Source organism: Nicotiana tabacum, chromosome 20 (genome assembly GCF_000715075.1).
Source record: "Nicotiana tabacum cultivar K326 chromosome 20, ASM71507v2, whole genome shotgun sequence".
Classification (NCBI taxonomy): Eukaryota; Viridiplantae; Streptophyta; class Magnoliopsida; order Solanales; family Solanaceae; genus Nicotiana; species Nicotiana tabacum.
The window spans coordinates 154,267,636-154,339,382 of record NC_134099.1 but is presented as its reverse complement, the minus strand read 5'-3'; the positions used below and the strand labels follow the sequence as shown (position 1 = coordinate 154,339,382).

At 37.7% G+C, this 71,747-nt stretch overlaps 4 protein-coding genes across 10 annotated transcripts; 2 read left to right on the top strand and 2 right to left on the bottom strand.

Moving 5' to 3' along the window:
- Positions 1-12,512: 12,512 nt before the first annotated feature.
- On the bottom strand, positions 12,513-21,804 carry LOC107768515 (uncharacterized). The gene is made up of 5 exons (XM_075240436.1): positions 21,212-21,804; positions 20,227-20,738; positions 19,526-20,118; positions 18,372-18,764; positions 12,513-12,563 (listed from the first exon to the last, which is right to left on the bottom strand). The coding sequence occupies exons 1-5, from the start codon at positions 21,802-21,804 to the stop codon at positions 12,513-12,515; spliced, it is 2,142 nt and encodes a 713-aa protein (XP_075096537.1).
- A 1,387-nt stretch (positions 21,805-23,191) lies between these two features.
- LOC107768512 (uncharacterized) lies at positions 23,192-36,198 on the bottom strand. Of its 3 annotated transcripts, XM_075240728.1 has the most exons (11): positions 36,061-36,171; positions 30,686-30,730; positions 30,362-30,600; positions 27,777-30,271; positions 27,548-27,690; positions 26,765-27,348; positions 25,435-26,671; positions 25,233-25,281; positions 24,901-25,148; positions 24,701-24,808; positions 23,192-23,794 (listed from the first exon to the last, which is right to left on the bottom strand). In XM_075240728.1, exons 3-11 carry the CDS (start codon positions 30,549-30,551, stop codon positions 23,566-23,568), a joined length of 5,283 nt encoding a protein of 1,760 aa, XP_075096829.1. In that variant the 5' UTR covers positions 30,552-30,600; positions 30,686-30,730; positions 36,061-36,171; the 3' UTR covers positions 23,192-23,565. The 3 variants fall into 3 exon arrangements, with proteins under 3 accessions (XP_075096829.1, XP_016443127.2, XP_075096828.1); XM_016587641.2 differs by having other exon boundaries at positions 25,435-27,348; positions 36,061-36,198; XM_075240727.1 differs by lacking the exon at positions 36,061-36,171 and having other exon boundaries at positions 25,435-27,348; positions 30,362-30,702.
- Positions 36,199-41,215: 5,017 nt separating this feature from the next.
- On the top strand, positions 41,216-45,081 carry LOC142174609 (uncharacterized). The gene is made up of 10 exons (XM_075240435.1): positions 41,216-41,753; positions 41,878-41,975; positions 42,078-42,308; positions 42,884-43,183; positions 43,238-43,391; positions 43,476-43,606; positions 43,944-44,063; positions 44,118-44,268; positions 44,375-44,601; positions 44,776-45,081. The coding sequence occupies exons 1-10, from the start codon at positions 41,216-41,218 to the stop codon at positions 45,079-45,081; spliced, it is 2,256 nt and encodes a 751-aa protein (XP_075096536.1).
- A 1,411-nt stretch (positions 45,082-46,492) lies between these two features.
- Positions 46,493-60,791, top strand: LOC107768513 (histone deacetylase 5-like). 5 transcript variants are annotated; one of them, XM_075241380.1, is made up of 16 exons: positions 46,493-46,923; positions 48,527-48,725; positions 49,218-49,364; positions 49,473-49,585; positions 49,848-50,059; positions 51,027-51,091; positions 51,664-51,750; positions 54,465-54,576; positions 54,943-55,087; positions 56,953-57,072; positions 58,638-58,670; positions 58,803-59,458; positions 59,553-59,688; positions 59,781-59,960; positions 60,123-60,284; positions 60,434-60,791. In XM_075241380.1, the coding sequence occupies exons 1-8, from the start codon at positions 46,757-46,759 to the stop codon at positions 54,573-54,575; spliced, it is 1,101 nt and encodes a 366-aa protein (XP_075097481.1). In that variant the 5' UTR covers positions 46,493-46,756; the 3' UTR covers position 54,576; positions 54,943-55,087; positions 56,953-57,072; positions 58,638-58,670; positions 58,803-59,458; positions 59,553-59,688; positions 59,781-59,960; positions 60,123-60,284; positions 60,434-60,791. The 5 variants fall into 5 exon arrangements, with proteins under 5 accessions (XP_075097481.1, XP_016443131.1, XP_075097482.1 ...); XM_016587645.2 differs by having other exon boundaries at positions 46,493-46,715; positions 46,789-46,923; positions 56,953-59,458; XM_075241381.1 differs by lacking the exon at positions 58,638-58,670.
- The last annotated feature ends 10,956 nt before the right edge of the window (positions 60,792-71,747 follow it).

Sequence of the window (71,747 nt, the reverse complement as noted above, 5' to 3'; positions counted from 1 at the left end):
ACTGTGGATAATGTCATGATACCAGTCAACTTGAAGGACAAACTACACTGGGTATTGGCTGTTGTCTCATTCAAGGAGAGATGTATCAAAGTGTATGACTCGTACAGATCTGCAGGTCATGATGCTTATGTAGTTTCTCAGATTGATAAGCTAGCTAAGCTTGTACCTCTATATCTATCAATCAGTGGCTTTTACAGAGATAGTCAAGGCATAGACTGGTCTACTTACTCAGCATACACTGACAAGTCACATAATGATCCTTTTGAAGTTTTTTTCATTTTAGATCTGCCTCAACAGAAAGTTGGTAGCATGTAAGTATTCAAGCATCATAGTCACACCTCCTTTTGGCGCGCCCACCCCGAGGGATAAACGCACAAGGGAGTTTTTCCAATTTAAGTGACAATATTCGAAATGAGATTTGTTTATTTATTTCAGAATCGCCACTTGGGATAGGTTTGGATTTTGGTGTCCCAAGTCACCGATTTATCTTGAATCCCAATTCGAGGAAAATATTCGACTTTCCAAATGAAGTCTGCGAACCAGAAATTCTAAGTAAGGAATTCTGTTGACCCGAGGGAAGGTGTTAGGCACTCTCGGATCCCGTAGTTCTAGCACGGTCGCTTAAATTGTTGTAATGGCTAAAATATCTGATTTTAATACATTTTCAAAACTATAGTGCAATTTTAATTAGTTACCGCTTTATTATTATTTTTTAAAGGAATTGCAACGTCGTGAAAACACGTCTCGAACTACGTCGCAATCAATGCACCCGTGGTTGTTGACACATTTCGACTCCGTTAAGATTTGGATTTGGGTCACATAAATGTGCACCCGAGTTTAGGGAGATAACATTATTAAATACGCGCCTAAAGATACTAACGCGTTATTATTTTGGGAAGGCCGCAAAATTCGCTAAACGGCATGTCCCGAAATCTAAACATTTAAAAAAATCATCTATTGAGGGCCCCGCAATTTATGCATTTTATTTGGCGAGACTCGTCTCATTTTATTAAAGGCCGATCCTAAAGTGACTATGATTTCTACTCTACCTCTTGTCTCTAATAATAAAAGCAATATCCTAATTGATAAATGAGTCGGATTGTACCATGTTAAACTATATATTGCAATCTTTAAATCAGGCCTCAAATCAGATTATTCCCTCATGGCCTATTTCATCAAAGCTTTAATCACAGTCAACTTTGTTATCAATCCCAAACAAGAAATATCCAACAACAAAATCATTCTAACAACAATACTCAAAAGTAATTCAATATCAATCTATGAGGACATTGCAAACACGAGCAATTAAACCCAAATAACAAGAAAAAAGCAAAGTAAACATGATATATTCCATGAAAGTATAAATCAAATCTTCACAAATAATTAAAACAATAACATAAAGGATAAGGAAGAAACCGACCTTAAAAGAAGCTTTCTTTATATTTAGTCTTTGTTCGGAGGTACAAGTAAGCAACCGAAATGAGAAACTGAATGGAAAATCAACGAAACAGCAACAACAGAAACAACGAGCAATATACTCGGAATCGCGGATCGGACTACGAACGGGATCGGAACCTCTTGGCCAAACAAGAGCATCTCATTGCAACTCTGATTTTGTTTCGATTTTTCTTCCTCTTGAAGTAAAATCTAATCAAAGTGAAAAATGGATATAGCTCTCCAGTCTTATGGTGTGAGATTGTTCTCCATATTTATGAGTGTTTGTGTGGCAGAGAATTCTCAAGAATGAGGGGGTCTACGCCATTTTTAGTTCTTTCTGCCGCTGTATATTCCTTGTGTGCAGAATGTATATCGTGTATATCCTATGTATATTTACTGTATATCCAGTGTATACAGAGTGTATACCGCCGTCTTTTTAGCTCTAGAGGCTAACTTTCTATCCTCTTTTTTTCTCCCTTTGGTGATGAATTTGAGGGGATTTTATGGCTATTTTTGGGGTGGCCAAAAATGGAGACATGGCTGTCACTCTTTTTGCTTTTCATCCCTTTTGTGTGTTGTTTTTTGTGTGTTTGTGGAGTATGAGTTGTAAAGTGTAGAGAGTGTGTGTGTTCATGTGCTAGCATGTGTTGGCATGTGTTAGCATGTGTTTTTATGTGTGTCTCGACTGAAAATGTTTTGGGCTAGGTCCGAGAATTAGGCCTAAAAATGGATCTTTTGAATCCAAATGTTATTCTTTCCCCGCAACTGAGAATAAAAACACGATCCTATTTAATTAGTCCCACATAAGCAAAATAACTATTAAACTGAGAGTGATAATTAAAATAAAACTATTTTTGGATATTTTTCAAGATTAAAATGACTACAAAACATCAATGAAACTATTTTTTTTTTGTATTTTCGTTTTTTACATAGAGATAAAAATATAAAGTACTATTTTTGCATTTTTAAGGATTAAAAAGACTACAAAATATTAATGAAATTATTTTTTGTAATTTTTGTTTTTATATAGAGATAAAAATATAAAGTACTATTTTTGTATTTTTAGAGTTTATGAGAAATACATGAACTAAAATTTATATATCCTTTTTTTGTAATTTTTATTTTTGTGACGAAAATAAAGTAAAGAAGTCAAAAATAGTTGAAATAGCTATATTAGGCCTAAATTAAATATTTACGCTAAAAATGTGAAAATTCTCGGGGAGGGTCAAAAATCACACGTCTACAACTGCCCCTCTTTGACTGGAAACACGAAGAGTTTTCCGACAAAGAACGACTAGACATGTTTTGACCCGACCCTTATTCGGAGAGACTAAAACTAAAGAAAAGGAAGGGAATGTGACCGAGCCCTGGTATCTGAGCTGCCTACATATCCTTGGCTATAAAGGAATCAGGCCACGTGTAGTTCGGAAGTGAGTGAGAATATGGAGTGTACCGAAGTGAAGAGCCGATCGAGGTGCCGTTCCGTCGAGGTTCCGGTCCGTGGTCCTGTTATTACATCAAAATCAAAATGAAAAAAAAAACTAACTAAGCCTATCAGCTACTAGTTACAAAATTCCTATCTATAAGTCCTCTGAACCTTGGTCTCGAGTCTTAAATGGTGCTTCATGCAGACTTTAGATTTGAACCTTGACGCTGGTTAGCTGCAGGTGCCAACTCGTTTTTCTTTATTCGGCTCTCCGGATCAGGACCAGCCTTGCAATGCTTGTGACCTTGGCCATATCTTGAGCAACCCCATCTTTCATCAACTTCTGCATTTTTGGATTGACTTCTCGCCTTTCTCTTCTTCTTCTTTTTTTCTATATTTTTCTTTATTGTGACTAAATTCTGTCGACTCGAATTCTTGAGGCGAGCTTCTGCTACTTCTAACTTGGATTGAACGCTAGGATTTTTTGTTGTAACCCTCCGCTCTCAGGGCGGGATCCTACAACCAAAACAAACAAAATTTCCTACACTTGTTTGCACTAGGAAGATTTGTGAGTCATTAGCAAAATTGTAAGCCACTGATACTACTGATGCAATGATAAGCGTAAACTAAAGACTAGACTAGGATGTGCGTCTCCTACGAGTAAAACCAAAAAACTTTGACTACCAAATGCGTCTGCTAAAATAGAACCTGAATGAAACAAACTAGGAAGTGCGTCTCCTAGGGGTGAATTTAAATGACCAAGACTAAGAAGTGTGTCTCCTGGGGGTGAAAACTTCAGTGACTAAAACTAGGAAGTGCGTCTCCTATGACTAAACTATTGATTTAGGAAGTGCGTCTCCTATGATGAAAACAAACTTTTAGGAAGTGCATCTCCTATGGGTAAAAATAAACTTAGGAAGTGCGTCTCCTAGGGGTAAAGATAAACTTAGGAAGTGCGTCTCCTATGGGCAAAATAAACTTAGGAAGTGCGTCTCCTAGGGGAAAGATAAACTTAGGAAGTGCGTCTCCTAAGGGTAAAATAAACTTAGGAAGTGCGTCTCCTATGACTAAACTATTGATTTAGGAAGTGCGTCTTCTATGATGAAAACAAACTTTTAGGAAGTGCATCTCCTATGGGTAAAAATAAACTTAGGAAGTGCGTCTCCTAGGGGTAAAGATAAACTTAGGAAGTGCATCTCCTATGGGCAAAATAAACTTAGGAAGTGCGTCTCCTAGGGGTAAAGATAAACTTAGGAAGTGTGTCTCCTATGGGTAAAATAAATTTAGGAAGTGCGTCTCCTAGGAGAAAGATAAACTTAGGAAGTGCGTCTCCTAGGGGTAAAATAAACTTAGGAAGTGCGTCTCCTAGGGGAAAGATAAACTTAGGAAGTGCGTCTCCTATGGGTAAAATAAACTTAGGAAGTGCGTCTCCTATGGGTAAAAATAAACTTAGGAAGTGCGTCTCCTATGGGTAAAACTTTAATGATTTTAAACTAGGAAGTGCGTCTCTTATGCATGAAATCTTAATTTAGGAAGTGCGTCTCCCATGCATGAAAATAAACTTAGGAAGTGCATCTCCTATTGGTAAAAAAAAATAAACTTAGGAAGTGCGTCTCCTGGGGGTAAAAATAAACTTAGGAAGTGCGTCTCCTATGGGTGAAACTTTAATGATTTTAAACTAGGAAGTGCGTCTCTTATGAATGAAATCTTAATTTAGGAAGTGCGTCTCCTATGCGTGAACCATTTCCTTCTTCCTGAATTACCTTCTTACAGAACTGCTTTCCTTAAAAACTCGTGTTGTCTTCCCTCGAAACTGCTGGGGATAACACTGCTGGGGAATTATTTACTTACACGAAAGTTACTCCAAAAAGAAAAAGAAAATCAACAAAAAATATATGTCTTGTCATTGAGTGATTTATATTTAATGTTAAAATGTGTGTTAGTTGTTATAAATGTTAACCAATATGTGTGTAATTTTGTTTTTAATGTAATTTTAATTTTTACAATTTATTTAGGAATTTTATTTTTAAATTTTGTTAATCAAAAAGAAAAGTGGGGAAAATCGGATTGGGCCCCAAAGTGAGGCCCAAAACCAACCCAAGGATCCGGTCCAAACCAGGCCTGCCCTGGTACATCCCGAAACGACGCCGCATAAGGCGTCTGATCTGAGTCGTTCAATCACACTCATCCAACGGTCCACATCCGCACCCGTAACCCGACCTGTTTAGCCGATTCAACCCAACCCCTCACTTAAACCCAAACGACCCCGTTTCTATACCAAACGACCCCGTTTCGTCCATCACCAATAGATCCAAGCCGTTCAGATCACTTGATCTAACGGCTCCGATTAATCTTCCCCTTCCGTATATAAGCCCTCTATCATACCCCACGCCCCCTATCCTAACCCCTCTTCACTCGTCTTCTTCACCAAACCCTGAACCCTATGAAACCCTAACGCCGCCCCTTTTCCCTTTCACTTGAACCTGGCGGCATGGACGCCGGTGACCACCTCCTTAACACCCTAGGACCACCTCACTGCCCTGAACATGGATCTGCTATCCTTGTGCTTCGAATCAGTCCCTAGTTTCTCGAATCTTCATTTGAAGATTCGAGTCGAACTCTGACCTACACCAAACCACACCATATTCGTACCAGACACTCCCCTGACCTCCCTCGTGACCAAACCAAGCTTGGTTTGGTCCGAATCTACCCACAACTCCTAGAATCTCAAATCTGAAGATCCAAACCCTAGAACACAAGAACCTTTGGAATCCGGCCAGTTTCAATAGAGGTTTTAGGTCTAATAGACCTTAATCAGGGTGTTCTCGATTGAGAACACCCCGATTAAAGTTTGTTCGGCTTCAAAAGGCCAAATCTGATTCGGACCTGGTTTGACTTTTGTTAAAATTTTCAGTAAGTTTTTCTTTTCTTTTCTGTTTTATTTGAATACTGTTTGAGGATTGCCAGCATGTGTCGTTGTGTTTGTTTGGTATTTTCTAGTATTTTTCTTAATTCCTTCCATCTTTGTAAGGCCCTTTATTTGGTCGTTGGTTTTCTGTGTGTGTTTTGAATGTATTCTGTGACATACATGTTCGATTAGGATGGTCGTCGCATAAATAATCCATATAGGTTCCCAGTAATTGAACAAAAGTTGTCTGAAGCCCTTTGGGTCCCTGTACGTGTTGTTTATATGAACGACTGATTATTACCTATTATAATTAGTATAGTCGACTCAATAAACGTCGTCGATTAGTTTCCTACGATTGAATGTTCAAATTTTCTAATTCATACAACTTTACGTAAGTGAATGAACCTGTTGATTGTTAATTGGATGCTCGACATGCCCTGAATTTAGCTTATAACTGCATTACAAAACAACTGAAAGATTCAGTCTAGGGCAGCTTCGATTTTAAACTTTCAGAAGTTCAAAATGCCCCATTGTTGCAGAGGGTTAGTACAGTAATAACCAAGAATTAACAGGGGTAGTCTGGGGTTTGAAAAGAACAGAAAAAGCTTAGTTTAAGTGAGCTGACAAATAGGGTACTGAAATAGGATTAAATTAATGTCAATGGGGAACAAGACATAAGAGTTTGGGAATTAAATGAATAATTAACTAGACCCATAACTCTTGACTAAAGCAATAGGACAGGCATGGGGGCTGATAAGTTTACTTTCAAGAAAGATGCCCTTAGGCATGGGGAGTTAAGAGGTATGGGCAGATTAATACTTACAGGGATCCGGACAGCTTGGCTGACCTGGATTAGCTTATAAATAGGGTGTTTTCAGAACTTAAAAGGGGGGCCGGACATTTTTTAGTCTTCAGAGAAGTTTTAAGTTGAAAAAAAGCTGAAAGAAAGAAAACAAAAAGAAATCTCAGAACATTGTAACAAAAACACTGTCTGAAAACTGCATAAGAGTTTAAGTTGGCCAAGTTGTCTTTGCCAATTATTGTTGGTTATTTGTCGAGCTGTGTGTGACTACTGTATTGCTGTGGCTATTTGCTTTGAACATTCTGGTTTTTCTCGGTTGTTTTCCACTCTGTTTCTGGGACTTTCTGCTTGGTGCCCTATCACTTGTGGGCTTCATAATTGTGGTTGATTATTGTTGCTGGTTGTTGTGGCTGTGTTGTTGCTGTTTGGTTGCCCGTTGCTGACACCTTTCTTCTTCTCCTGCTTATTGTTCAAACATCCAGGTACACGACTAATATTGTCAATGTAACTTGAAGTTGAGTATGAATACAAAGAGAAGAGTTGAAGACCGTTTATTTTATGTATAGCCTGTACACTGAATGTTATGTGATGTATAATAATTTACATTTTTGCTCGGATACTGGAATTAGCTTTCACAAATAGTAACTGTCAATGTATGGTAACTTGACATCCAATTGTGTGTGTAGGCTGTTGGATAAAAATTCGACAATGCAGCAGGCTGTAGCTCAGAAGTTAGTTGTGTTTGTGATTAGCATGTCCAGTAATGCATGAAAACTATCCATCATTAGTTAACTGCTTTTCCCTTTAATGGATTGTTCTGTTATAACTGATAAACCACGCCTTTAGAACAAAGAACAAGTTCACGGCCTCAACCTCACGGGGGTCGAGCCCAGGTCGAAACAGACCAAGCAGGCCCGCATCGGATAAACAGTGGCCCAGGTCTGGCCCATCTCGCATGAGCTGGATTTGGGCCCATAATGTTCGATCAGCTGTCCGTGCACATAGCCACATTTTCCTATTCTGTAAAAGCATTTTGAATCCTGCTATAAATAACCTGCAAGCATGTAATTAACTAGGACTATCTCTGTTTTCAGTTAGTAGAGACAAACGCGACAAGAAACGTAGTTGCTATAGGATATCCTTTTAAAATAAGGACGAGATGAGCCTCGACAAATAAAAACGCACAAGTTGCGGGGCCCTCGTTAAATGTATATATCGAAGCATTCAGTTTCCAAGGCAGGTCGTTTAGCAAATCTCACGACCCTCTCGGAATAATAACGTGATAGTCTCTTTAAGCGCACATCTAATAATCTTATCTCCCTAAACTCGGGTGCACATTTATGTGACCCAAATCCAAATCTCAACGGAGTCGAAATATGTCTCTAGTCACGGGCACATTGATTGTGGCGTGGCCCGAGATGCATTTTCATGACGTTGTAAATTCCTTTTAATAATAAAGTGAGACGAACCTCGACAAACAAGAAATGTAGAAGCTGCGGGGGCCTCTAGATGTATATATATTAAAATACTTAGAATTCGGGACAGGCCATTTAGCAAATTTTACGGTTTTCCCAAAATAACAATACATTAGTTGCTTTAGGCGCGTCTTAATAATTTAATTTCCTTAAACACGGGTGCACATTTATGTGACCCAAATCCAAATCTCAACAAAGTCGAGATATGTCGATAACCACGGGTGCATTGATGTAACATGGTTCGAGATATATTTTCACGACGTTGCAATTCTCGTAAAAAATAATAATAAAAACGGCCAAGAGTTAAAATTAGCACATAAGTTCATATTTGTATAAAATCAGATAATCAAGCCGAATATAACAGTTGAGCGACCGTGCTAGAACCACGGAACTCGGGAATGCCTAACACCTTCTCCCGGGTTAATAGAATTCCTTATCCGGATTTCTGGTACGCAGACTGTAATATGGAGTCATTCTTTTCCTCGATTCGGGATTAAAATTGGTGACTTGGGACACCCTAAATCTCCCAAGTGGCGACTCTGAAATAAATAAACCAATCCCGATTCGTTTGTCCTTTAATTGGAAAAAACTCCCTTGTACCCTCGCGGGTGCGGAAAAAGGAGGTGTGACAAACACTGGTGGGGAATTATTTACTTACCTGTTGGGGGATAATACTACTGGGGGAATCTCCTTTCTTCCCTTTTTTTTCCAAAACTACTTCCTTCAAAACTTTTATTTTCTCTCAACATTGCTAGGGATAAAAATGTTATCAGCTGGGGATAACGCTGTCGAGGATAACACTGCTGGGGGATTTTGATTCCTTCAAAACTAGTGCTTCACTCTTCTGAAGGCTGCTGGAAATGACACTGGCCTTTTGCTTTTTCCGAGCACAAGTTTCATCCTTTTGTTCTGTCCGTTGGGGAACAACTTCCTTCATTAAAACTTGTTATGCTGGGGGTAACACTGGTTCAAAGACCACTTCCCTTGAGACTGGTGTTATCTTTATTCTTCCCCAAATGGGTACCTGACTTCCAGAAAATTTTCTAAATAAAAGGAAAATTTTCTGCCCCAGTTTGATAATCTCCCTTGTGGCATGCATTTCCGTCATCAATGCCATTTCCTTTACCTGTTTCAAATCAAATAAAATTTGTTAGTTTAAAACGTGGTGGTTGGTTGTGATACTCCTATTGGGGATGGTTTTTCCCTTTCTCCTTCCCTGCTCTGCGTTCACTATCAAAACTTTCTTGGGATGGTATTATTTGCTGGGGATGATATTCATGCTGGTCTTAGAACGACTTGCCCTGTTTTGCGTCGTTCGGCTATCTTGAAACTTGGGCAATAACTTCCGACCTTATTTTCGATTCCTTATTCACTAACCTCTCAACGTTGTTTTCCATCTGACCATGTATCTTTTCCATGATAGCTGATTCCCCTTGAGGATTTTGCAATGTTTTGCTGATAAACTACATTCTTTGTTCATTCGTGTCACTGAAAACAACCTTCTCTGCTAGGGATATCCCTCTTTTTTGTGGCATAGCTCGGAAACTGGCATTTCCACGACCTTTTAGTCTCATATGAATTTCCCAAATCATGCCCATTGTTCCCCGCGTTGTTCTTTCTTTATTTGTCCACGGGCCTTGGCCTTGAGGTCTATAACCTTTGATTTCGGCGGGGATATCCCTCTTGACACTCGTCCATCCTTTTGTCAATCTCCTTTTGCTTAGGATATCTTTCTTGACATTGGCCTCGCGCTTGTTCCTTCCTGACTTAGACCATTTGGATGTTCTAATCAAATCTGGTCTTGCATAATTGGAAAGCTGATAGCAGATTTTGAAGTCATTTCTCACTTATTCTGACCAAACAGACTCTACTGGGGAATTTTTCTATGAAATGAGAAAGATAAAAAACAGGAACCGAATAAAAGACAAAGGAAAAAGATGACTCTTTAACAAGAGAAACTATAAATAAAAACCTATCAAACGCAGATACCGACTCTAATGGTCATGACATGCACATGTGGCCTATCCTCTACCGTCATCATCTTTCAAGATCTTCATTTGGTGATTCCCCATTTGATTCTCAATCTTATTCGACTTGTAGTGCTCGAAGGGTTTTCACTATCAAGCCTCTCTCATTTTGGTTTTTCTCTCAGCTTTCATCGCCTTATAGTGCCCGTGAAGATCTTCACCGATAAGACTCTCTCATTTGTATTACTTTCCAGCTGGGGATTGGGATGTTACCCATAAGACTCTCTTTTTATTTCTTTTCTGTTGGGGATCAGAGTCCTTTCTACTGTGGATCAGAGTGTTATGTTCACCGGTAAAACTCCCATTTGTCTGACTTGTCATCTTTTGAAGACTGATTAGAAGGTCTTTCTTTGGACCGTAATGTGGGATTTTGGATAGGCTAGAAAGAAAGGGTATTAAAGGCTCAAAAACAAATCAATTTGGGGTTCAAAATTACAACCTTCGGAACCATATTTGTTTACAACAAGCGCAACCCTTGCCCCAGTTTTTTGCTTGGGGATTTTTTAATTTTTTGTTACACTATGACTGAGCCGTGAGGCGCCTACGTATCCTCTTTGAGGAATCAGGTCGAACGTAGTTCACATTCCTTTTTTGTTTTCTTTTCACTTACTTATTATTTTCTTTTCTTTTCTTTTCTTTTTTTTTTATCTATCGTGCTTGTGTTTTCTAGTCTTTGCTACTGATTTCGAACGAGGGGTAAGAAAGAAAATCAATAAGGCTCAAAAAGGGTTAACGAAGGATAAAGTGTTTAGATAGCAGAATAAAATGCCTTCGTCATTCCAATCTTTAAAACATGCCAAGCACAAACAACACCATTAAATATTCGCCACATCTTCTGATTGTGCCGGACTTGATAACCATATCCATACATTTGCCTTTTCATTTGTCATTTTTTAAAACACCGTTGGGCAATACTCTCACTTGCTTTTATGGTTTTTCTTTATGTTTTGCTTGCCCCAGTTTCACGTGGCTCGGGCTTCAAAGAATCTCAAGTTGTTCCTATTTCCCTTAAGTGTTCCGATCATCCCCCACTGGCTTTATAATTAACTCTTAAGATTAGGCCCAAACTTTGCATGCATGTCATGTCACTAGAATTGGCGTTTGAACAAGGACAAAAAGGATAAAAGAATTAAACAAAGAAGATGACTGAAAGTAACATAAGATCGGAATTTGTATTATACAAGCGGTGAAACGGTTCGTATAACGAAACAAGCAAAACAACTGGGGTACGACCTTGGAACAAACCCCAAAACAAATCCTAGGCAACACTAAACAAACCACTATGACAAAATGGAAGGATAAAAGGGTTTGACACAAGACAATATCTGGATTATAACCCTGCAAACAACCCGGTCAACAGAAATGATAACAAAATGAACCACCAAAACTCCTCCCTAACCAACCAAGAAAGGAGTGTCTTTCCAATTGCCAAGCTCGGCATCTTAGCCACTGAATTCGGCATCAACATTACTGGGACCTCCACCAGCTTCCATCTCGTTGTTCTTAACAAATTGCTTTTGGGTTCCCTTTGCGGGCTCGTTCTTAAGAGCCACCTCTGATAGCACTGAGAAATCTGCAACGCGCGGGCCTCCGAGGATCTTAGAAGACTTCTCATATTCCTTTTCAAAGCAAGTCATATTCGACATATGCATCTCATTACCCATAGGCGACGGACTTTGGCTAGCGTCTGTTGCATCTGGATTTTGCATGACAATGTCACCTGCATCAATAAGCTTCTGAATTGCTTTCTTTAGCTTCCAACACTTCTCTATGTCATGCCCCGGGGCATCTGAGCAATATGCGCACCTTCAAGAAAAATCAAGCTTTTTTGACAGAGGGTTTGGCATTTTTATCTGAATCGGCTTCAACATGTCCAATTGCTTCAACTTTTGGAACAAACCGGCATATGATCCTCCAACAGGGGTGAAAGACTTTTCTTTTTTTAGCAACCTCTCCTTCTTGAATGCTTGATTGGGCCGGAAACCTGATCCAGAGGGCTTTCGGTAGGCTTGTGAGGGTGGATAAGCATTTTGTGGAGCTGGGTACTGGGAAAGTAAAACATGTTTTTGGGAGTCCCATGGAGAGAAGTAGCGTTGGGGAGGGGAGTAGCGTTGACGAGTTATGGAGCTACTCGTGTGGCTAGGAAAGCTATCATAAGTGGGTTGAGATGGAGAGTATGGGGGATCATCTGTTATGGTGTTGGGTGCTTGGGTAAGGACAGAGTTCAAGAAGCTAGGCGGTGGCGGGAGTGGTGCTTTCCCAGTCATCCATGCCTGATACATGTCTGTCACATGCTGTCTCAACATTCTTACCTCTTCTACCAACCCGTAGTCTTGTTCAACCAACTTCTTTTGGGCATCAGCACCAACCCGCTCAGTTCTGTTGCTCTCTGCCATTATCTTTTGCCTTTGTGTTGCAGGGAAGCGTTACTTTAGAATCACAACCAACCACCTTTCTGATTATTAAAAGAGGACAAAATGGAAGCAACCTGTTAGCGTTAGGGTTTTCAACAGATAAGAAAGCACACATTAAGGATGCAACGCAACTAGGCAATTAATCCTTTCTATCATGCATTTGCTTCAGTTACGTGCGTCATTCCAGCTTCTTGTAATTGTGCTCCCCCTTTTTTTCTTTTTCTTTTTCTTTTTTTTTTTCCTTTTACTTTTTAATGGTGGTCGAATCTTATGTGGATTGACTATGTATCATGTCCCTGCATGAATCAGACCGGGCGTAGTTCTGCCCAATGCAAGGTAAAAAAAAATATTTTGGAACTTTCAATTTTTCACAGTAAAACACACTTTGATTACAATGATTTAAAAAAACTGACAAACTTAGACCGAACTAACAGACTCTGGTGAAAGACGAGATACAGACTTGAACATTAAACAACCCACATACTCTAATGAAAAGAAATTAAAAAACAGACTGACAGATTCTTTCCCCTATTTGCCACTTTCAACCAAATGGTTGTTTTTTGCAGACGTGGCCCCTGCCCAATTTTTCATGAATTTTGAGACCGGGGAGGATCTGTTTTATGACACTTTTACAAACTTGTCCGTTCTTTTACGAAAATAGCCTTTCAACAACTGAAAGATATTCTAATGCTATCTCGGCAAGAACGGTTTAATACATTGCCGAAGCTGGCTCGACTTATTTTGACCAACACATCCAAGCGGCATTCACTTGCCCACTGACAATTTTTCTTCTTATTTTTTTTTCTTTTAAATTAAAATAAAAGACCTAGTATTGCAAACACGGCCTTTCAGCACCTCGAGGACGAAGATTTTAAGGTTGTGTGGGTCAATCGATCAAAATCTAAAAAAAATGACCCAAAGGTGGCTGTTTATGCAAAGTCACCCTTCCGGCGTCCCTTTCGGGAACATTCAGCTATGTTTTGACAAAACAGCGTCACCCGACATATTTATGACCTTTTCTTATTTTTCAAAATAGAAAACTCAATATTGCAAACACGGCCTTTCAGCGCCTCGGGGACGAAGATTTTTAAGGTTGTGTGGGTCAACTGGACCAAATCTAAAAAAATGACCCAAAGGTGGTTGTTTATGCAAAGTCAGCCTTCCGGCGTCCCTTTCGGGAACATTCGGCTATGTTTTGACAAAACAGCGTCACCCGACTTCTTTATGATGAAATTAAAATTTGACATATTTTTTGGCTATTTTAGCAAAAGGGGAGGTTGGACCCGATGAGGGTTGCCTACGTATCTCACGCCCTGTGAGAATCAAACCATGCTTAGTTCGGGCAAATTAACTGAACTATTTTAAAACAAGACTTTTTTTTTATTTTCATTTTTGGCAGCAAATAACAAAACCACTTTTAAAGCACGACTCTTTTCATTTTCATTTTTGGCATTTTCATAAACAAATAAAAAACTATTTTAAAAATAAGACTCTTTTTCATTTTTATTTTTCATGGCAAGACAAACTATTTTCTTTTTCTATTTTTGAAAACAAGACAGAACAACGACTCTTTTTTTTCTCTATTTTTCCTTTGCTTTTAGTAAAACAAACTAATAAAACTTTTTTTTTTTCATTTTCTCAAAATTTCGGCAGAGTTTCGACAGTATTTGGGCATTGGGTTTTTCAAAAATAAACAATTAACTCCCTAACCGCTATTTCTCTTTTTTTTTTCAGAAACCGGTCAGCATGCAAGTCTGCGGCAAATAAATGCATAAGACACACAGGATGCAGCAGGAGGGTCTTTTCATTTCAGGTTGCTTGTCCGAGACGGACCCAACCCTTGTGTTGAGTCCCCTAAGTCAAATACACATGATGCAAATAATTGTTCCTACTAGGGATCCGGCATGAGGTTTTGTTATACTAGGTTTATCCTGGGTGTTTGTTCTAGACCTGGCTTACCCGAGCGGACAACTCGAGCCGAGGATGGGAACTGCGTACCGGTAACCAAAAGATCATCCAGTTTTGCAACTCCTCCGAATCCTCGTTCTATTTTGGGATAGGACACTAACAGAAAGAAGTCACGACCAGCGTGCACTCCTCAAGAGAGAGAAGAGAGGGATTTTCGTAGAAGTTTATATATACAGTTCAGATAATATCAAAGCGGTAAAAGCAATATTTAGCACATTAAGCCCAAACATGTAATAAAATCAGATAATAAACAAAGCCAGATATAACAATTATTATAAGCTCGAATTCTGAACCCTGAACAAAACGTTCTGGGTTCGTTCCCCAACGGAGTCGCCAGAGCTATCACACCTCCTTTTGGCGCGCCCACCCCGAGGGATAAACGCACAAGGTAGTTTTTCCAATTTAAGTGATAATATTCGAAATGGAATTTGTTTATTTATTTCAGAGTCGCCACTTGGGATAGGTTTGGCTTTTGGTGTCCCAAGTCATCGGTTTATCTTGAATCCCAATTCGAGGAAAATATTCGACTTTCCAAATGAAGTCTGCGAACCAGAAATTCTAAGTAAGGAATTCTGTTGACCCGAGGGAAGGTGTTAGGCACCCCCGGATCCCGTGGTTCTAGCATGGTCGCTTAAATTGTTGTAATGGCTAAAATATCTGATTTTAATACATGTTCAAAACTATAGTGCAATTTTAATTATTTACCGCTTTATTATTATTTTTTAAAGGAATTGCAACGTCGTGAAAACGCGTCTCGAACTACGTCGCAATCAATGCACCCGTGGTTGTTGACACATTTCGACTCCGTTAAGATTTGGATTTGGGTCACATAAATGTGCACCCGAGTTTAGGGAGATAACATTATTAAATACGCGCCTAAAGATACTAACGCGTTATTATTTTGGGAAGGCCGCAAAATTCGCTAAACGGCATGTCCCGAAATCTAAGCATTTAAAATAACCATCTATTGAGGACCTCGCAATTTATGCATTTTATTTGGCGAGGCTCGTCTCATTTTATTAAAGGCCGATCCTAAAGTGACTACGATTTCTACTCTACCTCTTATCTCTAATAATAAAAGCAATATCCTAATTGATAAATGAGTCGGATTGTACCATGTTAAACTATATATTGCAATCTTTAAATCAGGCCTCAAATCAGATTATTCCCTCATGGCCTATGTCATCAAAGCTTTAATCACAGTCAACTTTGTTATCAATCCCAAACAAGAAATACCCAACAACAAAATCATTCTAACAACAATACTCAAAAGTAATTCAATATCAATCTATGAGGACATTGCAAACACGAGCAATTAAACCCAAATAACAAGAAAAAAGCAAAGTAAACATGATATATTCCATGAAAGTATAAACCAAATCTTCACAAATAATTAAAACAATAACATAAAGGATAAGGAAGAAACCGACCTTAAAAGAAGCTTTCTTTATATTTAGCCTTTGTTCGGAGGTACAAGTAAGCAACCGAAATGAGAAACTGAATGGAAAATCAACGAAACAGCAACAACAGAAACAACAAGCAATATACTCGGAATCGCGGATCGGACTACGAACGGGATCGGAACCTCTTGGCCAAACAAGAGCATCTCATTGCAACTCCGGTTTTGTTTCGATTTTTCTTTCTCTTGAAGTAAAATCTAATCAAAGTAAAAAATGGATATAGCTCTCCAGTCTTATGGTGTGAGATTGTTCTCCATATTTATGAGTGTTTGTGTGGCAGAGAATTCTCAAGAATGAGGGGGTCTACGCCATTTTTAGTTCTTTCTGCCGTTGTATATTCCTTGTGTACAGAATGTATATCGTGTATATCCTATGTATATTTACTGTATATCAAGTGTATACAGAGTGTATACCGCCGTCTTTTTAGCTCTATAGGCTAACTTTCTATCCTCTTTTTTTCTCCATTTGGTGATGGATTTGAGGGGATTTTATGGATCTTTTTGGGGTGGCCAAAAATGGAGACATGGCTGTCACTTTTTTTTGCTTTTCATCCCTTTTGTGTGTTGTTTTTTGTGTGTTTGTGGAGTGTGAGTTGTAAAGTGTAGAGAGTGTGTGTGTTCATGTGCTGGCATGTGTTAGCATGTGTTGGCATGTGTTAGCATGTGTTGGCATGTGTTAGCGTGTGTTTTCATGTGTGTCTCGACTGAAAATGTTTTGGGCTAGGTCCGAAAATTAGGCCTAAAAATGGATCTTTTGAATCCAAATGTTATTCTTTCCCCGCAACCGAGAATAAAAACACGATCCTATTTAATTAGTCCCACGTAAACAAAATAACTATTAAACTGAGAGTGATAATTAAAACAAAACTATTTTTGGATATTTTTCAAGATTAAAATGACTACAAAACATTAATGAAACTATTTTTTTTTGTAATTTTCGTTTTTTATATAGAGATAAAAATATAAAGTACTATTTTTGTATTTTAAGGATTAAAAAGACTACAAAATATTAATGAAATTATTTTTTGTAATTTTCGTTTTTATATAGAGATAAAAATATAAAGTACTATTTTTGTATTTTTAGAGTTTATGAGAAATACATGAACTAAAATTTATATATCCTTTTTTTTTGTAATTTTTCATATTTGTGACGAAAATAAAGTAAAGAAATCAAAAATAGTTGAAATAGCTATATTAGGTCTAAATTAAATATTTACGCTAAAAATGTGAAAATTCTCGGGGAGGGTCAAAAATCACACGTCTACAATCATTATTGTATGTTATATACAAATCTAATTGTACGCATTATTTTTAATTATTTTAATCAATTATTTTTAGGGATTGTGGGGTGCATGTTGCAGCATACGCAGAGTTTCTGAGCACTCTTGGAGAGATTCCACAAATAACATTTGATTCCTCTCTACTTCGTCAAAGATATGGTGCTCTCCTCTGGGACTATGCTATGCGAAAGATAGACGCTGATGCCATAAGCGAGAATGAAGCACCTTCAAAAATTGCTAGGCAAATCACGGAGTCAGATTCAAGGATGCAGATAGTGTTAGAGTAGCTTTAGGTTATTGTAGTTTTGGAGTGTAGTTTCAAGATGAATACTATTTTGAGTAGTTTTTGGTGTAAATGGTATTTAGTTTGAAAAACTTATCACTTTATCAACAGTGTTCGTGTATGACAATTGCAACTTTTCAATCATTGTTTCACTGATTTGTTCATAAGTATTCATGCTTATTCTTCAGTTTGGATACATATTTATCTTACAGGATTCACGTATGTGTTAATACCAAGCAACTTTGCTTGAACACGTTTTAGTTAATGAACATGTTAATGTCAAAGTCAGAAACTTTATGTATGCTGATGGTAGGCTATATAAAAGAATTCAGATGTATTTTCTTCTGGATTCAGTTGTATTCAGTTGTATTTAACTGTCAAGTTCAGTTGTATTCAGCAGCATCCATTTAGATGTATCTTCCAAGTTCAGATAACACATATTAAAGAACACAATTTCAGATGTATTAAACAGGTTTTACGTAATCAGTTGTATTCAACTTGTTTTATTCAGCAGTAGTTAGTTGTATTTAAGTGTATTATTCAGTTGTATTCAATTGTATTTTGATGTATTCATTTACATTCAGTGCTACTCAACTGTATTATTCATAAAAATACTTCAGCTATATCCAGTTGTATTTTTTAGTATTCATCCATACTGAGTTATACTCAATTGTATAGTGCATATGTATTTATCCGTATAAAAATATTTCAAATATATGTATTCAGAAACTATTCACGAAAGTCATTTCAGAATATATTACTTGGCAATGAGAATTTATTACTTGACAATGTTAACATAAGTATTGACAAATCGTTGAAGCACTAATACATGTCAAAGTGTTAACTATTTATTACGTGGAGCATTTCTACACGTTCGCTTGTTATGTCCTACCTGCCCACATATGCTACATGAATGTTGATTTTTCGGTTGCAGCAATTCACTTAATGTTTTATCGCGCTTCTTCTTTGGCCTTCCAAGAGGTCTTTTCCATTTGGGTGGTAGTACAACCTCCTCTGTAACATGTTCTGGTATATTCCAGTCATTTCTGTCCGGTAGAGGGTACACTTGCAAATCATATGTCATTACAATTGTATTTGGTTTGTAATAGTTAGAGCAATATTCTTCTGGCATTAGAAACTTGCTCTTCAATACAGACCAAGTATGTGGGCATGGCAATTCATCAACTTGGAACCTCCCACAAACACATTTTCTCTCTAACAGGCAGACTGTGTAATTCCTCCCACCATCGTTAACTGTATGTAAGTATTCAGTTGATGGTACCACCTACATTTAAAAATAGAAATATAAGTTTTGAGCACATATATCTAAATTACCAAATGTATAATGCTGAATTAATAAGTTACATACAACTGAAATTTTTGCATATAGATGAATACATCAAATATTTAGACCAGCACAATACCAACTGCTATTAGTGCAGAACTTATCAGAATTCTGTTGTACTTTAGGCAACAGGATGCTAACAAAAACATTAGAATCATACTTTAGAAGCATTTGAATTGAACTGTATTAATCAGCTATAGTTAGTTGTATTCAATTGTTATATTCAGCTTTATTCAACATCTTTATTCAGCTGTATTCAACTAATTTCAATTAAATTCAACTATTTTAATCAGTTGTAGTCAGATATATTCAACTGCATTTGTATTCAAGATGTATTCAACTGTATTCAGTTGTATTCAATTAATCAACTGTTTTAATCTGTTGTACTTAAGGCAACAGGATTCTAACAAAAGCATTAGAATCATACGTATTGACAATACATATTAAAATTACATATAATACAGCTTTGTTAGTTATATTCTGATGTATTCCAATAGTTTTTACAGCATGCTTTTAGTTATATTCAGTTCTATTCATATCAGATTTACGGAAAAATATATCTTTTATGAGTTTGAATATAGTTGTATTCATTTGTATTAATGGTAGTTCTACTTAAAAAATCATTGTATTCCGTTGGATTCATGTCATTAATTCAGTAACAATTAAGCTATATACAACAATGACGTTAAAATATAACTTACAGTCATACGTGTAGACATTTCCTCATTCAAAGTCAGCATCTCCTGGTATTTTTTTCCAAGCGTCGTGTATGTCTGTGTAGCTTCTTTGCGGTTACTACAATTCCAACGTCCAAACATCTTCCTAACTTTTTCGAGGAAGTCGTATATTGGCAATTCCCTTGCTGAAACTAGTGCGGCATTGATTGACTCAGCAATATTTGACGTCATTGTCCATCCCCTGTTAACAGGTGCATACAACCTAGTCCACTTTTCGTAACCAGCTAACTCTAAGTATTCTTTCACCCTAATATCTACCTTCTCCACCTTCTCCATCAGATTGTCAAATTCAGCTTGTGTGTATGCTTTTGCCATAGAGAAGTATATCTCGCTCAACTTGGCATGGCTCTTTTTGAATTTCTTATATATGTTGTTCCATAGATGCCATATACAAGAAAAATGCGGTATATCTGGATACACTCTCGATACAGATTTAATGATACTCTCATTTCTATCTGAAACGATGCACATGTTTTCCCTTTCATCGTATGCTATCTTGAATTGCTCAAAGAACCACGTCCAAGCAACATCGTTCTCTGAATCAATAACACCATATGCTAGTGGCAATATATGACTTGTAAATACAATTGAGTATAATTATTTTTAAAAAATGTATTTCAATATTTAAAAATATTAACAGATTGTATTATAATTCAGATACTCACCTGCACCATCCAACGTGCTTGCCGAAACGAATGTCCTGGTGTAGTAAGATTTTAGGTGATTTCCATCCACAACAACAATGGGTCTACAATGATCAAACCCCCTTATAAAGGCATTCAAGGATATATACACGTACATGAATTCATTTTTTGGCGATTTTACCATTCTTATGTGGGAACCTGGATATGTCATATCCAATGTATATAAGTATCCTGGTAATTTTTTGTATGAATCAGCCGGTTCACCTCTCAGAAAATTCATTACCTTTTCTTTAGCCCTCCACGCCAACATGTAGCTAACATCTACACCTAAATCTGATTTCACATCATCAATAATATCCCTTGGAGTGTATTTCCTCTTATGGTTTGTAAGCTTAGGCCTTATCATACCACCTATAAGGCTGCTACTAGCCTGCCGCTGCTCATACACCTTGTCCTTCAACGGACATGTATGGTTATCATTGAATTCTCTCACTTTGAATAGTTCTGATTTGTTAATACTTGAAGCCTTAAACCTTCATTCACAATCTTCTGAAATGCATAATAATGCATAGCTGCAAAGAATTAATTATTTTACATTTGATTAGCATAAGTGTTTACAAAAAAATGTAGCTCATATACAGACAAATATAATCTGACATAGATACATTCTGACATCTATATATATAAATTTTTATACTACTGAATTCTGTTATAGTTATATGTATTTGAATACAATGAATACAACTGAATACACTTGTTTGTATATGCATACACTTAATACCACAGTAGACATAATAAGAAAATAATTAGAGCCATTGTTGTGTATTTATACTAGTAAAATACATATGAATACATGTATTTAAATGCCCTAAACAAACATATGTTTACTTCATCTGTGATCATCTAGATGAAATACACAAATACGCATAAATACAACGACGTTAAACTTACAGCTCGAACAAATAATCGAAAATACAACGGAAAAAAAATTTAAATACATGCAAACCTGACAGCATTAGACCTATCAACCCGGAATTGAAACCTTTGAGCTATAGCATAATTCTCCATCACCTCTTTCAATGTAGCCTTATCCTTATAAACTTGTCCAGCCATAACCTCCTTTTGATTAGTTTTTGAAATTATCAAATCCTTGTGGAGTTCGAACACTCCAATCGCTTCTCTTGAATTGACAAAATCTAGAGCCAGTGTATCATCTGTATCGGAATCGTACCTTTGAACTCCTTCGTCTATTTGCACAATGTCACCTTGATTTAAACTACCTCCGGATATAAGATCTTTTTCGATAGTTGTTATGCACAAAGGATACATCCCAAATTCTTTGTTCTCTTTTTTCAATTCTACATAAACTCTGTAACCCATATCATTATGTATTTCCATTGGTGTGCAATTTCCTTCTACTTTGTATTGTATTTTAATGGTCTTGGAGCTCAAATCGATACCCAATTGATTTGAAATTGAAACAACCAGATCATTAAAGGAGGCATACTCCTTTATCAGTATTCCCTCAATTGAAAAATCGATGCAATTGCCCTCATCGTTCCACTTGCCAGAATGACGCAAAACTGTTAAACTTGCCATATGTATAGAGGATGAATACCTTATTTTGTATATAATTTTGTATCAATCGAAAAAAAAAAGAATGGAAGAAGTTCGATCAGATGTTGCTTTGTTTTTTCGCTGTATTCACATTTCTGAGATGCTGTCTTTGAGCAAAATACAGATTAATGTGTACTAGTTTTAGTTCGTTGAGTTAATTTAGGAGAATATCATGTGATTTGATTTCCTTCCGTTTTTAACAAGTTTAACCGTCCAGATTCTGCGCAGATACGTTACTGTATTTCACGTTAAAGCCGCTTAAATACAGTTAAATACATATCAGATTTAGCTGGAATTCCTGTTTTTACGCCTATTTTTTTTGGTTGTATTAATGAATACAACATCTCAAATACATGAAATACATTGTATAAAAACATAAAAGATATCTATAACACGTAATATAGCAAAGGGTATCTATAAATGGCTAATTAGACCTAAAAGATGGTGCTTTATGAAAAATTCTCAAAAATAATTATCTCCATACCAAACATCTTTCATCTCAATTCTAAGTAAACATGTCAATATGATTTGGGTCTAGAGCAGTCAAAGAAGATCAACTTGCAGTGTTATTCCCATCTTCCAGGCAATTAAAGAGGCAATTAACTTGGGGGTGGGGGAGAAGGATAGTGATTGCTGATTACTGCATTTGCTTGTTGAAGCAACTATCGGAAGGGAAAACCAGACAAGATGATGCTATCTATATGATTATATAAGCTTTTGACAAAATAACGCACTTCAAAATCTGTGAATTGAAAGCAAATATACAGAGACTAGCAGTTCTATAATTCCTGTTTTCTTGAGCAGAGAAGGTAAGGCTTCTTCTTTCCAAGTGGCAGAATAATCCATATGAATTTCCATTTCTTTCAGCTTTCGCTTGGTGTAGAGATTTAGCACAACTAGTTGGCAGGAAAACATTACAACTGAGTAAAAGAAAGATACACAAAGGTACAACAGGAGGCTTACAGAGAGATATGTCATCAATGATTAAGTTTTATCTTGGATTTCAAATTGTCAATTTGACAAGTCGGATAATTGCTTCACCAAGCAGATTATGAGATGTAACTCCTATATCAGAAGATGGGGTATTTAACTCGCAAGCTAACATCTTTCTACATTTACACTCTAACATCACATCAATAACAGGAAGCCAAGATTGAGCCAAATCCCAAGTTGTTGTAACTCACAAGGTCTGTACAAGAGAGCTAATTATAACGAAGCTGTACTAAGAATGTCCATTTCACGAGACAGCTGATCAAATTCTCAAGACAGCTCCCAGCTAAAATTTCTAGTAAATCTCCAAATGATTCGGAGTTCAGGAAAAGCCTGGGCATGATATTTACCGCAAGATGTCTGAATTATCCCCGACCTGACTAAAGCAATTATGATTACCTTCACAAATTCGTGAGAGAAAGTGTAACACATATAACACTGATGACTAACTATATACAAACACCTCCTAATATATTTTCTCTACTGATGGAAAAAAATGAAGCCCCTAGGTCCTTTCTCTCCCTCCCTACAAATTTGAAGAGATGTACACAAAATGAATCATATTTCTTGATAAGACATAAGTGGTCAACATGTAAAAGATTGGACAGCCTACATTACATTTGAGGTGACAATTCAGTGTCCATCAATTTCTGTTGTTGCTAGTGCCAGTGCATATTTAGCACCATAACTTCTTAGAGAAGTAGAGCTAGTAGATTTACCACCAGAACATGGGGGAAATCAATTCATCTGTGATCATAGTGAAAGACATTGTACCATACTAGGAAGATTTTTTGGCATTGGAAGTGCAGTGACATATCTCTGTGCCAAAGGTTTATGGCTACGTGCATCTGATGAAGATGAGGACTCAACACCATCAGATTGCACCCGACCATGGAACTTCGCAAACCGATAGATGACAGAGAACTTTTCAATATCCTGGCCTTCCACTATCACGTCTAGTATTGATGCTCTCTTGTCCAGTCTGCATCAGAGAAGAACGAATAAAAGAGATATTATGTGGAATTACCTTGTATATTGTCAGGTATAAACTGATTTAGTAAAGAAGATAGATTCTAAACACAACTGTAACACGTAAGAAATGAAATGGACGCCGAGGAATTAGCAGAAAACCATTATGGAGCAGCTGTTAAAGACTATAACAGTGTTGAATTTTTCTGAAATAAATCAATTACTACTTGCTTTTCTTTGGATCATTTACTCGGCTTTAGCACTTCTATCCTTGTATTTTCAGAGTGGGAATGGTGATTAAAGACCTTTAGCATCAAATATTCCAAAATGTGCTAACAGAAGCAAAAAGACCATATAAGAATCCAAACAATGCCCCCGAGTTTCCAATAAAACCACATTTGGTTGATCACAGAACTGAAGTCTGCAGTTCCATGACTAAAATTTAGCATTAAATGTAGTTTCTCTGCAACTTGGCAGGCTACATTCTAAAATACTCATAGTACTAGGACAAGTCGTAAGAAAATGAGACATTTCTTTGCAGAAGATATGTAGCTCAAGATAATAATCCAGAAAGAGAAGAGAACAAACATGCTGGAATACCCCAAAGCAACCAAAGATCTGATAATCTTGTATAACGCAAGTCATTGTCTATTAGAAAACCTGAACCTATCTTTTCCAATATTGATTATAGCAGAAAACCTGAACCTATTCAACTACCACAAGGCAAGGCATCTCTATTTTCATAGGGCTACAGGGTCGGGTTTTTTTGGGGATAGACTTGTGAAGAAGCAATAATCTAATTCTCCAACAAGTTTCCTTCCCCTCCCACCAGCCCCCAAAGGTAAAATGACAAGAGGTCTAGTGTACAATTCTACAAACTCGTATATTGTAATGGTGTAAGCCAATCATGAAGCATTACCTCGAAAAGTCAGCCTCCAGTATCCTTGCTCTTGCCGTGAACTCTTCTACAGCTTTGGCAAACGTATGGTTATCATTTCTCTCTGGTGTTCTGGCCTTTTCATGAAGCCTATGAAAATACATAAAACAAGCTATTAGGGCACAGAGAGACAAAGTTGTACACCTGATTGAAACATCTCATGCAACAACTAGCAAACTTACGGTGCTTTGCAAAAATGAGGTGCATTGGAATCCCCATTTGAGCAAGAGACAACGTTGCATGCATCCCGCAATGCCAATCTAGAAACAGAGTAAGCCACACTCTCATACTCTGAGTTAGCATCTGAAAAAAGAAATGCAGCTGATGGAGCGCGAAATAATTGCTGCATAAGCTGAGTGGTCAAAATAAGCCTTCTTTTAACTTTACGCCTCAGAGGCCCATCTTCAGTGAAGCCAATGTCTTCTTCAACCTGTTATTAAAAGAACATGGGCATTCAGAACTGATGAAGCAAGCAAAATTTTAAAAAGTGGATTACAATAGGCAATCAAGATACCTTTTCAACAAGCCTATTAGTTGATTTGGCCCACTCTGTCTCTGCCAAGCTGCAGATAGACAAGTTAACAAATATCATCAAACCTGAAGCTGGAACTAAGACAATCCAAATGAAAACAAAATGGAATAGCAGAAAGCATTGAGAAAGCAGCAAAGCAGTATGCAAGCAAAGGAGTTTAATAAAAGTTGTGCAAAATATGAACCTAATTGTCTGATTGCTCTGTGAATCCAGTAAAACTTCTTTGTACCAAGGAATAAGTTCAGATGTAACACGTTTCCGCTTCTTGGGTTTCAACAATTGGTTATGCTGACCAACATTCAATGGCAACGTCTGTGGAGAAGAAAAATCTTCAATGGCAGCAGAGCTAGCAGCTGAACTTGGCCCAAGATTACCAATCGGACTTCTATCAGCATCTGCAGGTATTACTTTCTGCATAGAATTAAGTGTCTGCAAACCATTGGAAGACTTTCCAAGTGTGAAAGGTTGATCAGTTGCCTTCATGGAGGCAGCTCTGTGTGCTTCATACATCTGTAACATCTGCGCATTTTTGAAGGTTCCATACTGATTAAACCAGGACGGTGCCATCTGAGGACTAATCTGAGTATGCTCAGGCTTAAATGGATTTGTGCTATTGTTGTGAGATCTGCTCTGAGCATCATCTTGACGATATGCATTAATATCCTGAGGAGGCATCTTTCCTCCTTGTTGTGATGATAAGCTTCTTTGTAATTCCTGCTCAGAGAAGCTTAAAATTCTAGATTCAGTGGAAGGAATTTGCTGAAGACCTGTATTGCTGTCTGATAGCCTCATTCTTTTCAAGGCCCTATCACTTAGATCAGTCTCCACATTTTTCATGGCCTGCATTTGGTTTAGCAAGGAATAATTTTGATGAGGGAAGTTATTTGGTTTCAGAGATCGACCAAAAGCTTCAATATCTCTCTGCATCGATGCAGAATTTGCAGGGGATCCTTCTGAGAGATTCTTGACAACAAGTTCTCTATCTTGTGAATCATTCATCTGAACTGGTTCAATGTTTTGAAATGGCACTTTTCGAGAAGGGCTTTCCTTCACTCGCTGTTCTTCCCCCTCAACAGAGCCCAAAATATTCACTGTGCTTGTATCAAGCTCAGATGTGAACTTCCATTCCTCATTTGCATCTTGATCACCTTGCCTCTCAGCAGCAGACAATGATGACTCCATAATACTCAATTGATGCGACTGGTGAATTTGAGAAGACTCCTTGCTGGATTGAGCACCAAAAAGGGGCTGCCGTGATGGAAAATTTGTCCACATATTAGCGAACATTTTTGAAGATGCACCCTGTTGAGCGATGCCAGACATTGAATAAGGCTGAGAAACTGACCCTGGCTCCTTAGATGAAACTTGATTTGCAAAGAGCCTTTCATGGGGATCATTGGCGTTACTTAACTGAGATATACCTGCAGAGATAGTAGGTTTATTAACATCACCAGCCCATTCGGGCACAGAAGGCTGTGTAGATTGACCACTTCCAGGTCCTCTGATAGACTCACCTTTCTCAGCAGAAAGGGGACCATGTTTATTGAAAGATACATTTATAGACTGATTTGTTGAGAGTTGCCCAGTAGCTCTAACCATAGGTGGATTTTGATGTGGGCTTCTCAGGTAAGGAAAACCAGAACTAGAATCAAATGCTGAAGAAAAATTTCCAGGCATCGTGTACAAAGAAGTTTCATTATATGTACTCCCTGGAACCCCAGATCTGTTATTCTTCAACTCTTCCAGAGAGTGTTCAGCAGGAGGCAAGAATTGACCCTGATGAGGAGGGGACATCCGTCCCCGACTCTTCTCTCCGATCTCCTCCGCAGCTCGAGAGTGTGAAGTGCTAGCTGCTTGGATACTCTGAGATGACAAAGAATGGTTTTGAACTGATACCCGTTGAGATGGAGGGCCAAGTTGTAGACTAAAGCCTTGAGAGGCAGAAGATTGACTTTGCTGGAGATGACCAACAGACCCATCAGAATTTTCTGCTTCAGGCATCTCAGATGATACTTGCTGTTCAGAATTACTGCACTGAGTCATAGAACCACGCACACTTGATTGGTCTACCTTCTGAAGAAGCTGGAGCATGTTTGGACTGCAACCAGTAAAACAATCAAACAATAGAACACAAACTGCACTGGAACAGTTTTTACAGCAGAACATGGCAGTTAGCAAGGCCACTAAGAAATATGGGGAATAATGAGCAGAAGAACTTCTAACTCTTCTATGATCTTTAGAGATTTACCTAAGAGCATGATTAAGTAAATAGTTAAGAGTATCAGGAAATTAACTACCTAGTTTGTGCAGCTGTATTTGGTGAATATAAATCTGATCTATTGAAGCGACCAAGCATTGTAGATCCACCACTCTGGAAGCTGCTTCGCGAATGCACCTCACTAAAGCCTTTGCCATCTCTCAGACCATTAGACGGTTGCCCCTGTATATTAAGGAACATTACCTTTTATTTAATGATCAAAGATATGTAAGATTCAAAAAATGTATTATGTGAAGCACATATATCACCTCTTCCACTTCTGTCTGACTCTTGGGAACCTGACCAAATACTTCCAACTGGCCATGATTGGCATTGTGCTGCAGCATAGACTGAGAATGACTAGGCTGTTTCCTGTCATAAGCAGGATCCAAATCCTCATCCATGTTTCCCATGGGATGATACTGAAACTTGCGAACCCAAGAATTTTTCTGGCCAACCTGATCAGACGACTTCTGCTTAGTAGGAAGACACCTTGAATCACTCGCATCTGACAAGATATTTTCCCTCATCGCAGCAGAAGGAGGGAATAAGTTAGAGCAGTAGCTGTTATTCGAGTTCTTATCGCTGTTCTGCATCCCATGCATTTTGACTTCTATGTCACTGATACCCCTCAAAGAGTGCAAGACCTGATTGTCTTTGGTAACATGACGCTGTAAAGCTCCCGAGGCTTTGCTTACTGTAGACTCGACAAAGGAATCATTGTTCTTCCAATAATCAGAATGATAATTATTTTGCAGTTGACTGGTTTCTTCGCCACCCCTCATGGTACTTGACTTGGGTGCAGAGCCAGAATTATGCAAGTTAAAGACCTCCGAATTCACTTGGTGATTAGCGATAGATGATCCTGCATGCTCCATATCAACTGCAGAATTATGGCCAGAGTTAGAGTTCCATGTCACACCACCTTGAACAACTTCAGCTTGGATGAATTTCTTCCGATTGTCATCCTGGGAACGACTTGATGAATTCTCACTCGAAACTCTTAAAGCTGCATCTCCGGAGGGCACTGCTGATCCTACGTCACTCCAACCAGCTGATTCGTAGCATAGTTGTCTAGCTCCACCAATCTCAGGTGTCAACGAACCAGAAATCTTTCTCGCATTTATTTCGCTGTCAATAGGATGTGAAGCACTCCCAAACATCATCTGGCTTACTTCAACAACTGACTTCTGCCGTGGACCGAAATTTGACAACTTGCTTCCTTCCTCCGATGACTGGACAAGTCTTTGAGAAGAGTTGGCATGCAAACTCTGGCCTGGCTCATATGGGAGCCTGTGGCCTTGGACATCGGAATAGTTATTGTTCATATTGGTGCTATCAGAGGGCTGAACAGAAACAGAATTCAAGGATGAGTTTGGGGGCAACTTTCCCTCAGCAGAAGATGTTTTATGTCTCCCACTGTTATACATCAAATTCTGAGTTTCTGAAGGAATTTCCGTACTGTGAAAATTTAAACCACTCCACTCCTCCTGTACCCCAAGGTCACTGCTAGAAGTTTCTGCAACAGCAGAATGCATTAGTGCACTCCAAGTACCATTCAATAATCCTGCACCATCAAATGAATTACCACCTTCCCCATTCCTATCAGGGCTCTTGCCAAAGGCTGCCCATATATTATCCTCTGAACCAAACAATATTCTTTCTTCTGTAGGATCTAAGCCGACTTCATTCTGCAAGGAAGAAGCATGTGCCCCTGCTAGTTCCTGTGAGTTTTCTGAAGGAACAGCCAGACCCTGTCTGCCAGAGAAGTCCTGGAAAGCTGAACTGTTCTGCATAATATTTGCTTGTTGAGGGTTCTCCATATTTATCGGGCTAGTCAGAGCTTGACTTGAAGCATGTCCGAGAAAATGGCCGCCTTGGGATTTCTGTCTAGGAATGAAAGTACCATCCTGCCCACTGACTTGATCCGACGATGCAGCATATTGATTACCCGGAAATGAACTATCAAAGGTCGGCATTGGACGCGTTGTGGGCTTATCAATTACTTGTGAAAATGGGTTCACACTTCCTCTTGAACCAGAAACAGGAACTCCATATAGAGATTGGTCAGCTGATGGAGGAATCAAACCCATTAATTGTTGTGCTTGCCCAATGTTGGTTGGATTGAGTCCATTGGAGCATCCCTGAATGATTGGAGAACCACGTTGCAACCACTTTGTGTTGGCAAGATCACTTGCCCAAGGATAATTTAGTGCACCAGAATTTGTAGTGTCATGAACCAATGCAGGGGGATGGCTACCAGATGCCTGATTTAGTGTATTTTGCTTCCTGGCATCTAATTGCTGAAGTTGGTGCTGCCTCTGAAGTTCTTGCATCTTCAACATGAGTTGCATTTGCTGCATGTCACTATGCCCAGACTGCTGCCGCTGCAGAGACTGCAGCATGTTTGATTGCTGACGATTCATTTGCTGACCACCAAAAAGATCAAAACTAGCAGGACTCTCAGAAGGTTCTGACCTAACTGGTACTCTTGCCTGCTGCTCTGGACCTACTCCTTGCTGTGATGCATAAGGAGATAGGCCTCCTGAGGCTAGACTACGTTGATCATAACCTGTATCGATAGAGAGAAATTTTGCTTCATCCTGCCTTGTCTGGTGAAACTGATTACTATACATGTAACCATTCAAATTTGCCTGCTGATTTTGTGACTGGCTCTTTGCAAACTCAGGCCTTGGAGTGGATTGCATAAAATTCAACCCATGTTGGCTGGTAAAAGGGTAACTGCTCGGCCCTTTCCCACTATCTGCAAATGAAAGAAATGTAAGAGAACAACTAACAGACTGAGATATAGCTATCAAATAATAGTTTAGAGAAACATGACATGTCAAATTACCAGAGTTCTGTAAATTGTAATTCTTTGTGTTGGGAGTCAGTACACCTATCTGTCTCTGACTTCCAACCCACAGATTGTTACTATGAGCTGGCCAATTTCCCTCCACTACTGGGGAATGATGCTGCTCTTGTGACAAGCTGTCTTGTGCAAAGAAGTTGTGAACCCTATCTCCAACATCGTTGCCAGGCATAGATGATTGAACTCCAAAGCTTTGATTGTTAAATGTTGCTACGTGGTTACTAACATAGAAATATATCAATGGATATCAATTAATTCACAACCTCACATAGCAACTGATGTACAATCCAGCATTTAGACAGTCACCTGGTCACTATTCTCTTATAAGTTAAGAATGACTGCCTCAAACTCCTGCAAGAAGATCATTCAAGTGTAGTTAGGTCAAGTCGAAACACTCATAGTGCTTTTTGTTATCAACAGTGCTAAACAATAGTTGTCAATAGATGTTATTTGAGATTACCAGAAAGTGGCATGCAGTAATAATTGTATGTTCACACTTTTGATGGTACTACTTCAATGAATAAGTAAATATGATATGAACACAAAGATACCATCTACACGAGCAAAATATGAAAACGAGGGCATAATCTTTATCAGGAAAATGAAAGAGAGGGCATAACCAATTACTTATGGATGTTCATATTCAATGGGAGGGCAAGGCATTGAAGCTCTAATTTTTTATTCAAATAAGATCCCAGCTCCAACGCTGGACACTGGACACGACATAAAATTTTGGGCATGCGACCTTAGGATCTGCATGTGCAAGTTCGACGACGAGAGCACCATAACAGGTTTTTGGTCTATTGAATAAAATCTTAGTGGTGATACATTTTTCTTATTTGCCCAGTACCAAATGTTATCACTAAACTCAATACCATTGGAACCATAAAAATTGACTCCTGTTGCTGTTTTCACCGTGCGTGGACAATCAATTACTAATCACAATCCCCATATTACAGTATGCCCCTCCCACATCATAGCACTATCACCTCATCAAAACCCCTATAAACCATTCGTTGCAGGACTCTTCAGCTATCTTAACTTGTGCCCCACTCATGCCTAATATGCTCCAGTTGGATCAGAACTGAGAATCCTAAGCACCGAGATTTCCTAGGAACAAACATATGTTTTGTGCTTGTAATGCTTTATTGGAACTACTTGAACTTCTTACCACATGACCAAATTGGTAGTAGCTAGAATTTTTTATACTGGTTTCCCTACTTATAGCTCTTTGCCACCAATTTTTTTTTCAAGTAAGCATATTTCAATTGAGAAAATCAATATGAAGAATCTTCACCAGAGCGATCCTAGCTTGTTGTAAACAAGGCAGTTAAATTGGATCCAACAAATAGTAGTTAATTAGAAACTAAAAAATGATTATGCAGGGTCCTTATTCCCTGTCAAGAGCAGTTTTAACAAAGGCGCGCTTAAGCCCAGAAGCGAGGCTCAAAATGTGTTGAGCGCTTCGCCTCACTTGGTGAGCGCTAGTGTTGTCATCAAGGTTCTAAGGCATACTTTTCCTCGTCAATGAGCATTAGCGTGAAGAAGCAACACTAAACCATTAATATTTCACTTTATCGTAAATTTTCTTCAATTTCTTTGTCCATATTTTTGCTTATAGATATTAGTCTTAGACTATACATACATATTTGTAGTTTTTCTCTGTTTGAGCCTTTCTTCTTTAAATCCCACGCTTTATTTGCATTTTGCACTTACAGCCCCAACAAACCTTAGAGCTTTTTTGCGCTTTCACCTTTGATAACACTGGTCAAGAGTCGAGAGAATCATCAATAATACTATGTAGAAATCTCTATTGATTATGTCATTGTATAAGTTGACAGATTCATCATAAATTTCATCATAGTTGAAAGTTAATAGTAATTAAAAACTGTGTAGAACATTCATAATGATTATGTCATAATAATTAGGAATCCCAAAAACTTTCCTTATTTCATGTAGCTCAAAAGTTCTTTAAAATGAGTCCTCTTGTTTGTTGTCAATAACCAAATCCACAAAGTTTTTCTCCTTTTTTCTCTTTTTTCATATGGTATCGTGCCAATCCTGTACAAATTTAAGTTGTTTCCACCCTGTAGACAACACTCCCATATGCCAGCACCCACTGCAATGCCAAATTTTCTAACCATATTGGCTAAACTATCAAGTTGGGGTCCACACCTGTCTAGGACTAATGTTATCAGTTCACATCAACTAACCAGTCAAGTCAGGGCTCAACATTTGTCTAGTTCTACATTTATCTACTGATCAATCTATGACACCATCTCAAGTTAGTCATTTATGTCAATTGACCTGTCAATTCCTGATTAGCGTCATGTCATTGGCAAACCATTACTTAGTCAGCAGTGTGGAATGCCAGCAAGTTGTCACATTAGCATCTTGTGTGTCATTATCAACTTAGTAAAGTTCACGACATGCAATCATTCTGATGGATTCACAGCAAAACACAGCCAAGGCATTCTCACGCTGTTGATGGGTTAAGTGAAGAGAAAATGGTAGTAATACCAGAGTAGTGATCAATAGCACCGCCATCAATTGTATAATGCTAAGTTAGTTTTGTCTCATTGCCAAAGTCAATTTTATTTCCAGCAGCACTTCATAGTTTAGAGTTTGTTTTTTTGAGAAGGACATAGTTTAGAGTTGCAAACTCAAGTTGTTTATCACCTTGAGTTTGAGGGAGTGTATTAAATGTCAAGCGCATCACTAAGGAGTTGCTTGGTTGGCTACAATAAACAAGAACAATCCAACATAAAATTCCAGATAAGTAGTATAATGATTTTTTTGTACTGGGAATAAGTGGTATAACGTTTAGTTGGTTGAATAAGAAAAAATTAATTTTCACAGAACTAATGCAGCATTTGGTTGATGGTATTAACCTCTGTATAACTAATGCAGCATTTGGTTGATGGTATTAACCTCTGTATAACTAATGCAGTATTTGGTTGACAGTATTAAACTTTGCATTCCTAATACTAGCATAATACAAGAATCAATATATTATCTTATGCGGGCAGCGGACTAGAGTGTGGAACTCTCTAACATGTTATCTCACAAAAGGCAGGATGATACCGACTCAACCTCAGTAAAATGCACATGTTCAACTCCCCAAAACATTTGCATGTCCACAAAACAAATTCACTTTAAGTGTTTCCACTTTGGCTGGATGTTGATAAACTTGGGGAAGACGAACCATGAAAAGAAGCAACGCAAAGCAAAAAGTCAGCTTTAGACTTCTACGTTCCCACACTATGATTACCTTCACTGGCAACAATGATGAAATCGTTCTTTCCTTTGGGTGTATTAAAGTACAACATAAACAAAATAACATTGAGGATCCTTTTGGTAGTCTAACTAATCTTTTCTCATAGACCTTCAGTGCTATCATCGCAAGTTAACAAAAAGAAAGCAACTTCAGGATCCCTTCGCTCTACTTCTTCTTTTCTATAAATGATATTTTATTAATGCTATTACAACTTCAACAAAATAACTCTCAGTACATAGTTTCCAGGAAATCAACAAGCTGTGACACCTCCCCAACTATCTGTTCCTTGCACCAAAAATTCTCTCTACTATCTAGCAAACAACTTACTTCCCTTTGCAGTTACCAGCTACCTCTTTTACTTTCAAAAATAATATGAAACAACAGAATGCAGCTTACTCCAACGCATTACAGGGTTAAAAATTAAACAATGTATAAATCGACAAACATAGCAACAGAGAACAGTAAAAAGTTCTTCATAGTGTCTTCACTAAATTGGAAAGTAAAACATTTCCTTCAAAAATTGACAAACACCAACTCCTGCAGGAAGAAGTTCACATAGATCAATCTAAATTTAACTACTTCCTCGACTCAAAGACTCCAAATTGCTTTCTGAAGCGTGAAAGCACACATCTAATAACATAAATATAACTACCAGTACCTCTGCTTAATTCTATATGCAGCTGTCCGTTACTAGACATATGCTGAAACAGATTGAAAGCAAATAACTACCTCAATCCTTATCTACAGGAAAAAATACAACAAGCAAAGAATGTAAGAACCATAAGTTATTCCAATTTCCAAGAAAACGAGTATCAAATTTACAGCTATGTTACAAGAATCTTCCAAAACCTGCTTCCCCGCCAAGTGTCTATCCGAAAAGATTGGCAGTTATGTGGCATATGCACCAGATTTGCTCAATTTACTTAGTGTGCATTGCTTACGACCATAGCCAAGAACCATCGGTTGGTTGGGTTTTAGTTTCATTGTTGCTATTGCGTGAGATGTACTAATGGAATGCAATATTAGGTACTGTGCAAAGAAACTATCAACACTTGTTTGGTCTAGTGACTTTTCAATTCATTACTACTCCTAATAAATAACTATGCTTTTCAATTAATTACTACTCCTAATATGTTAACTGTGTATATACTGTGTGCATGTATGTGCAAATAATAGCATACATCTATTACCAATATCTCAGCACAGGTACCCATACTTCTATCCATACTCTCGAATCTTAACAATTACGTGAATAAGTGATGATAAATCTGTATCAGAGATCCGCACCCTTGTCCATGTAACATACTAAACAGTGCTATGTATTGTTTTAATGGCATTGCACAAAGATGTTCTCTTAATACCCTTTCTTAATGCTTATCCAGACTAGTGGTAACACAAAAAGTTACAAGATGCAAAAACAACCTCCTCTTGTGCTAATTGATTCTTCAAGTTTATATATACAAGAATCTATTACGTCTTTTTCCTATCACAACTTCTGCTCAAAACATCAAGTTTAAATCTAGACACTAGAGAATAACGTGGAACTCATGGGGGTTGGGATAAAGACACAAAAGAGTAGCTTGAAGATATAAATAATGGATGAGACGAGTCCTCGCACAACAAACTAAGTAAATCTAGCTACTACTTCCACTGGCGGACTTCTTGTCTAGCTAAAAGAGTTGTTTTTTATAAAACCATTCAGAATTCGGAGAACATTTGAGAATTCTCAGATCAGTGTTCTTCCAACTCATTCTGTTCCAAGAATGATAATTCCAAAGTAAAATCAACATAAAACTATACATAGAAATTTAAAAGACAGATTCCAAGTTCAATGCCCACATAATCTACAAAAATGGAGCCGAAAGCAGATCAGCACCCATTCACATTGCATTAGAAGGGGCAACATATTGCTAAATGCCAATCACACTCTGTCAAAAACCTAAAAAGGTAGCATCATCTAAAAAATCTCAAAAACATAAATACATAGTGATTTACTTAAGCACCCAAGGATGTGGCATAGCAGTCAATGCAGTGAAAAGCACGGGAGACCAAGGTTCAAATTCTAGAAAAGACAAAAAAACTAGGTGATTTTTTCACATCTGCCTAAGCCTTAGTGGGCAGAGTTACTCGTTATGTTTGCTACTAGGAGGTAGCAGGTACCCGGTGAAATAATCTAACTGAGTGCAAGTTGGGCCGGACACCATTGTCATTAAAAAAACACAAATTGACCTAACAATTAAGAACAAAATGGTAGCATAAGCTGCAAATTTAGTGTACTAGAGCCTCAAAACACCAAAAATCCAGCACTAAATGTGTCCATCGAATGCAAAACATTTGGTGCATGCATAGAGAAAACTAGGGTTTTATAACAGTATCTGAAGATAAATTCATAAATTAAACTCACGCAAATGTTGAAGCTGACACCAATGGAGCTTGGATCCTTAGAGTATTCGAATTCTAGGGTTTTTCAATCGACGATAGGAAATGGTAGCTCTGAAGAGAGAGAGAGAGAGAGAGAGAGAGAGAGAGAGAGAGATAAAGTGATCGAAAATAGTGCGAAATTTTCAACGAACTACTGTGGAGCGAGGTTAGGTTCGGCTCGAGTCTAAGCTTCGGTTTGGTTCGGATCCGAACCAGAGGTTCGGAGCTTGTGTTTCGATTGGTACATTTTCAGAAGGGTCGTGGAAGAAATTGCGTGACTCTCCAATTACATACTGACACGTAGAGGCAGCAAGTGGAGCCAACCTTTTAAATATTTTTGCAATTTAAATTTCTGAACAATCGAATGGCATCTTATAGTATAGGAATAATTGTTTGGTCTTTTAAAATTTTCCCTCCAAAAATGTGGTTTACGTGATCATAAATGTGGACAAAGAGAGAAAAATAGGTTACCTTTTTCTTTTCTAATAGCAAACGTGAGTTTTCTTTTTCTTTTTATAATAATAATAATAATAATAATAATTCTACTATCTAATAAGAGGGAGTTAGCAACTGGACGATATGCCTGCCTGGCAACTCTAGGGCGTTATGGTCATTTCATGAAAAACGTGTAATATCATTGGTCCAAGTGGAATTTTACTGTGGTTGCGCTGAATTAAATTTTGAGTGCCCGGACTAAAAATGCCCCTTTGTGGATCCCACTCTGGTACTCTCAAGTCAGGAAAAGCACTGTTGGCCTTTGGCTATTTCAATCTGAAAAGGTGGGCCCCGCATTGAGATTATGGTACTTCCCTTCTTTTTTGGCCTCTTCGTTGATACAGTAGATTGTTTTTTGGCTAATTCTTCTTTCACGTATGCTTAGCCATATCACATTTTAAATTATTGTTAATTTTTTTGGTATTTCTTGTAATCGTGTCACAAAATCTTGATATTTTTCTTGATAGATTCTGTTGGTATCATATGTTGACAAAGCTATATTTATTATTCAAATGTTACTTTATGTTATACTAGAGCTTCAAAATTTTAATTAATTAGTGTGCTTATTTACGAGTTAACTTAAATAGTATCACTATAAATGAACATACTAATCAATGTATTTCTTAAAAATGTTAGAAATGTGAAAAATCCTGGAACCCTCATTTTTGAACCTTTTTATACTGCCCGTGAACAACTAATTCTTGATCACACCTAAATTTTATACTATTTTAATATAAATATTTCTTTTAAGTCTAATCTTGATATTTTATCTTACTCTTAATAGGCAATTAAAGGTTTTTTAACTCAAAATTTTTAGCATAATACAAATTTGATTAAAAAGATTCCGGCTAAAGCAAGAAAATGGAGAAAAATGTCCTTTCATAACATGCATTTTGAAGGACAAGAAAAGTTAAACGCAACAATAACAACAACAACAACAACTATTATACATTAGCCCTGAATAAGTTGGGGCCGACGATATGAATCTTCATTCCTTTTGTTAAGCTCAACTCATTAATTTATGTTTATAATAATAAATTATGTTTATTAAAATTTTCAATATCTTTTGTACGATCTTATTTTGAAAGAAAGTTTACAAGCATTTCGATATTAGAATTTGATTTTTAAATTGTCGAGGTTATGTTTACATTTAATTAAGTTCATTACTTATTTATTTATTAATGAAAAAAAAGTTGTAGCTTGTTATACTTTTGAAGTTTCTTGAATATCAAATATTTTTGGCGAAGAATGGCTTAAGCAGGATTTAATTAGTCTAGAAAGGGAGGTTCAATCAATGTACATTTTAATTTGGATTTGAAATTTTTTCCGGATAACATATTGAAACTCCAATTAAATAAAAGAGAAAAAGAAACTTTCTTTATATATTTGTTTGTATCAATAAGCTCAATATGGGTTGCAAAATTTATCATAATATATATTTAGTTAGAAAAGTTTCAGTTCAACGAAGCAAATTGGTAATTTCGTCACTTTCACTTTTCAGAAAATATAAGTGGAAAGTGAAAAAAGTATTTCCCACTATATTTATGTTAAGTTGTTAAATGGGAGGGTCCTCGAAAAAAAAAGGAGATGTTAAAAAGAAAGAAAATAGAAGTAAATCCCCCCAAAAGGAGGACATTCGAAGAACAAAAGGAGCAGAGGAAAAAAAGCTTCCATGATTATTCTTACTGTTCTAGGATAAAGCTACTGAAATTTCATTTCCTATTAAATACATTCAACATAAACCTTTGCTCGAAATTGGAAGAAATAAAACAAGCTCTTTAAAACAAAGACAATAGCAAAATGTATTACTATTAGGAATTAGGGAATGCACAAATATCCAACATACAAACGAGTAGAAATGGCGTGGGATAACTACTTTTTAACAAGATATTTAGTTTTTATCTAGTATTTTGAATGCTGAGCAAAAATAACCACTACTCTATTAAAATTAACCCGAAAAAATATTTTTACCCTTTCTTCATGTATTGTGTAAATATTAAGGACATGGTGTCCTCAATATTTACACTGCAAACATGAAGTTAAGGACGTCATATCCTTAATATTTACACTACACAAATGATGTTAAGGACATGATGTCCTAAAGTTTAACAACGTAATGTGCAAATACAAGACACTTTGTCCTTAATATTTATACAACATTCATGAAGTTAAGGACATCATGTCTTTAATATTTATACATCAACCATGTTTAGCACTGAGGTATTTTTATCCGGGCGGATAAAAAATTATTAAGCACTGACTAAAAAGTAAATACATTTTAAATAGTAGCTAAAAAGTAAAAACATCTCTAATTAATTGGCTAACTATTACATCAAACTGAAATTGTTGGGCCCGTATTTTTGCACGGGCCGAAACTTATCTAGTAATAAATATAAGGTAATGTGGAGGGGAAGGTTACTCAAAATGTTTTGTGCTGTCTATAGCAGAAAAACGGAAACAATTTTGATTTGTTACTTAAATATGTAAATAATTTTATTTTAAATGGTATATTATTTATTTGCAATGATATGATGAGATGTGTGTTTTTAAGTTATAGATATTTTAAATAATATACGATAAGATGCAATTAATTTAAACAGACATTAGTAGGTAAATGATAAAAAGGTTCGTTATTTTGATGCGAATTTATAATTGTATGCCGACAAATCGTGCAAAATTAGGGAAAGAGATTCAATCAGTAATAAACGTTACTAACAACTAAATATTAGTCAATATTCATAAGTTATTTGTAAAGACATGTTAAAATAATTATAGAGTATACTTATGGATAAAATAAAATCAAATTAAAGAATCGTATTACTTATAATACAATGAGTTATAGCTATAACATGTTTGACTGGATCATTAATTTAATGCTAAAGTTGAAGTATAATGGTTTGAATATTTTTGCTCAAACTTCGTATAATTATCTTACATTGTCAAATGTATAAAGATATTATAAAGCATATTAGTAAAGCTCTACTTCTATTAACGAATCAATTTATGGGGCAATATAACGTTAATATTAATTTACAAAGCTTATTTGTCTTATGGTAAACACGTTTTTACTACTGTTGAAAAAAAATTACGACAACAACAACGACCCAGTATAATCCCACAAGTGGGGCCTGGGGAGGGTAATATGTACGCAGACCTTACCCCTACCCCGAAGGTTAGAGAGGCTGTTTCCAGGAGACCCTCGGCTCAAAAAGCAATAGGAGATGATATATTAGTACCATAAAAATGCGTATTAAAAATAACAACAATATATATAAAAAAAAAGGTTTTTTTCCGGTAGAGGGGTATATTTCTGAATTTCGTCAACAAAAAAATCCTGCAATTTTATTAGCACGTTGATTTATAAAATATCAGTAATGAGGTGTCTCGCAGTCAATGTAGGAGTTTTTCAATGGACTACTATAATCAATTAGCTGCAAATATTTTACAGATGGGAAACTCTTGCAAATTAAAATTTAAATCAATTGAAATATATTTTAGAAAAAAATAATGGTGATCAAAACCTTCACAATATAGTTTAACAATTTTATTGAAATTATATGATTTACACTCTCACGTAATGCCTTTATATCTTTTTGCTCTTTATAATTGTTATTACAAACATTACACAATGAAAACAAAAACTATGGTAATTTGGAGATGTAAAGATCGCGGCAAAGGCAATGTGTAAAGGATGTAGGTTAATCTTAGTTAGTTTAATTGCAGTTAGTTAACTTAACTATAGTTAGTGAGATAGTTAGTGAAGTAGAGCTGTCATTGCTTAGGCGGTTAGTTAATTAAAGGCACTGTAGTAGCTTCTTCTCCTTCATTGCATTTTGTACAAAAAGCAGAACATTTCCTCTTTTCTATGAAATTTCTCTCAATTCTTTATCTCATATTTCTCCTCTTTAGCTGCATGCTGTTAGCAAATTCATCATGGTATCAGAGCCATTAATCGAGTGATTCTAGGGAATTTCTTCGCGAAATTGAAGATAGTTCGAGAGAATCTACTCAAGTTTAGAAGCTTTGAACCCTAATTTTGCAATTTTTAATGGCGATTCATGAGAATTTGACTGTTAACGAGAATATTGGAGCTGATGCGAACACCAGAGTAGTACCTAGTTCAATTGTTTTAGATCACAATCATCCTTTTTTTTTGCATGCGTCTGATGGTCCAGGATCCATGTTGGCGGGACTCGTATTAACATGTATGGAAAATTACTCTCTTTGGAGTCGTGCGATGAATAGCACTGTTAGGTAAGAACAAATTGTGTTTGGTTGGTGGATCGACATCGAAGGAAGATTTTGGTCCAAGTTTGGGAAGTCAGTGGGACCGGTGTAATACAATTGTGACTACATGGCTCATGAGCAATGTGAGCAAAGATTTAGTTACAGGAGTGTTTTTTTCTTCGAATGCATAGAAGGTATGGGCTGCTTTCAAGGAGCGATTTGAAAAAGCAAAAGCATCGAGGTTGTATTACTTGCACAAGGAAATATTTACTTTAATACATGGGATTTCGTCAGTATCGACTTATTTTACCAAGTTAAAAGATCTCAGGACAGAATATGATTCGATAATGTCACCTCCTCCATCAGCCACTGAGTATGTTGATTAATTGGAGTATAAACGACTGCTACAATTTTTGATGCGATTGAATGAGAACTTTGAGCAAGCAAGGAGCCAGATTCTATTGATGCCAGCTTTACCATCTATAGATAAGGCTTATGCTATGGTGGTTCGGGATGAAAGTAGGAAATTGATTACTGGTGGTACTTATGGGCAAGTTGGGCATAATGATCATACTGCTTTGTTTACCGCCCATTCTACATCTAGAGCAAGGAGAAACTATAGTTTAGAATGTGATTTTTGTCATTTGAAAGACCATACTAGAAATGAATGTTACAAACTAATGAAATGTGATTTTTGTAACAGGACAATACATTTAAAGGAGATTTGTTACAAAATTATTGGATATCCACCTGATTTCAAGCAGAAGAAGAAAGCAAATGCAATCATGATTGACACAACTAGACAACAAGGAATGACAATTTCACCAACAAAAAACACATATCAACCAAGCAGCAATGTTGAACCAGCTCAATTCTTCACCAAGGAACAGTACAATCAATTGCTGCAACTACTAAATAAAGGTTCTACTGCAGGAGCAAGTGCCAATATGGCAGGTAAATATTTTTATGGTAATGTAACATTATGTGAAACTTTGAACTTTGCAAATGGATAGTAGATAGCGGTGCTACTAACCATATGACTGATGACAAAATTTACTAAAAAATAAAACTTCAATAGGAAATTCAGGAGAAGTGCAATTACCTACTGGAGATTCAGCACTAATTTCTCGTATAAGAGAGTGTCAGCTCACTGGAGGTGATGTACTGAAAGATGCGGTATGTTACTAGCCTTTAAGTTCAATTCTCATGTTAGTTTCTAAAGTGACAGAGAATCTTAAATGCAGTGTTACTTTCTTTCCTAAATGTTGTGTATTTCAGGACCTCTTATCTGGGATGGTGAAGGAGATTGGTAGAAAGGAAGAAGGTATGTACCTACTACCAGCAGCATTAGGAAAGACAATAAATACAGCATTTGCAGCAACTAGTAAAGGAAGCATAGAGATATGGCATAAGAGAACAGGACATGTTCTAGTTCAAGTTCTCAGAAGGATTCCTAGTATACAACACTATGGTGGTACACTAGATAATGATTCAATGTCTAAATGTGAAGTTTGTCCCCTAGCACGATAAACTAGAGTACCTTTTCCAACTAGCACTAGCAGAAGTTTACATAGTTTTAATTTGATTCATATGGATGTGCGGGGACCTTTTAAAATTGCTACTCGCAATGCTATAAAATATTTTCTTACATTGGTTGATGAATTTACCATATGGACTTGGGTGTTTCTTATGAGACTTAAATCTGATGCTACTTTCTTACTCAAAAACTTTATTACTATGATCAAAACACAATTTGGGAAGCAAATTAAAATGTTTAGATCACACAATGGGAGTGAGTTTTTTAACAGTGCATGTAGTGACTTCTTTCAACTGCATGGGATTGTCCATCAAAGCTCCTGTCCATATACTTCCCGGCATAATGGAGTTGTGGAAATGAAACATAGACACATACTCGAGACTACTCGAGCAATTAGATTTCAAGACCATTTACCTATTAAATATTGGGGGGCATTGCATTTGATACTGATGTGTACATCATCAACATAATTCCTTCTTTTGTTATGGCACGTAAGTCACCATATGAATTGCTTTTGGGTAAGATACCTTCACTGACACATCTAAAGGTAATTGGATGCCTATGTTTTGCTACTAACTTGACAGGTCATGATAAATTTGCACCTCGAGCTATGAGGTCAGTCCTCCTGGGAAATGTTGCACATCAGAAAGGCTACAAACTTTTGGATTTGGAAAATAGAGTGTTCTTTATAAGTAGAGATGTAGTATTCTATGAAGATATATTTCCTTTTCATACAATAGAAGACTCATCGGAACCATTATTCTTGAATATGACTCCAGTGCCAATAAAAGATTTTGCTGAGGAACCAAATGATGTAGCTAGTTCTATTGCTGGTAATCATCCTGAAGTAACCAATGTGCCATGTTCACCTGTTGTGACTCATGTTCCCTTAAATGAATAGGACATTCCACATTCTGTTGAGCATAATAATATTGATAGTCCTCGTAATTCTTTTGCTCCACCTCATGCTGAGGAAACAAGAAAATCAACTAGAGTATCTAAGCCTCCAATATGGCTTAAGGATTATGTTAGAAATGACAGGCTAAACTCTGCAAGTTGTTGCAGATACCCTATCTCAGAAGTAATTGGATATGAAGTATTTTCTTAAAAGTATCAAAGCTACTTGGCTAACTTTTCAGTTGAGGTGGAAACTACATCATATTCAGAGGCAGTAAAGGACAAGCGATGGGTAGAGGCAACGCAGGCAGAAATTAAGGCACTAGAGGATAACAAGATTTGGGAATTGGTATCTTTGCCACAGGGACAGAAGGTAATACGATGCAAATGGGTTTATAAAATCAAATATAAGGCATAAGGAGAAGTAGAAAGGTTCAAAGCTCGTTTGGTAGCTAAAGGGTATAATCAGAGGAGAAGGTTTAGACTATCAAGAAACCTTTTCACCTGTGGTAAAAATGGTTACTGTTAGAAGTGTGTTGTCCATTGCAGCCATAAGACAATGGTCTATTCATTAAATGGATGTTTACAATATCTTTTTGTAAGGTGATCTTTCTGAGGAGGTGTATAGGAAATACCTCAAGGTTTCAGGGGGATCAAAAAATAAATCCAGAGTTTGCAAACTGCTTAAGTCTTTCTATGGACTTAAGCAGACATCCAGACAATGGAATCTCAAGCTAACACCAGCCTTGGTGGATGCTGGTTTTCAGCAGAGTCATTTGGATTATTCCTTGTTCATCAAAAGAGCAGCATATCACATGGTGGTTGTCCTAGTATATGTTAACGATCTCCTTATCATTAGTGATAGTATTGTCATGATTCAATAGACCAAGGATGACTTACAATCCTCATTTAAGATCAAGGACCTAGGAGAGTTTAAATACTTCATAGGCATAGAGTTTGCACAAAATAGTGATAGTATATTAATGCACCAATGCAAATATGCTCTAGAGCTCATAGCTGAGTTGGGACTCTCAGGTTCCAAGCCTGTATCCTGCCCTATAGAACCTAATGTGAAGCTTACTACGACTGAATTTTGACACTCATACAGGATCATCTAATGACATATTGTAAACTGATCCAGGACCATATCAAAGGCTCTTGGGAAAGCTCCTTTACTTGACCATCACAAGGCCAGATATTTCTTTAGCTGTTCAAAGTTTAAGCCAGTTCATGCATAGTCCTAAAGTCTCTCATATGGAAGCTGCACTTAAGGTAGTCAAGTATATCAAGAATAGTCCTGACTTGGGAGTTCTCTTGACTGCTCATTATTCCGAATCACTATCAACATTTTGTGATGCAGACTGGGATGTATGCCCTAATACACGCAAATCAGTTACATGCTACTTCGTTAAGCTCGGTACTTCCCTGATATCTTGGAAGTCTAAAAAACAATCCACTATTTCTAGAAGCTCAGCTGAAGCTGAATATTGCAACCTAGCTTCCACTATTGCATAGGTTATATAAATCCTTGGCTTACTCAAGGAGCTAGGAGTGCAACATCATTCCCCCGCGCCTATCTACAATGATAGCAAATTAGCTCTTCATATTGCTGCCAATCATGTCTTTCATGAGCACACAAAGCACATTGACATTGACTGTCATTTCATCTGTAAGAAGATTCAACAAGGCCTCGTCTCCACTTTCTATTGTGCTACAATAGAGCAGGAAGCTGATATCCTTACAAAAGGACTCGGTCGACTTCAACATTCATATTTGATGTCCAAGCTAGGACTTCTCAACGTTTTTCCCAGTCCTAGCTTGAGAGGGGATGTAAAGGATGTAGGTTAATCTTAGTTAGCTTAATTGCAGTTAGTTAACTTAACTATAGTTAGTGAGATAGTTAGTGAAGTACAACTGTCATTACTTAGGCGGTTAGTTAGTTAAAAACACTTTAGTAGCTTCTTTACCTTCATTACGTTTTGTACAGAAAACAAAGCATTTCCTCTTTTCTATGAAATTTCTCTCAATTCTTCATCTCAGATTTCTTCTCTTTAGCTGCATGCTGCTAGCAAATTCATCACAATGCTTATATATTGAACTAATACTTTCTCTATTTTTTTATTATTATTAGTAGTAGCAGTAGTTTGCAATAGCACTTCAAGTGTTTATGTCACTTTTTATGATATGTCTCGGGAATCATGAGAACTTATTTATTTATTTGGAGATCATTTTATTGTAACTATTATGGAAAAAGTAGGTAAAATTATTATTATTGCCATCTTTCCTTGCATTGAGTATCAGAGTGCTCTATTTAAGGAAAAAACATCATTATTTTCATTCTGTTTTCTATATTTTATTACTCAAGATAATTTATTAATTTGGATTCATATGAAATATTAATATTTTGAACCCCAACTTGTGTTGAAGCTAAGAATATTTTTGTTGTAGGTGTAACAAGTGATACAAAGCTTTGTCCAATAGAGTTGAGGATGCAATTTGTGAAGCATAACATGATACTAAAAAAATATTTATCATTTTTTCATTTTTAACTTTCTTTGTAAAGTGCAAGCCTTTATATAAAGTTATTAATAAATATTATTATATATTACAAGAAATAATATGTTCAGAAACACTTAAATGAAATAAAATACAAGGAGGGTTTAATGCTACATTTTTTTTTCCTTTCCATCCAAAAGCTTCTAAATAATCTTTCTTCTCTTCTCTTCTCCAATGTTTCTTTATATAAATTTGATTGAAATTCTAGACGTATAGCTTATTTTATAATTATTTTTTATTATTTACATTAAGCAAATTTCATATGCTAGAACCTTTTTAATAGGTACATGAACAAAGCAAACTGAAGACTTTAGAAACTTTTGCAATTTTGCCAAGCCAATATTCAATCACTACACAGTAATAAAAGTAATGACATATTCTTTTCGTTAAATTAACTAAGTTGTTCATAATAATAAAATTTTATATTTGTGATATAATTAATTATATAAACATTTAGACGATACATATTTATGTTATTTTAAGAAGTTTATAGGTGCAATGCACGTTTCCAAAAACTAATCACATACATAAATATTTGATCAAAGATAAGATATTAATGTTGTGTAAAATTTTATAATAAAAGAATTTTGAAAAATACTTTGATACAATTGTAAAAAAGTTATTTAATTCCCAAAATAATGATAATCATACCATATAATATCGGACATAATACTTGCTTTCGCAACATATTTACGACATGTGAAAAAGCATCGTAAAGAGGAGACTCGAAATCGACGGAGAAGAAGAAGACCGAAAATCTGTCACATTATTAATGCATGTCAATTTGATTATATTCTCTACACAATCTTCGCCCTGTTTTTCAAACAGTGGGCTTGATATATGCAAAAGACTGACATTTGATTTCTAGTGCTCAAGCAAAGGATTACAAAAAGAGTGAATCATTTAATATCAGCAGAAGCCAGAAGGTAGCTACTAGCTCCACTAATTTTCATCACTGCATTGTTCAATGGGGGTGAATACTAACATTGAAGAAAGCAGGGATCGTCGGGTTGGGTTGATATACGACGAGGGAATGTGTAAGCATTCATGCACAGACGATAATCGCCATCCCGAAAGCCCTAATCGTATCCGTGCCATCTGGAAAAAGCTCCAGTATTCCGGAGTTACTAATAGGTAATCAGAGAATTAAACTCAAGATAAATGTTACATCCTCACCTGATTTGTTTTTTTTTTTTTTGGGTTTTGCATGAGATCATCTAGGGTTTGTGAGGCGTGATTATGCTATGATTAAGCTGCATATTGTGATTCTACAGTGTTCTGAGTGCTCGGAATTGTTAATTGGGCTGTAAAAGCTAGTTTTGGAAGATAGTATGTTTACGATTGGCGAGAACATGGCGTGTTTGACCAAGGGAAATGTCTTCCACTAGGAAAATGTGAAATGTTTTCCTGGAAAATAAGTGAGTTTCTTGCTTATTTTATGGTGTTTAACAAGTAAGCAGAAAATATAATTTAGGAAAAACAATGGGGATGTAGTGGGGTGGGTGGGGGTGTGAGCATGGGGGCTGTGGTGGAGGTGGAGGTGCAGATCCAGGATTTTAAGTTTATGGATTCCTATGGAAATCTCAAGTTAATATACAATAATAATTGGATTAACGGACTGGGTTCCACATTAAATATTCTTATAAATTTAATAAATTTTTCAATACAAATACAAGGTCTAGACAAAAGTTATTGGGTTCACGGGAACCCATAATTAATGTACTGGATCCTCTGCCCCGTGGAGGTGGGATCAGACGGGGTTGGGGAGTGGCAGGGGTAGTAGGGTAGGGTTTGGAGGAGACAATGGGCGTGGAATGTCACTTATAGAACTTGTTTTGCATACTCTCACCAAGGAAGTTATTTTTCTGATTTTTAAGGAACTTGCTTTCCTAGAGAAAATGTTTTCCAAGATATTTTGACCAAATGTTTTCCTCCATACCAAACACATCCATAGTGTTCGATCATTTTGAGCTTTTTATTCCTAAATTCCGTTTAATTTTTATTGTAAAACATGTCTATTTTATGTGTTGGTGCTAACTTAAGACTCAAACATGCCTATCTTATGAACTGAGTCACAGACTGGCTATGTCTTTGGTGATTTTCTTGTAATTCCTTGTTATCTGCTTAGCAACCCACTATCTCAACTATACTTCAATTCCGAACAAGTTGGAAGTTATATGAATCCTTGTGTCCATTCGGAGGATTTATCATAATTTACTATCTTTACGCTGATTGTCTTTTTTTCTGGTTTGGGAGGTTATGTTTTGCGAAACCCACATAACATGATTTTAGTAACCTCTCTCTGTAGGGTGATAACTCAAAGCCTGAATCTTTTGATGTAAATGTCACTCTCTCTGTTTCATTTAATATGTTGGTGTTTGACGGGGAATGAAGTTTAAGAAAGAAAGAGTTTTGACATACTCCAAAAGTCTCTACGAGCTTATGGTCAAACATGCCATGACATATCTATGGCTATAAGAGTATGTCATTAAGTGCACAAGGAGAAGTTTAAAGTTAAAGAGTTTCTAAATATAAAAAGATGTCATTCTTATGGGAAGAGTGCCAATAAGATGGAACAAAATGGAGTATAACTGTATCTGTTTTTTATTTTATTTTATTCTTGGATTCTCCATGAAGTATTTTGATCCGCTTCATTTTCTTTTCCATTTTTGTCCGATGTAGCGGGTAAATCAAGTAAATTCGTTCTAAAAGGTATTAGTGATCTGTTCTGTTTCAGATGCCTTATTCTGAATGCAAAGGAAGCAAGAGATAAAGATATAGAATTGGTTCACACCAAAGGTCACATTAATTTGATTAAACAAATAAGTTCAGAGAAATTTTCAAGAAGAAAGAGGACTCTTGAGGAGTTTAATTCCATATATTTCAATGAAGGCTCATCAGAAGCCGCTTATCTTGCTGCTGGTTCGGTCATTGAGGTATGGCACTCAGAATCTGTTGTATGCATAAGTCTCATTGGATGTCACTTTTCTCTAGCTTGTTAACTGACCCAAAAGAAATGACAGATATACAAATAATTCCGTCCACCCGCAGCATTTCCGCTTGCAAATTTAGACTAATTGAACTAAAGGAATCTGCTGTTGTTTGCTGTTTCATGATCTATTTGAAATTGTTTTTGATAACAAGAAAAATATTTGCAAGAGCCTTTTAGCTGGACCATTCTATGTTTTATCCATCTGCTATTATGAGCATCAGTGTCAGATGTAAAACCTCTGCCCAATTTTACATGATCATTTATAAGCTCTTTGGTACTGGATTATGAAACTTGTTTCTTGCTACAATGTGATCATCAATACAACTAGTCCTCTCACTCCTGATTCCGGTGATGCAGTTATAGAATTGGGGTTTGAAGGGATTGCAACACATTACTATTTTAGAGGGCTTTAATCTTAGGTGTATGCACAATATAGGTTGCTGAGAAAGTTGCGGAAGGAGAACTGGATTCTGCCTTTGCCATTGTCAGGCCTCCTGGTCATCATGCTGAAGAAGATGAACCAATGGGATTTTGTCTGTTCAACAATGTTGGTATTGCAACAAGTTATCTCTTGGATGAAAGAGTAAGTGCAATTTTTAATCATCAGCTGTCAGAGCTCATCCAGATCTTTGATTAGTTTGGTGGCAATGTGCACATATTGTGATTTAATATGCTAAATAACACCATGCAGGTTGATCTGGGCATTAAAAAGATTTTGATTGTTGATTGGGATGTTCATCACGGAAATGGTACTCAAAAAATGTTCTGGAAGGACCCTCGAGTACTTTTCTTTTCTGTACATAGGTATTTGTAACATTTTCAGTTATTACTTGTTTTTTCTATTCGTATGTGACATCATACAACAAGATACGTGAAAGCTTCCTGAAAGAATTTTGAGCGTATTTGGGAATTGTACTCTTTGCTTTTACTCTTCGTGTTATTCTCGAAACCCGAAGGCTGAATTATTGTCTTAAATTATCAAAACTAAGTCTTTTTTGTGGGTCTGGTGTATCATTAGCTGTCCCAACTAAGTCTTTTTTTGGGTGTATCACTGTATCCCAACTAGGCACGAGTCCGGAAGTTTCTATCCAGATGGTGAAGACGGATCACATGTCATGATTGGAGAAGGGCCTGGAGCAGGTTACAACATAAATGTTCCTTGGGAGAATGCCGGGTGTGATGATGCAGATTATCTTGCTGTATGGGACAATATATTAGTTCCTATTGCCAAAGAATTCTGCCCTGACCTGATTATGATATCTGCTGGATTTGATGCAGGTAAGTAGAAACTTGGGAGATACATCTGTTGAGATCTTCTGGCCATTTGTATATTTTTTCCTTTATTATCTCCTTTCTCTCGCAACTTCAGTTATCAAGTTTTTAAATTTTACATGCTTGATTATAAAAGCATTTTCTTACAACAGCTTCAATTTTTTGGGCATTGATATTTGTTGATCAAACTATCCATATTCCACTTGATACAGTTTATTGTATCTGTAATTTGTATCTACTGCAGGCTTCGTCACTTCTTATCCTTGAAAATATTGCACTTTGGGATTTGCATCTTTTGCTGCAGCAGTAATAAACTTTGACATCTTCAAAATTTTCTCCCTTATGATTTGATATAGACATTTCTGATTTAAAGCTGGATCCTTCGGGAAGTTTAGAGATATAAACCGGATAAGGCTTACAAATACATGGAAACTGAAGGGTTCTGCATAATGGACCTTTTTTGTTATGCCCTGTTGTTGTAATCAATATTTTCTAATTGCCCTGGAAGATGATGTGAAGCAGTGTTTTAAAAGGCGTTTTCAGGGCAGGGCAAGTGTACCAATAACGCATTGAGGCTTACTTTGGTTGTGTGTGTGTGTGTGTGTGGGGGGGGGTAGCAAGCCTTTTTCATTAACTGGTTTGCGGTTAATGCTGAAACCTATACTGTGCAGAAATTATGATGCATCTATTTCTTATCATATAGACTTTCAGCAATTGATTTCTTATGCACATGCTGTTTCTTTTCTTATCCTTTAACTGTTTAACATTTATGAAATCCTGCTTAGCTAAGAGGTGTAAAATATTTGGCAACATGAGACATGCCTTTATTCCCTAAAAGAACATTCTACATTACTCATATTTTCTTTCTGATAATCTATTTAGAAGTAATCATTGCTACAACTTTCTCTTCTTTGCTCTCGTCTATATAGCTTGATTTATTACTCTTATGGTGTTATTTTTATGATGTGAGCAGCTATTGGCGATCCTCTTGGTGAATGTTGTGTTACTCCGTATGGGTATTCTATGATGTTGCACAAGGTGAGCTCAAAGTGATTGTTATAAGTACTGTGATTTTAGTTAGTAGTTACGTCTCTTCTTTACTTCCGAGTCCTCTGTCGGTCTTTTCTCCTGCATTCTCCAGTTGCATCTAAAAATGAGCTCTTCTGATTCTCTTTCTTCTCTCTTTTACATGTCATTTGGTTTCCATAATGTGACTGTCCTAGGAACTTTACTTACTTTAATATACTTATCATATAGTAATGGAGTTGGTGGGAGGCAGGATGGTTATGGCACTTGAAGGTGGATATGATCTTGATTCTACTGCAAAATCTGTCCTTGCTTGTATTGAAGTGTTACTACAGAAAAAACCAATCCTTGGGACTTCTGAGGCTGAGGCTAATCCATCTGAATCCACGTGGCGAGTGAAATGTGTTAAATTGTTTCTAGATATAGAAATGTGTTATTCTTTTTGGGATATAGTAAAAAGAAAATAGCATCACAATAAATGGAACAGAGGAAGTAGTATATTTGGTCTTATGATTTGATGCTTAAATCGTTAGTTTCATTGTGCAACATCTTCTAATAGGAGAAACCAAACTATATGTCTTCAGGTACGTGATGAATTAAGTGCATTTTGGCCAACGCTTGCTGAGAAATTACCCAAGAAAGTAACTATGAAGCGAAATCCTTACATTCAGGTTAGCTTTTATTTTCCTGTTACTGTGATGTTACTGTTTTTTTTACACATTACAACAAGGTCTAGTATGTGCTATGCCACATCATCATATATGAAACATTGATGTAATGTATGAATTTTTTTACGACAATTTCTATTTTCCGGTGTAAAGAAATAGTTTCATTGGTTTTCAAGCATGACCATGAAAGTTTGGGAGATGGTGGTGGAGCTGAGGGTGAGGAGGAGTATGTCTATTCCGAGAACCATTTGGGGTTTATGCCGCGGCGCTCGACTATGGAAGTCATTCACCTTGTTAGGAGATTGATGGAGCAGTATAGGGAGAGGAAGAGGGACTTGCATATAGTTTTCATCGACTTAGAAAAGGCCTACGATAAAGTACCGAGGCAGGTCCTGTGGAGATGTCTGGAGGCTAGAGGTGTACCTGTTGCTTATATTAGGGCGATTAAGGACATGTATGAGGGAGCTAAGACCAGGGTGAGGACAGTAGGAGGGGACTCAGATCACTTTCCGGTCATGATGGGGTTGCACCAAGGGTCGGCTCTTAGCCCTTTTTTGTCTGCCCTAGCGATGGATGTATTGACGCGCCACATCCAAGGGAAGGTACTGTGGTCCATGTTATTTATAGATAACATTATATTGATTGATGAGACGCGAGACGACGTTAACGCGAGGTTAGAGATGTGGAGGCAGACCCTGGAATCTAGAGGTTTCAAGTTGAGTAGGACTAAGTCGAAATACCTGGAGTGTAAGTTCAGTGGGATGACTCAGGAAGTGGAAGGGGAAGGGGAGGTGAGGCTGGATTCACAAGCCATCCCTAGGAGAGGAAGTTTTAAGTACCTTGGGTCTATTATACAAGGAGATGGGGAGATCGACGAAGATGTCATACATCGTATTGGGGCGAGATGGATGAAATGTAGACTTGCTTTTGGTGTCTTCTGTGATAAGAAGGTACCGGCAAAACTCAAAGGTAAGTTCTACAGAGCGGTAGTCAGGCCAACTATGTTGTATGAGGCTGAATGTTGGTCAGTCAAGAGCTCCCATGTCCAGAAGATGAAAGTAGCAGAAATGAGGATGTTGAAATGGATGTGCGGGCACACTAGGTTAGATATGATTAGGAATGAAGTTATTCGAGACATGGTGAGTGTGGCCCAAATTGAGGACAAGATGCGGGAAACGAGGCTTAGATGGTTAGGACATGTGAGGAGGCGGAGCACAGACGCTCTGGTCAGGAGGTGTGAGAGGTTGACATTGGAAGACCTAAGGAGAGGTAGAGGTAGGCCGAAGAAGAATTTGGGTGAGGTGATTCGACAAGACATGGCGCAACGTCAGCTGACCGAGGACATGACCCTTGATAGGAAGGTGTGGAGGTCGAAGATTAAGGTAGTAGGGTAGTTAGTTTAGTGTTCTCCTTGTCATACCGGTAGTATTAGCACGTACTTTAGTATTCTGTTGGCATTAGATTTCTATGACTACCTGTCATTTCTTTCATTGCGGTCTTCTCATTATTTGTTGTGATTTATGCTACTTTTACATGGCTTCTCTCTGTTGTGATTCTTGTTTTTCTCTTATTTAATGTGGTGCTTGTGCTTCTCTGAGCCGAGGGTCTATTGGATAGAGCCTCTCTATCTCCATAAGGTAGGGGTAAGGCTGCGTACACACTACCAGTGATGGAGGCAGGATTACCGCCAAGGAGGTTCAAAAAAGGAAAAAGTTAGAAAGGTTGTAGCTAGTGAGAATAGAACTAATGACCTTACAAATGTTTTGAACCCCCTTGACTACTAAGCTATTCTTTTGGGTTGTGTAAAGGGGATTCAAAACATAATATATAGAGGTAAAAACAAAACAGATTTTGCCTTTTATATCAGTGTAATTTTTTGGCGAATGGGTTCGGGTGAACACCCTTCCACCCCCCTAAATCTGCCCCTGCACACTACCCTCCCCAGACCCCACTATGTGGGATTATACCGGGTTTGTTGTTGGTGGTTTTCAAGCATGAATTATCTTTGCTGTCTATATTGATGACTTTGTAGATGTTGCACCGTTCATACAACAACAACACACCCACAGTTCATATTTATATTAATGGGCTTCTGTAAGTAGAGATAGACATAAAAAAGTGATAACAACATTATGTTCTATTGTATTATCATCTAATTCTGACATGCATTTTAGGATATAAGCTTTCTCATATGAGAAATAACTCAGATGTATTTGTTTGTGGCTTCTGCAAGTGTTGCATCATTCAGATTTGTATTGGTGGGTTTCTGAAATTGTGATTCGAGATGGAACAGAAAAGTTTTTGCAACATTATGTTGTATTATATCATCATCTAATTCAACATAGATGAATGAGACTATGAGAGCATATGAGCTTTCTCAAATTCAAGTGCCCCAAAAGGCATAAATGTGCTTGACTGAACAAAACCAATCGCGTGGTCAAAAGGCTCAAGTTGCTGGACTTAAGACTCAGGCTCGAGTCATGACTTATTCTTATTAGGCTTATGTTAGAGAATATAAGCTCAAATCTAATACTACTCGACAGAAAATATAATCTATGAAAAGGTTTACAATATATGCACAAAATTGTAATAAAGTAAGTATTTTTAGTGAACAGCCCGATGTTTAGTAATAGATTGATTTTCTGTAAGTATAGATAGAAATTTATACCATTTAGCTTGATATGTAATCATTATGTTAACCGTCATCTCATCAATAGGAAGCGATGTTGGTGCAAACAAGAAGTCAGTGCAAACAAGAAGTCAGTTCAGGAAGAAAAATTGTGAGATGGACTACAAAACATTTCAGCAATACAACAGGAGAACAGTAAGGTATACTTCTCAAATTGCACATTTACAATAATTTGCTGGTTGGTCATCTCTATCCATGCTATCTCAGTTTTATATGTTAGTTATTGATTTGTAATCTAATTTCTGTTAAATTAGTAGTCTTCTCTTTGATTATATTCAAGATCTAAAATATACCAGAGTTCTGCCAAGAATATATTTCATTGTTATACACTGCCAATAAAGGTATATGCATTGTTTTCTCAGCTTAATTACTATTGAATTATTTGCTTTCCTCTGTTGGCTGGGTTATATCTGATGCCAATGTTGTCGCGCTTTCATTTGCTTTTTGTCGTTTTGGAATCTTAATTTTCGTTGAATTAGTTGTTTTTTTCTTTGCTTCTCTTCCAGATCTACAATATCTCAGAGAAGGAAGAAAGTCGCAGGGGAAAAGAATGTGAAAAATGAATGCTGCTGTTGCGGTGGAAAGGAATGAAGAAAATGAAATGATTGATGCTCTGCAATTGAATGATGCTACTGCTGCTACTCTGAAAAGGTGCAGTAGTAATGACTTTCGTGCACGCGTGTGTTTGATTTCACTTTTATTTGTTTGTTTAGTACTTTAGGATCTTAATTTTTGTTGAATTAGCTGTTGGAAACCCTCCCTCTCCCCGTCATTGCACCTTCTTCTTAGCATAGGTTCTATCCTTGCGTAGACCAGTACACCTCCACTATTGCATTGTGATTATTTGCTATGCTAAAAATGCTGGAGAATTGTTCTTCTTGGGACATCTGTCCTATCCATCTATCTTTCCAAAATAAGTTTCCTTCCATTACCTACTATGATATGAACTTATTCTGAGTGTGTTTCATAAGCTTCTGATACACTTCCAATTTCCAACTCTATACGAATGTTTGGTATTGCTGTGGTTCAAGAATTTTATTCGTATTTCTCTCTATTTAATTTCCTCCACAGAGGTTCCTCCTTACTGCATAACATTCATAGCCACTTCATGATAAGACTATTTTTGCACGCCCTTAGATTTCTAACGTCCAACCATCTTCCTTCTTGCCATTGGTAGCTCTTTTCCAGTAAAACAAATTAAAAGACTTCTTATCCATGTCTCCTTGCCACAAACATTCGTACCCCAATTTATCTGTTCTCTTCTCCACCATCTTTGGTATAGGAAAAAGGGACATGGTATAAGTATGAAGTGCATCTAAAGCACTGTCAACTAATATCAAGTCTTCCCCAAATAAGTACCATCTCTTCTGAACTGCGAGTCTTTTTTCTTACTTTTTACGACCTAAATTACCGGGACTTCAAGGTTGTGAGTCTCTTTTTTTTGCTGCTCATGACCCAAAATGCGGGGACTCATGACCGGCACCTGTCAACCTCTTTGCCGAACAATTCAACCTTAATCTCGACTCATTCATTAGATTTTTAATGAATAAACAAAACGGATATAAATCTAATTAAACATGATAAGATAGATAATTCGTGAACAACCTCCAAACACAACACTGGACAAGAAGTAAGTCCAGGCCCATACCAAATTAAGAGCATCTACGAGTTTAAGAGTACATAATAAAATTTGAATTCACAATAGCTAATATATAAAGAAATTCCCAGCTACCACAAAACTAGAGCGGTTGGCTCACAGCTGAATACCGCAATACTGGAGCTCATACAAATAACAAACCACAAGGCCCGCTGGTGTTAGGATCGATATCCGCAATAAGTGCATAAAAAAGAAAGAAAGAAAGAAAGAAAGAAGGGAGGGTACGAGGAGTACTCAGTAAGTATTATAGACCGTCCCTAATAAGGTCGTGGCTAGAGTCATGATACGTTAATGACATTTTTATCAAAAAATCTGTACATATATCATATCAACAATAATAATATGCACATAACTACGATTATCACAGTTGAAGTGTGTGAGCATCTCATCTAAAAGTTTAAACTGTTAGAAAGAGCACATTTTTATTTCCTTAATTATGTCTCAATACACCCCTCACGTGCGAGTTTGATTCTTTTTTATGAGCCAAGTATGTGAAAATTCTTTTTTTGATAATGGGTGGCGGTGAGACTCAAACCTAGGACCTCTGCCTACTTCAACGAAACTCATTTTCTTCGATTCGTTTAGCTTCTAAACCTTCCGACCTCTTGATACTTGCAGTTCATGATCTTAAATATTTGTAACCTCCATGGTAATATGAGTAACTTACTTTATGTACTTCCAAAGATGATTTCATTTCCGAGCTTACATCAATTGACTTATGACATATTTTTACTTACGAAAATATGGGGTGTTACACTTTATTTGTTTGTTTTGTGATTGGAACCTTAATTTGTGCTGAACTAGTCTTCTTTATTTTTTATAACCATCGTATCCTATTTTTTCTTTGTTTCTCTTTTAGATCTAGCGAACAACATCATAAGGAAGAGAAGAAGGTCACATTGTCTTCGGAAAACATTGGTGATAATGATATTCATACCAAAGAGAAAGATGGTGGTGCTGCTGCTTCTTCTAGGAAAAGGTACTTTTACAATAACTTTACTGTGTACAAAATTAGAAATTGAATTTATGATTTACTTCCGCAGATAGACACATACACATATACATGTTCTCACTTTTATTTGTTTGCTTATTGATTTAGAATCTTATTTTCTGTTGAATTAGTTTCTTGTTTTAGTGATGCCTTAAAAAGGAGGAGAGTTGATATCGCATGCCTACATGAAACTAAATGGACAGGACAAAAGGCTAGAGAGATAGGCAACACTTCTTATTTAGATAATTGTATTTAGGATTGATAAAAACAAGAATGTGGTGGGAATTTGTAGAACCAAGACTTAAGGATAAGGTTGTTGAGGTTAAGCAAGTTGGGGTTAGGGTATGGGACAATCAATGTTTTTAGTTTCCTATGCTCCACAAATTGGATTAGATGCAGAAGCTAAAACTAAGTGTCTGCGACCAACTTATCTTTATTGGGGGAGATCTTCATGTAGATAAAGATAGTGACGATTTTCGGTAAATGACACAGGGAATATGGTTATGGCAGTAGGAATAATGAAGGAAAGGTTGTCCTATATTTCTCTCTAGCTTATGATTTAGCTGTAGCTAACAGATATTTAAAAAGAGAGTTTTCACCCAATAACATTTAGCTGTAGCTTATGATTTATATATAGTCGTTGTCCAGCGTTTTCGTCGCACATAATAAGAGTATCATGTGCACATGATATGTGAGAGATCATCATTGAACACCCCTTTATTTGTTTGTTTATTGATTGGAATCTTAATATGTGCTGAGCTAGTTTTTTTTTTTACTTTAATTTTTATAATCGTAGTTCCTATTTTTTCTTTGTTTTCTCTTTAATATCTAGGGAACCTCTTGATAATGAAAAGAAGTAGGATGCCACATTGTCAGACATTGAGAATGTTCAACTGGGTCTTCTTGCTTTTTCCGTTTAGATTTTCTTCAACTCTTAAATTATACAAAGAGTTTTGTCAGGAATATATTTCAGTGCCTGATGTAGTGCGAAATAAGAAAGGGTTCTCGGTTCGTGCACGGATGACGGTAAATAAGCTAGTCCATGAGAGACAGATTCGGGTAGGTAGCTGAAACATAGGCTCCTTGACAGGAAGTTGATGGTATTTTGGGTACCTTACAAAGGAGAAGAGTTCATACCGTATGCCTACAGGAAGCTAAACAGACAGGGCAAAGGGCTAGAAAGATAAGCAACACAGGTTATAAATTATTGTATTTTAGGATCGATAGAACAAGAATGTGATGGGACTTGTTGTATAACCAAGACTTAAGGATACGGTTGTTGGGGTAAAACATGTTGGGATAGGATTATCTCATAATTATGTTATAGGGAAATGAGACAAAAACTAAATATGGAAGATACGAACACCTTGTTTCAAGGTATTCCAAGGTCATGTAGGTAAAGATAGTGGTGGTTTTGGCCATGTACACCTTGCTATCGCACTTTATTTGTTTGGTTTGAATAGAATCTTTGTTTGTGCTGAACTAGTTGTTTATTCTTTACTTTTTTTTTATAATCGTAGAGTTCATTTTATTTACCTTTCTTTGTTATCTAGAAAAACTCCTAAGAAGAAGAACAACAACAAAAGGTACGTTAACAATAAATCTAAGAAGTACACAATTAGAAATACGTAGGAAGAGTTTTAATACTTCTTTAATGAAGATATCATGTCACATTGAAGTTACCAAATATTGTTTGTGTTGCTCCTCTTCAAAATTAGGGGCAGAGGCAAGGGAGCTATGCAATCTAGGTGCTCCTTCTCGTGTATGAAACTTTTAATGGATGCTATAAAGGAAAATGATGCGAAGTTAAATGCTCTGAAAGGCACAATCTTTGTGCATTATCTCGACATACGTGAGCGTTTAATTGGTCTGGGTTTAATTGAGCAGCCGACTAAGAGGTTTGATATCCTTTTGAAATCATTTGATATTGGAGGTTCTAGAATGTCATTTTGTAGGAAGGAGGTGCAGGATTGCCTTGGCTTTGAATGTGTGGGCAAACATGTTAACATTCATTGATTGAGTGATAAAGAAAGCAACGCGTCAACTTTAGTACTCAAAAAATATTTTTCTGAACATGATTTAAGAAAACTCTCAAGGACGGCTGCCCTCGATAAAATTAGAACTTTTCTCATGGATGCTGACGGTTGGAAGGATGATTTTTTGAGATTATGTATATGCTACATGTTCTCTATTTTTTCTTTCCACAATCCAAACTGGATTTGTCATTCTGGCCCCTGGCGTACTTTGGGAGTTCAGTAGATGAATTTGAGAAACATAATTGGGGAAGGCTATCTATGATTTCTTCATTGACTATGTTGGGAAATTTAAAGAATATCGGGTCACCTATTTGCAAGGATGTCTGCCACTGTTGGAGGTCAGAACCAAATTAATCTCAAATAAATGTTCAGCCCATAATTTGACTAAGATATGCAACTCATTTTAGTTGTTTATTTTGAGTTTTTTGACAGGCATTAGCTGACCGAAGGCTGAAATTGAGTAACAGTCTAAATGCTGTAGTCTCAAAAGCTGCCATTATCACCTATGATAAAAGGTGAAACCAGGAGCTCGATCAACATAAGGAATGTTTTGGATTCGTCAAATTCAGTACTACACAAACTCACAATGATTTTCCTCTAGTTGTATCTGGAATTTGTTAGTTCACATAATTATCATCATATTATTGTTTTTCTAAACAGCTAAGAAAGTGTGACGCCTGCACTCTCTCGGATAATGTTGTGGGAGAATCACCAAAATAACAGAATGTCGGAAACACGTCCGAACAACAGCAAAGCACATCTGAACATAGGAATGAAGGAAACACATCAGACGAGACGACAAATGATTACCCTTGTTTGACGCATGTTCTCCTCCACACGGTATTAGTTACTTATCAAATCTTTAGTCTGAAATTCAGTCTATATGATATTTTCTTTGGATTCACACAAGTTATTTATTTATTTATTTGTTATTATTATTATTATTATTGTTATTGTTATTTATTATTATTATTATTATAAAAGATGGTTCTTCTATAATAGGTGATGAAGTGTGAAGCATGTTAAAAAACAGTAACAGAAGAGCTCAGAGACCGCAAGGCTTCTCCTTGTCTTGACTTGCATAATCCAATCTGTAAGGCTTGGCGTGAATGTATGACTAAATAGCATGGTATGTAATTTCAGTATGATTGTCTCCTCCGCACGGTATTAGTTGCTTATCAAATCTTTAGTCTGAAATTCAGTCTATCTGATATTTTCTTTCGATTCACTTAAGTTTATTGTTATTATCATTAATATTATTATTGTTATTGTTATTATTTTTATTATTATAAAAGATGGTTCTTCTATAATAGGTGATGAAGTGTGAATCATGTCCAAAAACAGTAACAGAAGAGCTCAGAGACCGCAAGGCTTCTCCTTGTCTTGACTTGCATAATCCAATCTGTAAGGCTTGGCGTGAATGTATGACTAAATAGCATGGTATGTAATTTCAGTATGATTGGTGGTTTAGGGCTTTAAATTATTGTGGTCCATGCTTGTATTGTTATTTTTGAGCAAGGTAAGAGGAACTTATATTGTTTTTTTTTATGTGGATAAGATTCTAAATTTGTTTGTTTTGACTAATGGAATTGGAATGTAGTACCAATGTGGGACATAGAATATTTTTGACATGGTGTATTATTGAGGGGGACACTTAGTGTATTACTTTAATATTTGGTTCCCCATATACTTTTCTTTGTTTATTGTTCACTGACTTTGAAACATATGACACACGTGGGACTTGTCTGTTTCTTTTTTTTTTTTTTTTTTTTTTTTGTCTTTATGCTTCTTTTTTTCAGTTTGGGCTCGTTTGGTTGGGGCAAGTTTCCGGGATTAATTATACCAGAATTAGTTATTCCGGAATTGTTATCCCACCTTCAATGTGGGATAAAAATAACACTACAAGATGATGGGAGCGATTATCCCGGATAACTGCTCTATTGCCTTGGGATGATGATGGGGTTGTGGTTTCTGTTCTTTCAAACATTCCAAAGGATGAGGAGAGTGATTATAGCAGTTGGAATGGAAGTTGTACTTGCCATTGCCCTTCCTTGCCTTCATCTTGGCTGCCCTTAGACCTTCCAATTGGTTCCCACTTCCCAGTCATAGCTCTCTTGTTTTGCCAACTGAGTCTTGTTGGTAAGTAGGGAAGTTTTGTAGGCTGACTCGTGGCATCACCAACAAAATTGATTCTCTTAATATGGGGAGCAGCTCTATGTGCATCCCTCATGCTGTGATGGTATGGAGGAGTTTGTTTATGTCGTGAACGAAGACTTCAGAGATAATGTTGGAGCATTCACCAAAATTAGATGGTTAGGCGAGGTATTGATACAAGATCAATCAGTTTCGTAAGTATGAATTGTTGCGGAAGCCAAATGTATAGAGTGTGAATAAGTCACAACTACTATACCAAAAATTATGACAGCCACCAAATAATAAATAAGACAATAAAGCAATAATAAAGGGAACACCAGAATTTACGAGGTTCGGCTAATTTTGCCTACTCCTCGGACACAACCAATATTTTATTCCACTCAAAAATACAAGTGAAATAATACTAAAGAGAGAAGATACAAATGCCTTAAACAGATGAGAAGGCAAATGAGAGGTGTGTTTCAATCCTAAACATTAGGCCTTCTTTTATAGGGGAAAAATCCCCCCAAACTTAACTCCCAACCAATGTGGGACTTTGGCATTTTGCCAAACTTCAACAATGAGAGGTTGTTCCTGGGATTTTTGCATTTGCTTCATAGTTCTGCCCAGGATTTTTGACTGGAGTCCATCATTAATGAGGTAAAGAAACGAAAAAAGAAGAAGAATAGGATAATAGCGTTATTACTATTAATAATAGCGTAATTGTGCCAAAGATATAATCTGTGTATTCAAGATGTACTCCATTTTGCACTTTTTGTTGTTAGCTATTAGTATTGATATTAGCTGCTTGATTTTATGTGGAGAATCTGGAAGGTGAAAGGTAGTGGCTCGTCTTCTGCTTTTTCTTTGCCTTTTTTTTCCTTGTCTTTCATTAGGGGACCTTTTTTCTATCTTTCTCATGCTGCCAGAAAAAATTCCACCGAATATGTTTGTTACGTATTCGATAGATCTTTTTCTTTCCTTCTAGTTGTGGGTGGTGGATATTGTGGTACAAGAAAAATTAAATTACTTTGATGCTATGAATATTTACTGAAAATGATGGATATCTGTCATGTTACAAAGGAAATGAAGTACTAGAAATATCAATAGAAGAAAAGAATCACTTAGTGCATGGTGCCACATGGTCCTTATCCATTCGAAGAAAGGTCGTATTACTCTCCAACTCGTTGAGTGTTAAAAGCACCTAAAAAGTTCGTATGTCAAGTTCAGGAATTCAGTTTTTAAAATTTTAATTTGTTCGTTTAGGAGTAACAATGCGTAACTGATTAAAAGTTTCTTGTTAACCAGCTTAAAATTTTACTACACTATTACGAGAAGAGGTAATTTACGACATTTTATGCTTATTACAGCTTTTTACAAGTTTGAAGTAGTCCGTAACTTACCGATAGTTTGGATATATCCGTAGATGACTACACTTCTGATGAAAGAGGTAATTTACTACTACACAAGGCAACAATGTTTCCACTATCATCTTTTCAAATATTTATTTATGTATAAAATATTCGTTTGTCCGATTTGTCAATATCAATGTAACCTCATTATTCTTGTTATTAAATATTTATTACTCCCTATAAAACTACACACCTTAAGCTGTTAGTAATGTTATTTGGTTACCGGGTGCAATAAACAAGGATATCCTGTGGGATTAGCGATATCTTTGATATATCAGTAAATGACTACCCCTGTCATAGAAGTAATATTTTACTATACCTGTAATGACGCCAGTAATTTATGAATAGGTGTGGTTACATATCACTACAGGTAATTGAGGCATTAATTCACTTTCAATGAGCTATTACAACAACAATTTACGAGTTTTAAGTCGTCCGTATCATACCCATTTTTTTGACATATCAGTAAACTATTACCACACATGTCCGAGCATACGTAATATGTTACTATAATTTTAATGACGGCAGTAATTTTCGAATAGGTGTGGTTACTTATTACTACATGTAATTAAGACATTAATTAACTATCAATGAGCTATAACAACATTAATTTGCGAGTTTGAAGTCGTCCGTATCATACCGATATTTTGACAATATCAGTAAAATACTACTACCCTTGTAATAAGAGAAGTAAATTACTACTGCAATTTAAAGACGGATGTATTTTACGAATTGTTAAGCATACCGAGATTTTTGACATATCAGTATCAGTAATATTTTACGAATATAAGTAATATTTTACTATGCTTTGATTACAACAGTAATTTACGAATAGGTGTTGTTACATAGTATAATCAATATTTTACTATACTTTTAATTACAACAGTAATTTATTATTTATGAATAGGAGTTGTTACATATCACAAGTAATTAAGACATTAATTCACTTTCAAGGAACTATAACAATAGCAATTTGCGAGTTTGAAGTCGTCAGTATCTTACCGATAATTTGACAAATATCAGTAAAATACTACTACACTTGTAATAAATGAGGTAATGTACTAGTTCACATTTAAAGACGGAAGTATTTTATGAATTATTGAGCTTATCGACAGTTTTGATATATCAGTAAACGCCTACTACGCTGTCACGATCCTAAACCCAGACCTGGACGTGATGGCGCCTCTTGTGAAGACAAGACCAGCCGACACAACACCCAATTCATTTTAAGCAATTAAAATAACACAATTTAAGTCTTTAACATGATTAAATCCTAAATAAACAGTGAAACAGTACAATTAGCGGAAAAACCAATACAGCCCGACATCGGGGTGTCACTAGTCATGAGCATCTAACACAAGTCTAGGAATATGGGAAAGGGACTACACAGTCTATTACAAAATCCAGTACAAGGGAAAGAAATAATGATAAGAGGAAGAAACACTGGGTTGCGAACGCCAAGCAGCTACCTAGTGGACTCCGAAATCTGTGGAAGCTATCAACCCTCGCTAGCAGGACCTGAAGCGCCTGAATCTGCACATAGGGTGCAGAGAGTAAAGTGAGTACTCCAACTCAGTGAGTAATAATAATAAATGAAGACTGAACGATAAGAAATCACGTAATGAGCACATCAACATGCTATAAAGAAGCAGTGTAAAACCAATAAAAAGCAATGAAACAGGGAAATCATATAAAGACACCTTAGTTCAGAATAAGCTTCCTTAAAATACCTTTTTAACAGTTAAACAAGTAAATGAAGAGTAGCTTGAAAAGGTAAACACATAAAATCCGCCCCTCGGGCACAATGTCAACAGAATCAGCTCCTCGGGCAATAACATGGAACAACACCAGCCCTTCGGGCTATATCTCATATTACAATGGGTACCCGCGCTCACTGGGGGTGTACAGACTCCGAGAGGGGCCCCTTACGGCCCAAGCGCAATATCAAGCCATCTCATGACGTAATCAATAGGCTCTCGGCCTCATATCAAGCCACCTCGTGGCGTACAACTCAGGCCCTCGGCCTCATAATCAGAAATCAGTGCATCACTGCTGCGGCGTGCAGCCCGATCCCATAATAATACTCACAACACAGGCCTTCGGCCCTACTCAGTCAGAAATCTCTAAAAGCCACTCGGGCACAGTAAAACATGATGCTCAACCCAAAGTATCATTTAAAGTATTAAAACAGAGTTAACATGACTGAGTTATGAAAACAGTATAATATAGCACGACTGAATACAGATATAAAAATCAAAACAGTGAGAAAATAGCAATAAAAATTCCCTAAGGTCCAAATAGTTGGCACGAAGTCCAAATATGACATTCAACCCAAAATATGATGATAGCAAGCAGTTTTCAATCAAATACGCGGTAAAACATTCATTCGGAATGGACTGTCACAATCTCCAATGGTGCACGACCCTACGCTCATCATCTAGTGTGTGCGTCACCTCAATATAGCACAACGATGTGTAATCCAGGGTTTCATACCCTTAGGACAACATTTAAAATTATTACTCACCTCAATCCGGTCCAAACACTAGCCCGCGACGCCTTTGCCCCTCGAATCGGCCTCCACTCGCGTCGAAACTATCCAAAATCAAAATCACGATGTCAAAGTATGCTAAGGGAACGAAGCCCATGCAAAAATAATCAATTTACAATATAAACCCCGAAGTTAACCAAAACCCGACCCACGTCTCGGAATTCAATAAAATTTACATCAATATATTCCTTATCTCCCCACGAGTTCATACATATCAAAGGTCCCAAAATCCGACCACAAATGGCCCTTCAAATCCTCAAGTCAATGTCTCCAATACCAAGCCCTAGTTTCCCAATCTTTAACCCTTAATTTCCATTAATCTTAGGCCAAATCAGTGAAATAATGCCATAAAATCGATTATTAGGTTAAATGTTTTTACCTCCAGACGTTATCCCTTGAATCCCTCTTCAAAATCTCCCAAAAAGCTCCAAACCCGACTTGAAATGGTAAAGAACAACTCAAAAATCGTGAAGGAATTCTTTTATACCTTCTGGCCCAGGCTTTTCGCACCTGCGGTCCATCCACCGCATCTGCGGTACCGCTTCTACGGTCCAAGATACCGCATCTGCGGTTTTCACTTATGGGACAAAATCCGCATCTGCGATGCGCTGCCCGCACCTGCACTATCGCAGGTGCACTCCCCTTACCGCTTCTACGGTTCCAATTGAGCCTCCTCTTGGCCTCATCTGCGGCTCCCTCTATGCTTCTGCGAGTCCCCCACCTGCGATCCCCTAGCCCCAGGTGCGGTTATGACAGCACACTTAGCTTCAGCTGCTACAACCAACTTCCAAACTTTCCGCCAACCATCAAATCACCCCGAGGCCCCCGGGACCTCAACCAAAAGCACAACCAAGCCATATACTGCCATCCAAACTTATACCAATCTTCAATACACCTTAAACAACATCGAATCAACCAAAACACCTCGGATTCAAGCCTAAGGTTCCCAAAATTTTCCGAATTGCGCTTTTGATAAAAAAGTCTACTAAACCACGTCTGAATGACTTGAAATTTTTCACACACCTTTCAAATGACACCACGAACCTACTGCAACTTTCGGAATTCCATTCCGACCCCCTATATCAAAATCTCACCCATAAACCGGAAAACGCCAAAATTCCAATTTCGCCAATTCAAGCCTAAATCTACTCCGGACCTCCAAAACACATTCCAATCACGCTCCTAAGTCTAAAATCACCTCCCGAAGCTATTCAAACCATCAGAACTCACATCCGAGTCCTCTAACACATAAGGCAACATCCGGTTGACTTTTCCAACTTAAGCTTTCCTCAAAAGAGACTAAGTGTCTCAAATCTTACCAAAACCTCTCCGAACCCAAGCCAGCCAACCCGATAACACAAAATATAACTGAACAAGACAATAATAAGCATAAATGGGGGAAACGGAGCATAACCCATGAAATGATCGGCCGGGTCGTTACATCCTCCCCCTCTTAAACAAACATTCGTCCTCGAATGAGTCAAGAAACATACCTGATGCCTCAAACAGGTGAGATATCTGCCGCGCATCTCCCGCTCGGTCTCCCAGGTAGCCTCCTCTACGGGCCGACCTCTCCACTGCACTTTCACTGAAGCTTTATCCTTTGATCTCAACTTTCGAACCTGACGATCCAAAATAGCTGCTGGCTCCATATCATAAGTAAAATCACTATCTAACTGAACCGTGCTGAAATCCAGAACATGAGACGGATCCCCAATATACTTCTGGAGCATAGAAACATGAAATACCGGATGCACACTCGACAATCCGGGTGGCAAAGCAAGCTCATAATCCACCTCCCCAATCCTCCGAAGCACCTCGAAATGCCCAATGAACCGAGGACTCAATTTACCTTTATTACCAAATCTTATAACACCCTTCATGGGTGAAACCTTCAACAAACCTTCTCACCAACCATGTAGGACACATCCTGAACCTTCCTATCAGCATAACTGTTCTGTCTCGACTGCGCTGTACGAAGCATCTCCTGAATCACCTTCACCTTGTCTAAAGCATCTTGCACCAAGTCGGTCCCCAATAGCCTAGCCACACCCGATTCAAACCAACCAACTGGAGATCTACAGCGCCTCCCATACAAAGCCTCATATGGAGCCATCTGAATACTCGACTGGTAACTGTTGTTATAAGCAAACTCTGCGAGCAATAGAAACTGATCCCATGACTCTCCAAAATCAATGACACAAGCACACAATATTTCCTCCAATATCTGAATAGTGCGCTCGGACTGCCCGTCCGTCTGAGGGTGAAAAGTTGTGCTCAACTCAACCTGAGTACCCAACTCTCACTGCACAGACCTCCAAAACTGCGAAGTAAACTGAGTGCTCCTATCTGAAATGATGGCCGGGACGCCATGCAAACGAACAATCTCCCGGATATAGATCTCAGCCAACCGCTCTAAAGAATAGGTAGTACATACAGGAATGAAGTGCGCAGACTTGGTCAGCCGACCCACAATCACTCAAATAACATCGAACTTCTTCAAAGTCCATGGGAGCCCAACTACAAAGTCCATGGTGATCCGCTCCCACTTCCACTCTGGAATATCCATCTGTTGAAGCAAGCCACCCGGTCTTTGATGCTCATATTTCACCTACTGACAATTGAGACACCGAGCTACAAATCCCACAATGTCCTTGTTCATTCTCCTCCACCAATAATGTTGTCTCAGATCCTGATACATTTTCACAGCACCCGTATGAATGGAATACCGCAAGCTATCAGCCTCCTCCAGAATCAACTCCCGAAGCACATCTACATTAGGCACACATATCCAGTCTTGCATCCTCAACACCGCATCATCACCGATAGTCACATCTCTGGCATCATTGTGCTGAACTCTGTCCTTAAGGACAAGCAAATGAGGATCGTCATACTGGCGCTCTCTGATGCGATCATATAAGGAAGACCAAGAAATCACACAATCCAAAACCCGACTATGCTCTGAAATATCCAACCTCACGAACCGATTAGCCAAGGCCTGAACATCAACTGCAAGAGGTATCTCCCCAACTGGAATATATGCGAAACTCCCCATACTCACCGCCTTCCTACTCAAGGCATCGGCCACCACATTGGCCTTCCCCAGATGGTACAATATAGTAATATCATAATCCTTTAGCAACTCCAACCATCTCCGCTGCCTCAAATTGATATCCTTCTGCTTGAACAAGTGCTGGAGGCTACGATGATCAGTAAATACCTCACAAGACACACCATACAAATAATGCCTCCGAATCTTCAACGCGTGAACAATGACAGCCAATTCCAAATCATGAACAGGGTAGTTCTTCTCATGGGGTTTCAACTGTCGAGAAACATAAGCAATAACTCTACCATCATGCATCAACACACACCCAATACCAACTCACGAAGTGTCACAATACATGGTATAAGAACCTAAAGCTGATGGAAAAACTAACACTGGAGTTGTGGTCAAGGCAGTCTGAGCTTCTAAAAGCTCTCCTCACACTCATCCGACCATACAAATGAAATACCCTTCTGAGTCAACTTGGTCAAGGGCGATGCAATAGATGAGAATCCCTGAACAAACTAGCGGTAATAACCCGCCAACCCAAGAAAGCTGTGAATCTCTATGGCTGAGGACAGTCTGGGCCAACTCTAAACCGCCTCTATCTTCTTCGGATCAACCTAAATACCCTCGCTGGACACTACGTGCCCCAAGAAAGGCACTGAACAAAGCCAAAACTCACACTTGGAGAACTTTTCATAAAGCTTCCCCTCCCTAAATATCTGCAACAAAACTCTCAAATGCTCTGCGTGCTCCTCCTGACTACACAAGTATACCAAAATATCATCAATGAACACTATGAAAAACGAGTCAAGATACGGCCAGAACACGCTCTTCATCAAATGCATGAACGTTGTTGGGGCATTGGTCCACCCAAAAGACATCATCAAGAACTCATAATAACCATATCGGGTCCTGAAAGCTGTCTTAAGAATATCTGAGTCCCTGATCTTCAACTGGCGATAACCCGAACGGAGATCAATCTTGGAGAACACTCTCGCTTCATGAAGCTGGTAGAATAAATTATCAATGCGAGGCAAGGGATACTTGTTCTTACTATTACTTTGTTCAACTGCCTGTAAGCAATGCACATCCTCATAGTTCCATCCTTCTTCTTCACAAATAGAACTAGCACACCCTAAGCTGACACACTAGGCCGAATGAACCCCTTAGTAAGGAGTTCCTGAAGCTACTCTTTCAACTCCGCTGGTGCCATACGATATGGTGGAATAGAAATTGTCTATGTGCCCGGTACCAGATCAATACCAAAATCAGTATCCCTATCCGGTAGTATGCCCGACAGGTCTGCAGGAAACACATCAGGAAAATCCCTCACAACTGGAACAACATCAATACTTGGAGTCTTTGCACCGACATCCCTCACAAAGGCTAGATATGAAAGACAACCCTTCCAACCATACGCTGGGCCTTCAAAAAAGAAATCACTCTACTGGGAACATAATCAGTCGAACCTTGCCACTCAATCCGTGGCACACCCGGCATAGCCAAAGTCACTGTCTTAGCATGACAATCCAAAATAGCATGACACAGAGATAACCAATTCATACCCAATATAATATTAAAGTCTACCATACATAACAACAATAGATCCACTCGGGTCTCCAAACCCCCAATAGTCACCACATATGACCGGTACACACGGTCTGCAACAACAGTATCGTCCACTGGCGTAGATACATGAATAGATGAAACAAGAGATTCACGGGGCGTATCCAATAACGAGTAAAGTATGATGACACATAAGAATAAGTGGAACCGAGATCAAATAATACAAAGGTATCTCTGCAGCAGACTGAAACAATACCTGTAATAACAGCATCAGAAGCAATAACATCGGGTCTAGCTGGAAGTGCATAGAAACGGGCCTGACCACCAACTGATCGACCTCCCCCTCTAAGGCGACCCATAGTTGACTGACCTTCACCCCTAGCTGGGTGGGTGGGTGGTGGTGAAGTAACTAGCGCTGAAACCGATGGCTGACTCCTCTACTGAGATGAACCCGCAAGACGACGAGGAAATTACCTCCACATATGACCCATCTCTCCACACTCATAGCAACTCCCAAGTGCTAGAGACGGGGACTGAAGGGAACCCCTAGCACCGGAATGACTAGCAGATGCACCTGGCATGGAAGAGCCTGAACTGATAGAGCACGGGAAGAACTCTGAGCTGGAAGGGCACTAAGTGATGACTGGCCCTGATGAGAACCGTGATAACCATGACCCAATGATGCCCCACGATAACCTGGGCGAGCTAGCTGAGCATAACTAAATGGACGGCCTCTACCGTGCTGAAATTGACCTCTCGAAGAAGCACCACCATAACTACCGGATCCTCGAGGCCTCTTGGCCTCCCTCTCATCACGCTCCTGGCGACGAACTGACTCAATCTCATGAGCAATGTCAACAACCTCCTCAAAAGTAGCACCAGACACCCTCTCCCTGGTCATGAGAATACGAAGCTGATAAGTGAGGCCATCAACAAACCTCCTAATACTCTCTCTATCTATCGGAACCAACCAAATAGCATGACGAGCTAACTTTAAGAACCTCATCTCATACTGGTCATAGTCATCTCTCCCTAACGCATCCACTCAAACTACCTGCACAGCTCCTCTCTGCGAGACTGTGGCACATACTTCTCCAAAAAGAGAACAAAGAACTGTTGCCAGGTAAGGGGTGCTGCACCAACAGGCCTATGCCTCTCATAAGCCTCCCACCAAGTGAAGGCGGCTCCAAAAAACTGAAAAGTAGTGAAAGCGACACCGTTGGTCTCTAGAATACCCGTTGTACAAAGAATCTGCTGACACTTGTCCAAGAAACCCTGGGCATCCTCGACCTCTACACCACTGAAAGTCAGAGGCTGAAGTCTACCCAACCTCTCCAACCTACGTTTCTCATCCTTTGGCATGGCAGGAGCTGCATTGTCCTGAGCAGCCGCAATCGGCTAGGCTGGATGTGCCCCCGATGTCTGAAGTCCCTGTATGACCTGCTCAAGTGTGCGAGTGGCGGGAGTCTGATTGCCTCCCCCAGCCTGAGAAGTAGATGCGGTTGTAGTAACTGAAATCGCCTGAGCTAGGCCAGTGCATACTGATAGAATCTGAGCCAAGGCCTCTTGAAGACCCTGAATCATAATGGGCATAGCTGGTGCCTGAGCTAGTGCTGCTGGAGCGTCCACAACTGGGACCTGATCCTGAACTGGGGAGGCTAGTAGATCTGCAGGTGTTGCCCTAACTGCTGTGCGGGCCACACCCCTTCCCCTACCGTGACCACGACCGTATCCTCGTCCTCTAGTGGCCACAACTGGTGGAACTAGTGGTCGTCCATCCTGACCGGTCGCTCGTGTCCTCACCATCTATGAGAGAATAGAATAATAGAAGTTTAGTACTCAGATCAACAGATTCGCACGATAAGAATTTCAAGAATATGAAGTTTTTCCTAAAGGTTCTGCAGCCTCTCGAGGAT

Coding starts and splice junctions, on each gene's coding strand:
- LOC107768515 (XM_075240436.1), bottom strand. CDS start 21,804: ATGGCAAGTTTAACAGTTTTGCGTCATTCTGGCAAGTGGAACGATGAG. Junction 20,739..21,211: donor GATAGGTCTAATGCTGTCAG/GTTTGCATGTAT, acceptor TTGTGAATGAAG/GTTTAAGGCTTCAAGTATTA. Junction 18,765..19,525: donor AAATGTCTACACGTATGACT/GTAAGTTATATT, acceptor TTTTAAATGTAG/GTGGTACCATCAACTGAATA.
- LOC107768512 (XM_016587641.2), bottom strand. CDS start 30,551: ATGCCTGGCAACGATGTTGGAGATAGGGTTCACAACTTCTTTGCACAA. Junction 25,149..25,232: donor CTAATAGGCTTGTTGAAAAG/GTATCTTGATTG, acceptor TTTTAATAACAG/GTTGAAGAAGACATTGGCTT. Junction 23,795..24,700: donor CTGGAGGCTGACTTTTCGAG/GTAATGCTTCAT, acceptor TCTCTGATGCAG/ACTGGACAAGAGAGCATCAA.
- LOC142174609 (XM_075240435.1), top strand. CDS start 41,216: ATGCGATTGAATGAGAACTTTGAGCAAGCAAGGAGCCAGATTCTATTG. Junction 41,976..42,077: donor GTGATGTACTGAAAGATGCG/GTATGTTACTAG, acceptor TGTGTATTTCAG/GACCTCTTATCTGGGATGGT. Junction 43,184..43,237: donor TTGCTGGTAATCATCCTGAA/GTAACCAATGTG, acceptor TTAAATGAATAG/GACATTCCACATTCTGTTGA.
- LOC107768513 (XM_075241381.1), top strand. CDS start 46,757: ATGGGGGTGAATACTAACATTGAAGAAAGCAGGGATCGTCGGGTTGGG. Junction 50,060..51,026: donor ATCTGCTGGATTTGATGCAG/GTAAGTAGAAAC, acceptor TGATGTGAGCAG/CTATTGGCGATCCTCTTGGT. Junction 51,092..51,663: donor ATTCTATGATGTTGCACAAG/GTGAGCTCAAAG, acceptor ATATGTCTTCAG/GTACGTGATGAATTAAGTGC.